Source organism: Aquarana catesbeiana, linkage group LG05 (genome assembly GCF_042186555.1).
Source record: "Aquarana catesbeiana isolate 2022-GZ linkage group LG05, ASM4218655v1, whole genome shotgun sequence".
Taxonomy (NCBI): Eukaryota; Metazoa; Chordata; class Amphibia; order Anura; family Ranidae; genus Aquarana; species Aquarana catesbeiana.
Window position 1 is genome coordinate 644,898,807 of NC_133328.1, and position 72,089 is coordinate 644,970,895.

Here is a 72,089-nt window from a genome sequence, read left to right on the forward strand (position 1 = left end):
AAAAAATGAACTTAAATGATTTTAGCAAATGGCTGCAATATAACAAAGAGTGAAAAATTTAAGGGGGTCTGAATACTTTCTGTCCCCACTGTATCACGAGTGCTATTCACTCTCACTTTATGATTGATTTTTATTAGGACTTTTTAAATGTATTTATTTGTTGGCACAGTGGACTTTATTGACTTTTTATACCATGTTCATTTGAATTCACTATTAACTCAAAAAAAGTTGTAGTCATCATTCTCATATTTGATATATAAGCAGTGTTGCACAGTCACTTTATTATATTTGCATATTTATTTTTATATACTCATGTTTTAGCGCTACAGTTTATTTGTAATCAATATCAGCTTGCCTATTCAGCTTTTTTTATATCCATCATTAGTTATTTATAAGATGCTCTGGTTATTATAGATATTTTATTGGAAACACTAATTATTCATTGGGAAGAATGCTCCTTACATTCATGGTCAGTCTGAAGAACTCCCCCCCCCCACCCCCACCCCCTATCCTCAAAAGATAGCTAAAAAAAAGATAGTTGGTTTCAGAATTTACTGAGACAGAAATTGCTTATTGCTCAGGGATACTCTAGAGCAGGCATATGCAATTAGCGGACCTCCCGCTGTTGCTGAACTACAAATCCCATGAGGCATAGCAAGACTCTGACAGCCACAAGCATGACACCCAGAGGCAGAGGCATGATGGGACTTGTAGTTTTGCAACAGCTGGAGGTCCACTAATTGCAGATCCCTGCTCTAGACCAATGGTTCTCAGCCTGGGGGTCGAATGACGATTTGCCAGGGGTCCCCGAATCCTGGGCTGTCCCTGGAGCCCACGGCCGCCCACTCAGCCTCTTCACAGCCGCCCATTCAGTTCACGGCATGCGTGGGGGGGGGGGCAGAGACTACAGGTCAGCTGACTGGTGAGGAATGTGAAGTGGGAGGGGCTGGAGCAGACCCCATCTCCTGATTTCGGCATAGGTGTCACTGATGCGAGACACCACAGAGCCACTCATCCCACCCCGCCCCCCCCCCCCACGACCAAGGAGTAAGAGAAGGAATAAAAATAGAGAATACATGGAAGGTAGAGGAAAAGAGGGCGGGGGGGGCAAAGAAAAAGGGAGAGAATGAATAAGAGAAAGAATAAGAAAGACGGCTAGATAGAGGGATGGGGGAAAAAACAAGAAATTAGGATAGAGAGAGATAAAAGGGAAAGAAGGGAGAACAAAGAGAAAGAGGGGTACATCCTAAAATGTACCATAAGGGGTTTTAATACTGTACGATTGGAAGGGACTCGGGGAGCCCTAAATATCCATTGATTAGGGGTGCAAATTACTTGTCTTGCCTTGTGTGCTGACAACCCACGCTACGAAAATAATTTTACTGTTGGGGGTCCCCACAACTTGGGAAATTTTATCAAGGGGTCACGGCACTAGGGAGGTTGAGAACCATTGTACTGGAAGAACCCTGGATGAGAAAGATTGATTGATTTTATAAAGCATTTGAGTGTTTTATATAAGATTATTCCTTTGTTGGGTCGTTCTGCAGTTTTCTATAGAAGCAATCAGGATAAAGAATTCTCTATCTTTGAGTTTCCTGTTTTATAGTAACTATTTGTATCGACAGAGCAATCATCCTTTAGAGCCGTGTTACTATGTATCCACCTAGTGGTCAGGATATATAACTTACTTGCCACGATGTGGAGTCATTATGTTTTCTTAGATGTAAATTATGTTTTTGTTTCCTTTTAATGGTATTTTGTCTAGTGAAATCTCATGGTTATATTTTAATCTGTATTCTTCCTGTCTAAATATGAATTCCCCCGTCAGTAGCACCACACTTTATAGCAGGGGCGGACTGATAACTCATGGGGCCCCCGGGCAATAGGAGATTATGGGGCCCCCAGGCAATCAGAGATTATGGGGCCACACAGTATACACGCACACAGTATACAATCACACAGTATACACATGTACACACAGTATACACATGTACACACAGTATACACAGACAGATGTAAAAAAACACAGATTTCTACATACTGTCCCTGGTTTTACTGAGGCTGGCAACCCTGATGGGGCCCCCTAGTGGCCCAGGGCCCTCGGGCAGTTCCCCAAGTGGCTCAATGGTCAGTCCACCCCTGCTTTATAGCCATTCCCATACCTCCCAACACTTTAAGATGGGAATGAGGGACACCAACTAACAAACGTTTGTAGGCATACACACCTCCCAACTTTTTGAGATGGGGATGAGGGACACCTATCAGCAAAAGTATGCAGGAATAGGACACACCCCTGGCCACGCCCCCTTAAAGGAGAACTGTACAAAAAAACAAGATTGGTTAAACCCACGAGTGCTTTTTATACCACTACTATTCCTTTATATTGGCTTTTGGAATTTACAAATGCAGCAATTTAGAAATCAGATGAAAGGTTTAGCGCTGGAAAACACTTTTTGACAGATAAAAAGTGCATTTTATATACATCTCTATAGATCAGACCAAAATGAGGGACAAATGAGGAGGAATGAGGGACAGAGGGACATTGCTCCAAATCAGGGACAGTCCCTCGAAATCAGGGACAGTTGAGAGCTATGGGCATAGGACATACCCCTTGCCACACCCCCTTAAAGGAGCATTAACCAAAAAAAAAGGTTACTTAAATCCACAAGGACTTTTTTTTTACCACTACTATTCCTTTATTTCGTCCTTTAAAATGTACAAATGCCGCAATTTAAAAATTGGATGAAATGTTTAGCGCTGGGAAACACTTTTTGAAAGATAAAAAGTGCATTTTATATACAACTATATAGATCAGACCAACGTGTGGGACAAATGAGGGGGGAAGAGGGACAGAGGGACATTGCCCCAAATCAGGGACAGTCCCTCGAAATCTGGGACAGTTGGGAGGTATGCATTCCCCATTCACAATGGACAGGCTTGAGGAAGGGAGCTATCCCCATAATACGTTGCCAGTTATGGGTGTTACCTAGGTTGGCCTGCAAGCAAATACAACCCACCAAGGAACGACCATTACTGGCAACGTATTTTGGGGATAGCTCCCTTCCTCAAGCCTGTCCATTGTGAATGGGGAATGCATACCTCACAACTGTCCACCCATCAAGGCATTTTGACATTTGCATAACTCTTACCAAGATCCAGCCCACTGCTTGCACCAGGGCTGTATTTAATTACAGAAGTCCAAAGCTATAAAGTTTGCAGCATTATCAGGGATTAAATTGCTGGTTTTGTTGGGGTCATAGGAGGTTATCAGAGGGTTAAAACAACTTCCCAATAAATTCAATTTTTTTTGTAGGAGCCGATTTGTGCCAGCATTGTACTTCCAGTGGCCACCAACAGGTGTCTCTCAGCTACCTCTGTAAAATCCGCAGTTTAACCACTTGCTTAATGGACACTTTTACCCCCTTCCTGCCCAGGCCAATTTTCAGCTTTCAGCGCTGTCACACTTTGAATGACAATTGCGCGGTCATGCAGCACTGTACACACATGACATTTTTATCATTTTCTTCTCACAAATAGAGCTTTCATTTGGTGCTATTTTATCACCACTGGGGGGGGGTTATTTTTTGCTAAACAAACAAAAAAAGACTGAAAATTAAAAATATTTTTTTTTTTCATAGTTTGTTAAAAAATGTTGCAAACAGGTAATTTTTCTCCTTCATTGATGAGCACTGATAGCCTTCAATGATGTGTGCTGATGAGGCTGCACTGATCGGCACTGATGGCACTGATATGCTGCACTTATGAGCACTGATGAGGTGGCACTGATGGGCACTGATATGCTGCACTGATGGGCACTGATATGCTGCACTGATGGGCACTGATGAGGCGGCACTGATGGGCATTGGTAAGCTGCACTGATGGGCACTGATGAGGTGGCATTAATGGGCACTGGTATGCTGCACTGATGGGCACTGATGAGGCGGCACTAATGGGCATTGGTAGGCTGCACTGATGGGCACTGATGAGGTGACACTAATGGGCACTGGTATGCTGCACTGATGGGCACTAATATGGCGGGACTGATGGGCATTGGTAGGCTGCACTGATGGGAACTGATGAGGTGGCACTGATGGGCACTGATATGCTGCACTGATGGGCACTGATATGCTGCACTGATGGGCACTGATGAGGTGGCACTGATGGGCACTGATATGCTGGCACTGATGGGCACTGATATGCTGCACTGATGGGCACTGATATGCTGCACTGATGAGGCAGCACTGACGGGCACTGATGAGACAGCACTGGTGGGCACTGATGAGGCGGCACTGATGGGCACTGATAGGTGGCACTGATGGGCTCTGATAGGGGACACTGATGATTAAACACTGATAAGCACTGATAGGTGGCACTGGTAGGCACTGATTGGCAGCACTGGTGGGACTGCACTGATAATCAGGACACTGATTATTAGTGCTGATGTTCCTTTAACAGAAGCCGGTTATCGGCTGTCAGCATGAGGAAAGAAAAGCCGATGACCGGCTTGTGTTTACATCCTGTGATCAGCTATAATTGGCTGACAGCTGATCACGTGGTAAAGGGCCGCTGTGATTGGCTGAGTCTGAAGGGTTGGGCAATCACAGAGTGCGCCACCCGCGCGCCGCAAGTGTGGGGGGGGGGGCGGTGGTGCAGGGGGTAGCCTGATTACGGTAGTAAGCCCATCTACTCCCTCCCGGCAAAGTAAACCCGCGCTGTAGCCATCTTTTGGCCATAGCGCAGACAGGAAGTGGTTAATAATTAGCAAACAATTGGAGGAAAACGCAATTTAAGAAACTACATTGAGCTTTCATGTCCTTCTTGATTGATCCCTCAGCCTCAACCTGTTCTGGTGTGGCACCATACGACCCAAACTACTACAAAGTAGAGCTGCGACAAAATATCTACCTTCTGGGACCAAATTTTAAACCACATACAGTATCTCATATCTCACAAAAGTGAGTACACCCCATTTTTGTAAATCTTTGATTATATCTTTTCATGTGACAACACTGAAGAAATGACACTTGTCTACAATGTAAAGTAGTGAGTGTACAGCTTGTATAACAGTGTAAATTTGCTGTCCCCTCAAAATAACTCAACTCACAGCCATTAATGTCTAAACCGCTGGCAACAAAAGTCAGTACACCCCTAAGTGAAAATGTCCAAATTGGGCCCAAAGTGTCAATATTTTGTGTGGCCACCATTATTTTCCAGCACTGCCTTAACCCTCTTGGGCATGGAGGTCACCAGAGCTTCACAGGTTGTCACTGGAGTCCTCTTCCCCTCCTCCATGATGACATCACAGAGCTGGTGGATGTTAGAGACCTTGCACTCCTCCACCTTCCGTTTGAGGATGTCCCACAGATGATCAATAGGGATTAGGTCTGGAGACATGCTTGGCCAGTCCATCACCTTTACCCTCAGCTTCTTTAGCAAGGCAGTGGTGGTCTTGGAGGTGTGTTTGGGGTGGTTATCATGTTGGAATACTGCCCTGCGGTCCAGTCTCTGAAGGGAGGGGATCATGCTCTGCTTCAGTATGTCACAGTACATGTTGGCATTCATGGTTCCCTCAATGATCTGTAGCCCCCCAGTGCCGGCAGCACTCATGTACCCCCAGACCATGACACTCCCACCACCATGCTTGACTGTAGACAAGACACACTTGTCTTTGTCCTCCACACCTGGTTGCCCCCACACACGCTTGTCACCATCTGAACCAAACAAGTTTATCTTGGTCTCATCAGACCACAGGACATGGTTCCAGTAATCCATGTCCTTAGTCTGCTTGTCTTCAACAAACTGTTTGCGGACTTTCTTGTGCATCATCTTTAGAAGAGGCTTCCTTCTGGGATGATAGCCATGCAGACCAATTTGATGCAGTGTGCGGCGTATGGTCTGAGCACTGACAGGCTGACCCCCCCCCACCCCTACAACCTCTGCAGCAATGCTGGCAGCACTCATATGTCTATTTCCCAAAGACAACCTCTGGATATGACGCTGAGCACGTGACCACAACTTCTTTGGTGGACCATGGCGAGGCCTGTTCTGAGGGGAACCTGTCCTGTTATACCGCTGTATGGTCTTGGCCACCGTGCTGCAGCTCAGTTTCAGGGTCTTGGCAATCTTCTTATAGCCTAGGCCATCTTTATGTAGGGCAACAATTCTTTTTTTTCAGATCCTCAGAGAGTTCTTTGCCATGAGGTGCCATGTTGAACTTCCAGTGACCAGTATGAGAGAGTGAGAGCGATAACACCAAAGCAGGGAATAAAACTGATTACTTCCCCTAGTAAAAGCACTTCCCACAGTACACATAAACACTAGCTAGGCACACATTTAACCCTTTGATAGCCCCTGATGTTTAACCCCTTCCCAGCCAGTGTTATTAGTACAGTGAAAGTGCATATTTTTCTAGTATAGCATAGCTTAGCATAGTATAGCTTTAGTTTTAGGCACTTGATAACAAATGATGTAAAGTAAGGATACATTGAAATATAAAGCAACAAATAGTTTTTATTTGTCAATTAACAACCTACAAAATGCAGACACAGAAAAAAACTAAAATCATATCAATTTTTGATGTGTCCCCACCCTAACCATTTTACCTCTGGAAGGTTTTACCCCCTACATGACCAGGCCATTTTTTGCTGTTCCGCACTGCGCTACTTTAACTGGCAATTGCGCCGTCAAACAACACCATTTTTCGCACAAATAGAGCTTCCTTTTGGTGGTATTTGATCACTATTGGGTTTTTTATTTTTTATTACATAATCAAAAAAAGACCAAAAATGTAACCCCCCCCCCAATATTTTATACTTTCTGTTATAAAACATTTGAAAACAATGAGAAGAGCCGGTGCTCTGGCTTCATGTGTCCTCCACACACCTATAAACAGTATAAAACAAGGAGAAGAGTCGGCAAAATCCGTTGTTGAAGTCTTCATTGGCTACATGGTGTGACATTAAAGAGCTAACGCGTTTCGGCGAAAGCCTTACTCATAGCTCTGATCGTGAGCGATGATTTAAAGCTTTCCCCGAAAAGGGATCACCTGTGAATCAGACCCCACGCTTGGTCATCTCAGCTCCCTGTTAGCGCTGCACCTCTTTCCTGCTATAAAACATTTCTAATAAAGTCAAATTTCTTCACTTACTGGCCAAAATGTATTCTGATACATGTCTTTGGTAAAAAAAGAAAAAAATTCCAATAAATATATAATAATTGGTTTGTGCGAGTTATAGCGTCTACAAACTATGGTATATATATTGGAATTTACGCAGCTATGATACAATACTGGTAATGGCGGTGATCAGCGACTTATAATGGGACTGTGATAGGGTGGCGGGTGATCTGGCGCTAACTGACACATCTGAGAGGGTCGCTGACTGACACCGACATCACCAGTGACACTAATACAGTGATCAGTGATAATACTATACACTGTCACTGTACTAATGACACTGGCTGGGAAGGGGTTTAACCTCAAATGGCAATCAATGGGTTAACTGTGTCCCTAACAAGCTACAGTGTGTGTAATGTGTGCTGCCTGTTTTTTTCCCCTTCTTTTCAGGGAGAAGAAACAGCCAGATCGCTGTTCACAGCACACAGAGTCTGGTGTGGTTTGTAAACACAGAACTCTGCGCTGTGATTGGACACAGCCGATCAGCTGACTTCAGACAAAATCACCGGCTGAAATCTGCTGCCAAACTCGTGCTGCGTCCAATCACAGCACGGGTCACATGTGCGCCCCAAACCCGGAAGCAAGATGGCGACTCACGTGTACATTGCTGTGTCTCCACCTGCTGCCCGCTTTCAGTATATTTACTGTGAGTGGTCGGCAGGTGGTTAACCAGATCCCGCCCACGCTACATAGCCAAAAGACGGCTACAGGGCGGGCTTACTCTGCCGGCAGGGCGTACATGGAGGTCCTCCTGTGACTGAGCTGCCTGCGCACCCCCTGCGGCATGTCCTTAGGACACAGCTGATCACAGATCAGGGTAAAGGGCCAATCAAATCCAGTGACAGCTGATCACAGAGTGTAAACACAAGCCTGTTATCGGCATTCCTTTCCTCACACTGACAGCATGAGGAGAGGAGAGGAGAGCCGATAACCGGCTTGTGTTATAGGGACATCTACACTGATAATCGGGGGAAATGATTATCAGTTTCGTGATTATCAGTGCAGTCCCAGCAGTGCCCACCAGTGCTGCCAATCAGTGCTCATCAGTACTGCCAATCAATGTCCACCAGTGCTGCCAATCAGTGCTCATCAGCTGCCAATCAGTGCTCACTGGTGCTGCCAATCAATGTCCACTAGTGCTGCCAATCAATGCCCACTAGTGCTGCCAATCAGTGCTCATCAGTACTGCCAATCAGTGCCCACTAGTGCTGCCAATCAATGCCCACTAGTGCTGCCAATCAATGCCCACTAGTGCTGCCAATCAGTGCTCATCAGTACTGCCAATCAGTGCCCACTAGTGCTGCCAATCAATGCCCACTAGTGCTGCCAATCAATGCCCACTAGTGCTGCCAATCAGTGCCCACTAGTGCTGCCAATCAGTGCTCATCAGTACTGCCAATCAATGTCCACCAGTGCTGCCAATCAGTGCTCATCAGTACTGCCAATCAGTGCTCACTGGTGCTGCCAATCATTGCCCACTAGTGCTGCCAATCAATGCCCACTAGTGCTGCCAATCAGTGCTCATCAGTACTGCCAATCAATGCCCACTAGTGCTGCCAATCAATGCCCACTAGTGCTGCCAATCAGTGCCCACTAGTGCTGCCAATCAGTGCTCATCAGTACTGCCAATCAGTGCCCATAAGTGCTGCCAATCAGTGTCCACTAGTGCTGCCAATCAGTGCTCATCAGTACTGCCAATCAGTGCCCACTAGTTCTGCCAATCAATGCCCACTAGTGCTGCCAATCAGTGCCCACTAGTGCTGCCAATCAGTGCTCATCAGTACTGCCAATCAGTGCTCATTAGTGCTGCCAATCAGTGCCCAACAGTGCTGCCAATCAGTGCCCACTAGTGCTGCCAATCAGTGCCCATCACTACTTCAAATCAGTGCTCATTAGTGCTGCCAATCAGTGCCCAACAGTGCTGCCAATCTATGCTCAGCAGTGCTGCCAATCAGTGCCCATCAGTGCCTCCTTATCAGTGTCACCTATCAGTTTTGCCTATCAGTGCCCCTCTGTGCCGCCTATCAGTGCCCTTTTGTGCCGCCTATAAGTGCAACCTATCTGTGCCCCTCTGTGCCGCCTATGAGTGCCACCTATCAGTGCCCTTCAGTGCAACCTCATTAGTGCCTCCTCATCAGTGCCCACCAGTGAAGGAGAAAAATTACCTGTCTGCAAAATTTTATAACAAACCATGAAAAACTTTTTTTTCTTTTTTTAATTTTGGTAGTTTTTTTTTAGTTTGTTTAGCGAGAAAAAAAAATCACCCAGTGGCGATTAAATACCACCAAAAGAAATCTCTATTTGTGTGATGAAAATGATAAACATTTGGGTACAGTGTTACATGACCGCGCAATTGTCATTCAAAAAGTGAGAGCGCTGAAAGCTGAAAATTGGCCTGGGCAGGAAGGGGGTGAAAAGCGCCCGGTAGGCAAGTGGTTTAATAGCATCAGATCTCCCAGTTAAAGATTTTGCAGGAATATTAGGGAATCAGCGAATAATTAAACAATTACAATAAACGGGTGCCAATCATCGATACGATAACATGCAAGCTAACCCCCCCCCCCGTGCCACCACCTCCCGCTGGCCCTTTAAGTGGATTTTACCCCACCGGGTGTGGCAGAGCTTCTGGTCATGTGATCACGGTGATCGCGCTCCAATCAGCTTAAAGGGGAAATGTAAAAAATTCAGCTGATTGGGTGGTTTCAAGCAAGGGGGGGAGTTTAGATTCCATCCAATAAATGTACTTCTATTGCTCTTTGTATCTTCAATAAAGATCTATTAGGGTCAATGATGATGAGGAGGAGGAGGACGAGGACGATTCTTCATTAATATTCGACCTAATATGCGATCTATCGTCATCATCTTTCCCCTAACGAATTCGTCATGTTCAGCTTCGAAAGCCCCTTGTGTATTTTCATTAATCAGATCAGGCTTTTGGCTCCCATTAATGGGTGTTCTTGACGCTTCGTCCGCCATCTTGCCACACCCTGGCACCGCTTTTGTTTCATCCTCTGACTGATTCTCTCCCCTTCTGACTCCGTTGTTGACAAACTGACCCATTTTGAAGTAACAGTAGAGGGGGGTCATCACCATTGCCTTTATGGTTTCTTTATCGCCTTGTGACCCCACATTCTGGTCAGGTGCCCATCCCCCATCTGGTCCTGGTGTCTCCTCGCGACCTTCTTTGTGATTTCTCATAATCCCAACCTAAACTGGCGTTGAATTCTGGAGAAATAGAATTAAAAAGAAATATAAACGCCTGGTAAAGAGACAATGCTGGATCTAGTTAAAAAAAAAAAAAAAAAAAATTGCATAGCTATTCTTCCAGTGACTCTGCATGTTCATTCGTTCGGAGTAAATTGGGCAAAAACAAACATTCTTTGGGGTATTTTCTCTTCTGAACAAGTGTCCTTTTTTAATTTGCGGTAGCAAAATACCACATTATGGCCACTAGATGGAGCTGAGGAGCACAGGAAAAGCATAGGTTTTTGTAGCTAGAGATACAATGCAACAAATCTAGAGAACACTAGAGGGAATTAGCAAATAAATGTAACCAGTGTGGCTCAAAATGGATGTACTGTACATGCAGATTCATTGGATGAATGGCTATGCAAATTTTTGTAAATAGACCCCAATAACATTAATAGTGGAAGCACAATATGTTTCATCTGTGATAGAAAGAGAATTCCAGTGAATTTTCTCAGTGGGAATTTTTGGAAGTTTGGAAGTGTATTACATTGCAATTACTGGGACCAGTCAACTAGAAGGAGTCCATGTGCTATCCATGCCCCCATCCCCCCCTCCATTTTTAAAAGGGAACCCTTAATTGATAGCCGATGTTCCTAATTGTGGCCAGGGCAATAGCTAGCTTTATTTTACATCTGGCCTTGCAGCAGTAAGGTCCAGAGGTTACGTCCCACCAGGGATGCTGGTGATTAGGTTTGTATGTTCTCCAGGATTATACTGGTTAAATGGGCTTTCATGTGTGGTTGGACCCGCTGTGTTTGTATTAGAGTCTGTTGACAAAAGCTTTTGTTTGCATCAGAACTTCTTTCATACAAGTCAATGGTAATGCAAAAGCCGCTAAGGAGGTCAACTTCAGTTCAGAAGGTGCTCAGTTTAATGTCAGAAGGAGGTCAACTGCAAGTCGGAAAGGCTGTCAGCTGCAGGTCAAAGGGAGGTCAGCTTCAGGTCAGAAGGAGGTTAACTGCAAGTCGGAAGACAGTCAGCTTCAGGTCAAAAGGAGGTCAACTACAATTCAGAAGTCAGCTGCAGGTGTTCTATCAGATAGCCACTACATGTCCTACTGCGCATGCACGGTGCGTTCCAAACATTATGTGTGATGGGTAGCGGCTTTCTCATAGAACATAGTCAGCCGATTTGGAGCACACTGCGCATGCAGAAGTGGGGCGGGCTGGGGCGGGCTGCGGCGGGAGCGAGCACCAATTTTATACAATTAACAGTATAATACTGCACATGACAATTAAAGAAATACAATTGAAGAAGTTTATCAACGTTTGCAATAGAGAATGTGACATGGCAATTAAAAAGGTTTATGAGAGGTTTGTGTACGAGTATGACATGACAATTACTGAGGCATCTTTATTTAAACGATTAAAATCCAAAAACAGTCAAATCTTGGGCATAGAAGACAGGGAAAACCAGTTAACGCGTTTCACATCATGGATAGATGCTTAGTCATAGCTCATTTTTTCCTTTCTTCCAAATGTCTCCTGTGTGCCAACCTCACCGTCCTGCCTGCCATGTCTCCTGTGTGCCAACTTCACCGCCCTGCCTGCCATGTCTCTGGTGTGCCAACCTCACCGCCATGCATGCCTGGCATGTCTCCTGTGTGCCAACCTCACCTTCCTGCCTGCCATGTCTCCTGTGTGACAACTTCACCACCCTGCCTGCCATGTCTCCTGTGTGCCAACCTCACCGCCATGCATGCCTGCCATGTCTTCTGTGTGCCAACCTCACCATTCTGCCTGCCTGCCTGCCATGTCTCCTGTGTGCCCACCTTACCGCCCTGCCATGTCTCCTGTGTGCCAACCCCACCACCCTGCCTGCCATGTCTTCTCTGTGCCAACCTCACCGCCCTGCCTGCCTGCCATGTCTCCTGTGTTCCAACCTCACAGTCCTGACTGATGTGCCCTGTGTGTGCCAACCTCACTGCCCTGCCTGCCATGTCTCCTGTGTGCCAACCTCACCACCCTGCCTGACATGTGTCTTATGTGTGCCAACCTCACCACCCTGCCTGCCATATCTCCTGTGTGCCAATCTCACCGCTCTGCTTGCTTGTCATGTCTCCTGTGTGCCCACCTCTCCGTCCTGCCTGCCATGTCTCCTGTGTGCCAACCTCACTTCCCTACCTGATGTGCCCTGTGTGTGCCAACCTCACCGCCCTGCCTGCCATGTTTCCTGTGTGCCAACCTCACCGCCCTGCCTGATGTGTCTTGTGTGTGCCAACCTCACCGCCCTGTCTGCAATGTCTCCTGTGTGCCAAACTCACCACCCTGCCTGACATGTGTCCTGTGTGTGCCAACCTCATCACCCTGCCTGCCATGTCTCCTGTGTGTGAATCTCACCGCCCTGTCTGCCATGTCTCCTGTGTGCCAACCTTTACGCCTGGCCTGCCTGCCATGTCTCCTGTGTGCCAACCTGCCATGTGTCCTGTGTGAGGGCTCTCCTTTGACACCTCTTATCAGGACTTCACCTCTCTGTGTGCTCCCCCTACATGGGGGACTCCTCTGTGTGCTCCTCTATGACTGACCCCTCTGTGTGATCCTCTCCATGGGGGACTCCTCTGTGTGCTCCTCTACATGGGGGACTCCTCTGTGTGCTCCTCTACATGACTGAACCCTCTGTGTGCTCCTCTGCATGCGGGACTCCTCTGCGTGCTCCTCTACATGGGGGACTCCTCTGTGTGCTCCTCTACATGACTGACCCCTCTGTGTGCTCCTCTACATGACTGACCCCTCTGTGTGCTCCTCTACATGACTGACCCCTCTGTGTGCTCCTCTACATGGGGGACTCTTCTGTGTGCTCCTCTACATGACTGACCCCTCTGTGTCCTCCTCTACATGTCTGCATAATCTGACGACCTCCTGTATCATTTCCACATCCTCTGTCCACCTCCTGTATCCCGTGCGCATCTTCTGACCACCTCCTGTACTTTGTCTGCAGCCTCTAACCATCTCTTATATCATGTCTGCAGCCTCTAACCATCTCTTGTATCATGTCTGCAGCCTCTAACCATCTCTTGTATCATGTCTGCAATCTCTAACCATCTCTTGTATCATGTCTGCAGCCTCTAACCATCTCTGGTATCATGTCTGCAGCCTCTAACCATCTCTTGTATCATGTCTGCAGTCTCTAACCATCTCTTGTATCATGTCTGCAGCCTCTAACCATCTCTTGTATCATGTCTGCAATCTCTGAGCTTCTCTTGTCTTTTCTCACGTTTGCAGTCTCTGAGGGGAAGTCTGGAGAGGAATCAAGAGTGAGAGCGCCTCCGGGATGGGGATTATGGGAGGAGTCAGATGTGTGTGGACTGTGGAGAGGAGACTATAGGATAAAACCAGAACCACCAACCTGGAGCCATCTGACTGAGCCCTACACAGTGTACCTGAGAGGAGGTCAGTGACAGCGCCATCAAGCCAGTCTGAGGTAAGGGGGGAGTGAATGCAAAAATAAAAGGGGGCACTGATATAAAGGTTTCCCCCTTATATCACAAACCCCTCCCCCCTTACCTTAGTGTATTCACTCTGTGGAAGGTGATCTCTGGTCACAGAGCCATGATAGAGCCATGACAGAGCCATGATAGAGCCATGACAGAGCCATGACAGAGTCATGCCAGTGCCATGCCAGTAGAGATGAGCCAAACACCCTCCGGTTCGGTTCGCATCCAGAACATGCGAACAGGCAAACGTCTATGGGACACGAACATGAAAAATCAAGTGCTCATTTTAAAGGTTTATATGAAAGTTATTGTTATAAAAAGTGTTACCATGTTATGTAAGGGGTGACCCCGCCCCCCTCTGATGCCACAGGTAAAGCCATAGGGAAGTCCCTGTGAAGTCCCCGTGTGTCAGAGGGGGGTGGGGTCACCGGGTGGCCCTGCCCTCTGTTATATAAGAAATGTCAGAAGGACAGAAGCGTCACACAGCGGGAACCTCCCATGGTTGCGGATCGTCCAAAGAACAAAGAGGGGAAGAAGAAGCCGGAGGAAGATGCGGACGAGAAGACCGAAGGAAGAAGCAGAGGATCGGAGGAAGAAGAGGAAGAAGCGGGGGAAGAACAAGATGGAGGAAGAAAACCGAAGGAACACCAGAAGAAGATGGAAGAAGAAGACATTAAAGGAATTGTCAAAAAACGTCTCTTGTCTTTTTAACATTTTTGACACTTTTTTTGTGAAATGGTAGGGGTACATTTGTACCCCATTACCATTTCACACGGGGGGACTGGATCTGGGGGTCCCCTTGTTAAAGGGGGCTTCCGGATTCCAATAACCCCCCTGCCCGCAGACCCCCACAACCACCGGGCAAGGGTTGTGGGGATGAGGCCCTTGTCCCCATCAACATGGGGAAAACCATCCCATGTTGAGGGCATGTGGCCTGGTAAGGTTTTTTCCTGCTGCCTGCCAGATCGCGTGCTCGGATAAGGGTCTGGTATGGATTTTTAGGGGGGCCCCCACGCCATTTTTTTTAAATTTTGGCGCGGGGTGCCCCTTAAAATCTATACCAGACCCTTCAGGGTCTGGTATGGATTTTGAGGGGGATCCCCACGCCATTTTTTTTATTTTGGAGCGGGGTTCCCCTTAATATCCATACCAGACCTGAAGGGCCTGGTATGGAATTTGGGGGGACCCCACGCAAAGGGCCTGGTAATGCACTGTGGGGGAATCCCAGGCCATTTTCTTCAATGACTTGTATGTGACAATTCATTATAGCCGGCGCAGCGGCGCTATCGCTACTACTTTTAAATCACTTTTTTTTCCTTTAGAAATGTAATTTTTGCAGGGACTGTTCTAAACACGGGAAACATTTACAGGCATACTATAGACATCCCCCAGGTACCAAATTTAAAGGAATATTTCACTTTTATTGTTTCACTTTAAGCATTATTAAAATCACTGCTCCCGAAAAAAACAGACTATTTTAAAACCTTTTTTTACATTGATACATGTCCCCTGGGGCAGGACCCGGGTCCCCAAACACTTTTTATGACAATAACTTGCATATTAACCCTTAAAATTAGCACTTTTGATTTCTCCCGTAGACTTTTAATGGGTGTTCCGTGGTTTTCGAATTTGCCGCGAACACCCCAAATTGTTCACTATTCGGCGAACGGGCGAACAGCCAATGTTTGAGTCGAACTCATGCTGATGATCATAAGAAATATTGAGATGTTACTTTACACTTCATTTGGGGGAGCAGTAAATGTGCATCGGAGCTGCATTTTTACTGTCCCCCCAAACCAATCCCCTTTAACTGCTTCCCGTCCAGCGATGTACCAGTACTTGAGTGGAAGGATGATATCCTGGTCATCACTACATCAATGATCAAGATATCATTTTTTAGCCACAGCGATTTTGCACAAAGTAAAAGTAATCCTAGTGGCTGGGAAGCCACTGGATTACTTTTACAGGCAGTGGAAAGGGGTCCCATCACCACCTTTACTGCTTTTAAGATGTGACCAGTAGCATCCGGTTCCTGGGACACAGTGAGAGGGATGGATATTGTTCCTCCCACTGTGTGATGTCAGAAACCAGAAGTAACGGGGATTTTATCACTTCCGGTTTTTGTCTCATGTAAAGAAGCCATTACCGGCTTGAACAAGCATCTGATGAAACTGATCTTGGTTTGATCAGATGCTTTGGAGGCCAGAGGACAGATATGGGGTCTAAAAGACCTCATATCTCTCCATAAAGAGGACCTGTCATGGCCCATGCTATCACAAGGGATGTTATTCATCCCGTGTGAAAGCAAAAACTAAAAAAAAAAAAAAATGTAAAAGATACAGTGTAAGGGCGTGGTTGAAGGGGGCCCCATCAGGTAGGCTGTACAGGGCCCCATGGTTTCTAACAGCGGTCCTGCTCTTATTGTCCGGGGGCCCCATGAGTTGTCAGTCCAGCCCTCACATGTGTAGATAAGTATTGATTGTCCAAGACCAGGGTGGGAGGTGTGATGGTGGTGGTGCCACCCTGTCCTAGTTACATAGCGCCATTGTTGGTGTCAGGAAGCCTTCACAGGTGTTAGTTCCTCAATTTACGTGGCCAAAGTTGTGAATTTCTGCCAGATTGCAGGGATAGAGATGTTAAAACGGCATTATATGCGGAAGACAGATGGTCATGAGGGACAGAAAGGACAATTGGCTCACAAGAGGCTTGAAAGAGACCACCTAGGTCAAACTGGGACCAACATCCCTGGACAGGGTGGGAACCCTGGTCACTATCATAGTTACATAGTTACATAGTAGGTGAGGTTGAAAAAAGACACAAGTCCATCAAGTCCAACCTATGTGTGTGATTATGTGTCAGTATTTCATTACATATCCCTGTATGTTGCGGTCATTCAGGTGATTATCTAATAGTTTCTTGAAGCTATCAATGCTCCCCGCTGAGACCACCGCCTGTGGAAGGGAATTCCACATCCTGGCCGCTCTTACAGTAAAGAACCCTCTACGTTGATTAAGGTTAAACCGCTTTTCTTCTAATTGTAATGAGTGGCCACGAGTCTTATTAAACTCTCTTCTGCGAAAAAGTTTTATCCCTATTGTGGGGTCACCAGTACAGTATTTGTAAATTGAAATCATATCCCCTCTCAAGCGTCTCTTCTCCAGAGAGAATAAGTTCAGTGCTCGCAACCTTTCCTCATAACTAAGATCCTCCAGACCCTTTATTAGCTTTGTTGCCCTTCTTTGTACTCGCTCCATTTCCAGTACATCCCTCCTGAGGACTGGTGCCCAGAACTGGACAGCATACTGGAGTCCAGGTGCGGCCGGACCAGAGTCTTGTAGAGTGGGAGAATTATCGTTTTATCTCTGGAGTTGATCCCCCGTTTAATGCCAATATTCTGTTTGCTTTATTAGCAGCAGCTTGGCATTGCATGCCATTGCTGAGCCTATCATCCACTAGGACCCCCAGGTCCTTTTCCATCCTAGATTCCCCCAGAGGTTCTCCCCCCAGTGTATAGATTGATTTATATTTTTGCCACCCAAATGCATTATTTTACATTTTTCTACATTGAACCTCATTTGCCATGTAGTCGCCCACCCCATTAATTTGTTCAGATCTTTTTGTAAGGTTTCCACATCCTGCAGAGAAGTTATTGCCCTGCTTAGCTTAGTATCGTCTGCAAATACAGAGATTGAACTCTTTATCCCATCCTCCAGGTCGTTTATGAACAAATTAAATAGGATTGGTCCCAGCACAGAACCCTGGGGAACCCCACTACCCACCCCTGACCATTCTGAGTACTCCCCATTTATCACCACCCTCTGAACACGTCCCCTTGTAGCCAGTTTTCAATCCATGTACTCACCCTATGGTCCATGCCAACGGATCTTATTTTGTACAGTAAACGTTTATGGGGAACTGTGTCAAATGCTTTTGCAAAATCCAGATACACCACGTCTACGGGCCTTCCTTTATCTAGATGGCAACTCACCTCCTCATAGAAGGTTAATAGATTGGTTTGGCAAGAACGATTCTTCATGAATCCATGCTGATTACTGCTAATGATATCATTCTTATTACTAAAATCTTGTATATAGTCCCTTATCATCCCCTCCAAGAGTTTACATACTATTGACGTTAGGCTAACTGGTCTGTAATTCCCAGGGATGTTTTTTGGGCCCTTTTTAAATATTGGTGCTACATTGGCTTTTCTCCAATCAGCTGGTACCATTCCAGTCAATAGACTGTCTGTAAAAATTAGGAACAACGGTCTGGCAATCACCTGACTGAGTTCCCTAAGTACTCTCGGATGCAAGCCATCTGGTCCCGGTGATTTGTTAATGTTAAGTTTCTCAAGTCTAATTTTAATTCCGTCCTCTGTTAACCATGGAGGTGCTTCCTGTGTTGTGTCATGAGGATAAACACTGCAGTTTTGGTTACTGAAGCCCCCCGATTCACTCGTGAATACTGAGGAGAAGAATAAATTCAATACCTTCGCCATCTCCCCATCCTTTGTAACCAGATGTCCTTCCTCATTCTTTATGGGGCCAATATGGTCTGTCCTCCCTTTTTTACTGTTTACATACTTAAAGAATTTCTTGGGATTTTTTTTGGTCTCCTCCGCTATGTGTCTTTCATGTTCTATCTTTGCCGTCCTAATTGCACCCTTACATTTCTTATTGCATTCTTTATAAAGTCTGAATGCTGAGGATGATCCCTCAACCTTATATTTTCTGAAGGCCTTCTCCTTTGCTTTTATATGCATTTTTACATTGGAGTTAAGCCATCCAGGATTTTTGTTCGCTCTTTTAAATTTATTACCCAATGGGATACATTGGCTAATGCCCTTATTTAATATGCTCTTAAAGCAAACCCATCTCTCCTCCGTATTCTTTTTTCCTAATATTTTATCCCAATTTATGCCTTTTAGCAAGGTTTGTAGTTTAGGGAAGTTGGCTCTTTTGAAATTTAGTGTCTTTGTGTTCCCTTCATGTTTCCTATTTGTGTGATTTATACTGAAACTAATTGACCTGTGATCGCTGTTACCTAAATTGCCCCGTATTTCCACATCTGTGATCAGGTCTGTATTGTTGGTAATCAGTAGATCCAGTAATGTTTTATTTCTAGTTGGTGCGTCTACCATCTGACCCATAAAATTGTCCTGCAAGACATTAAGGAACTGGCGAGCCTTAAATGAATGTCCGGTTCCCTCCGCCCAGTCTATGTCTGGATAATTAAAATCCCCCATTATGATAACACTTCCCATCCTTGCTGCTAATCCAATTTGTGACAGGAGATCCGTCTCCACTTCCTCCCTCGGGTTAGGGGGCCTATAGCATACTCCCAGTATTATTTTCCCCTTAGCTTCATCCCTTTGGAGCTCTACCCATAAGGATTCCACCTCCTCACTAGCTCCCTCAGTGATGTCATCTCTCACATTCATTTGTACATTATTCTTGATATATAGGCATACCCCTCCCCCTTTTTTACCCTCTCTATCCTTGCGGTAAAGGGTATACCCTTGAATGTTTGCCAGCCAATCATGAGAGCTGTTGAACCAGGTCTCTGAAATTCCCACAAAATCCAAATCCTCCTCGTACAACAGTATCTCTAGTTCACCCATCTTGTCCGCCATGCTCCTGGCATTGGTGAACATGCCACATAGTTTAGACCGGTCGCATATTGTCCTCGTATTGGGTGTTTCAAGATTGCAACTAGGACTTGCTACTATACTCACCTTGTGTTTTTGTGCTTTGGTTAACCTATCACTAATGCCCCCAATACTACCCTCTGGAATATCTTCCGTGCTGGCTATCACTGTCTCTGGACCCTCCCCCCCATCGCCTAGTTTAAAAACCCCTCTAACTTTTTGGCCATCTTCATTCCCAGCAGATCTGCACCCTCCTCATTTAGGTGCAGTCCGTCCCTTCTATAGAACCGGTTACCAACTGAGAAGTCGGCCTATCTTTCTTCCACATACTGTATAATGCCATTTTAACATCTCTACCGCAGAGATTGAAAAATAAATGTACACATTTACCAATTTAAATTAAGGAACTAACACCTATGCAGGCTTCCTGACACCAACAGTAGGGGTTATGTTACTAGGACAGGAGGGCACCACCGCTTTCACACCTCCCTCTCTGCCCTTAGATAATAAATACCCGTGTGCCCATTCCATGGTGGTTGGATTAAGTTGTCATAAGGTAGCCTTTCTCAACCTTTTCAACACAGAGGAACCCTTGAAAGAACTTTCCAGTCTCAGGGAACCTCTGCTAAAAATCACTATATCTACAACTCATTATACATTAGTGTGATGGTCAGAAGCAAAATTTGCTCATTGTTCAAGAAACCCCTAGCAACCTCTGGAGGAACCCTGATTGAGAAATCCTGTCCTAAGATGTGGATATAATTTCTGGGGTATCTTCCTGGCACTCATTAGATCTGAAATTGGAGAAGCTAAGAAGCATCTTCAACATTACAGAACAAGTCTATTGAATGGGACCAACTACTACTAGATATACCATGATAATGAGAGCCTTCATAGACATGTGGAATATCCTCTCCAGTCCTCCCTCTGGGATGAATTCAGGAGCTCAAAAATCCAGCAACTAAACCCACCTGTAGTCTTCTTTCACCAAGTTTCTTGTGGTCCTCTGGGTGACTTGGAGTGGCAGAGATGGTAGAAGATTCGGGTGTCCAGTTCCCCACACTGTCTTTCTTCTGTACAGAGAGAAGAATTGTCCTCCGTTTAAAGTATTTGCTTCCTCTTCCTGCACTGGGCTCCTTATATCCTTCTCCTGGGGATGACGAGTGGGGTGACAGCTTCCTAAAAATATCTACACTTCTCCTTGATTTGCCTATACATGCCTCCGCCTTTTCTGAGAAGGATAATTGTTATATACTTACAATGTAGGTCAACTATTGCCCAACTAATGGGCTCCCTACTGCAATATATGACATTTGTTCTTGAGTTCAGATGTACTTTAACTAGCTCAGCTCTTTGGACATGCATGGTTTGCCCAAAGAGTGAACAGGTAAAAACAGGTTCACAGCCATTGAGCTGCCCGATCACTTTTGCATGACTGATGCATGCTGGCTAGGGATGGGCCGAACACCCCCCCCCCCCGGTTCGATTCGCACCAGAACATGCGAACAGACAAAAAATTGGTGCGAACATGCGAACCCTATTAAAGTCAATGGGACACGAACATGAAAAATCAAAAGTGCCCTTTTTGAAGGCTTATATGCAAGTTATTGCCATAAAAATGGTATGGGGACCCGGGCACTGCCCCAGGGGACATGCATCAATGCAAAAAAAAGTTTTTAAAACAGACGTTTTTTCAGGAGCAGTGATTATAATATTGCTTAAAGTGAAACAATAAAATTGAAATATTCTTTTCAATATCGTGCCTGGGGGGCCCCCTTAGTCTGCCTGAAGAGTTGCGTATCTGTCTGATGTGTTTTACTGTGCCGCAGCAAAATTACATTTCTAAAGGAAAAAATGTCATTTAAAATTGCTCACGGCTGTAATGTATTGCCGGGTCCCGGCAATATAGATAAAAATCAATGAAAAAAATCGGCATGGGTTTCCCCCTAGTCCATACCAGGCCCTTCGGGTCTGGTATAGATATTAAAGGGAACTCCATGCCAAAAAAAAACAATCTGGAGTCCCCCCCAAAATCCATACCAGACCCTTATCCGAGCAAGCAGCCTGGCGAGTGCCCCCCCGAACCATACCAGTCTGCTTTCCCTCAACACGGGGAGGGTGCTTTGGGGTCCCCCCAAAGCACCTTGTCCCCATGTTGATGGGGACAAGGGCCTCGTCCCAGAGGCGTAACTAGAACCTTCAGGGCCCCCGTGCAAGAAACCATGAAGGGCCCCCCTGACCTCTGAGCCCAGGGCCCTTTCCACTAATTCCAGGCCTCTTTACCTCCATTATGGCCCCTACATACATCATAGTTCCCAGTATTCCCCTTTAATCAGGGTTCCAAGAGTCCCCCCTACATGAGAGTCCAGAGATCTCCCCTTATATCAAAGTCCGCAGAACCCTCCTTATATCACAGTCAGCAGAGCCTCCTTTACATCAGAGTCTGCAGAGCCCCCTTTACATCACAGTCCCCCTTACATCAGAGTCTGTGTAGCACTCCTTACATCACAGTCCTCCCTAGATCAGAGTCCACAGAGCTCACCTTATAACAGACTCCACAGAGCCCCCCTTACATCAGGGTCCACAAAGCCCCCCTTACATCAGATTCCGCAGAGCCCTCCTAACATCACAGTCTGCAGAGCCCCCCCCCCCCCTTACATCACAGTCCACAGAGCCCCCTTACATCACAGTCCCCCTTACATCAGAGTCTGTGTAGCACTCATTACATCACAGTCCTCCTTAGATCAGAGTCCACAGAGCTCACCTTATATCAGACTCCACAGAGCCCCCCTTACATCAGGGTCCACAAAGCCCTCCTTACATCAGATTCTGCAGAGCCCTCCTAACATCACAGTCTGCAGAGCACCCCCCTTACATCACAGTCCACAGAGCCCCCTTACATTACAGTCCCCCTTACATCAGAGTCTGTGTAGCACTCATTACATCAAAGTCCCCCTTAGATCATGGCCTGCAGAGCCCGCCTTAGATAAACGTCCACAGAGCCCCCCTTACATCAGATTCCGCAGAGCCCTCCTAACATCACAGTTTGCAGAGCCAGCCCTCCTAACATCACAGTTTGCAGAGCCCCCCCCCCTTACATCACAGTCCACAGAGCCCCCCCTTACATCACAGTCCCCCTTAGACCAGAGTCCGCAGAGCCCCCCCTTACATCAGATTCCGTAGAGCTAGCTCCATGTTATTGTGCTTCCTACAACTCCTTGTGATCACATTTTATACAGTGCCTGTATTCATCTACATTGATGTAAGTTTTCTACTTTACTCAATAAACCCATAGTTTAAAGGTTTTACACTTTGTGGTGGCTCCTTTCTTTCATGACTGGTGGAGCTTATCATATCCGGTGTTGAGACGTTGTTGCAGTTCGTCCTTCATGCTGGTTCCTGGGAGTGACTACATTCCCAGTTTGACGCCTGTTTGACTCCTTGCCGCTGGCAGAAGGTCCACACAATTCGGTAAGAGTACCCAATTATTCAGTTTTGATGGTGGCTGTGCATTGGATGGTGATCTCAATTTTACCGATGCAGATTGTATCCTTTTACCATCTTGGAATTGTTTTCAATCTTCAGAGTCATATTCACATATATAGACTGATTTTTTGATATATCACGAGTGCTATTCACTCTCAATTTATGTTTGATTTTTATTGGGACTTTTTAATTTTATTTATTTGTTGGCACAGTGAACTTTATTGACTTTTTATACCATGTTCATTTGAATTCACTATTCACTTATGAATTTATGACTATATATATTCACATATATGGACTGATTTTTTGATACACAGTGGGGACGGAAAGTATTCAGACCCCCTTACATTTTCACTCTTTGTTATATTGCAGCCATTTGCTAAAATTTAAGTTCATTTTTTTCCTCATTAATGTACACACAGCACCCCATATTGTACACACAGCCCCCCATATTGTACACACAGCACCCCATATTGTACACACAGCACCCCATATTGTACACACAGCCCCCCATATTGTACACACAGCACCCCATATTGTACACACAGCCCCCCATATTGTACACACAGCACCCCATATTGTACACACAGCCCCCCATATTGTACACACAGCACCCCATATTGTACACACAGCACCCCATATTGTACACACAGCTCCCCATATTATACACACAGCACCCCCATATTGTACACACAGCCCCCCATATTGTACACACAGCCCCTCATATTGACAGAAAAACACAGAATTGTTGACATTTTTGCAGAATTATTAAAAAAGAAAAACTGAAATATCACATGGTCCTAAGTATTCAGACCCTTTGCTCAGTATTTAGTAGAAGCCCCTTTTGATCTAATACAGCCATGAGTCTTTTTGGGAAAGATATAACAAGTTTTTCACTCCTGGATTTGGGGATCCTCTGCCATTCCTCCTTGCAGATCCTCTCCAGTTCTGTCAGGGGGATGGTAAACGTTGGTGGACGGCCATTTTTAGGTCTCTCCAGAGATGCTCAATTGGGTTTAAGTCATGGCTCTGGCTGGGCCATTCAAGAACAGTCACGGAGTTGTTGTGAAGCCACTCCTTCGTTATTTTAGCTGTGTTCTTAGGGTCATTGTCTTGTTGGAAGGTAAACCTTCGGCCCAGTCTGAGGTCCTGAGCACTCTGGAGAAGGTTTTCGTCCAGGATATCCCTGTACTTGTCTGCATTCATCTTTCCCTCGATTGCAACCAGCAGTGCCTGGTTTTCTCCACACATACCGCTTAGAATTAAGGCCAAAACGTTCTATCTTGGTCTCATCAGACCAGAGAATCTTATTTCTCACCATCTTGGAGTCCTTCAGGTGTTTTTTAGAAAACTCCATGCGGCTTTCATGTGTCTTGCACTGAGGAGAGGCTTCCGTCGGGCCACTCTGCCATAAAGCCCCGACTGGTGGAGGGCTGCAGTGATGGTTGACTTTCTACAACTTTCTCCCATCTCCCGACTGCATCTCTGGAGCTCAGCCACAGTGATCTTTGGGTTCTTCTTTACCTCTCTCACCAAGGCTCTTCTCCCCCGATAGCTCAGTTTGGCCGGACGGCCAACTCTAGGAAGGGTTCTGGTCGTCCCAAATGTCTTCCATTTAAGGATTATGGAGGCCACTGTGCTCTTAGGAACCTTAAGTGCAGCAGAATTGTTTTTGTAACCTTGGCCAGATCTGTGCCTTGCCACAATTCTGTCTCTGAGCTCTTCAGGCAGTTCCTTTGACGTCATGATTCTCATTTGCTCTGACATGCACTGTGAGCTGTAAGGTCTTATATAGACAGGTGTGTGGCTTTCCTAATCAAGTCCAATCAGTATAATCAAACACAGCTGGACTCAAATGAAGGTGTAGAACCATCTCAAGGATGATCAGAAGAAATGGACAGCACCTGAGTTATATATATGAGTGTCACAGCAAAGGGTCTGAATACTTAGGACCATGTGATATTTCAGTTTTTCTTTTTTAATAAATCTGCAAAAATGTCAACAATTCTGTGTTTTTCTGTCAATATGGGGTGCTGTGTGTACAATATGGGGTGCTGTGTGTACAATATGGGGGGCTGTGTGTACAATATGGGGTGCTGTGTGTACAATATGGGGTGCTGTGTGTACAATATGGGGTGCTGTGTGTACAATATGGGGTGCTGTGTGTACAATATGAGGGGCTGTGTGTACAATATGGGGGGCTGTGTGTACAATATGGGGGGCTGTGTGTACAATATGGGGTGCTGTGTGTATAATATGGGGTGTTGGGTGTACAATATGGGGTGCTGTGTGTACAATATGGGGAGCTGTGTGTACAATATGGGGTGTTGTGTGTACAATATGGGGTGCTGTGTGTACAATATGGGGTGCTGTGTGTACAATATGGGGGGCTGTGTGTACAATATGGGGAGCTGTGTGTACAATATGGGGTGCTGTGTGTACAATATGAGGTGCTGTGTGTACAATATGGGGGGCTGTGTGTACAATATGGGGTGATGTGTGTACAATATGGGGTGCTGTGTGTACAATATGGGGTGTTGTGTGTACAATATGGGGTGCTGTGTGTACAATATGGGGTGCTGTGTGTACAATATGGGGTGTTGTGTGTACAATATGGGGTGCTGTGTGTACAATATGGGGTGCTGTGTGTACAATATGAGGTGCTGTGTGTACAATATGGGGGGCTGTGTGTACATTAATGAGGAAAAAAATGAACTTAAATGATTTTAGCAAATGGCTGCAATATAACAAAGAGTGAAAAATTTAAGGGGTTCTGAATACTTTCCGTCCCCACTGTATCACGAGTGCTATTCACTCTCACTTTATGATTGATTTTTATTGGGACTTTTTAAAATTATTTATTTGTTGGCACAGTGGACTTTATTGACTTTTTATACCATGTTTATTTGAATTCACTATTCACTCAAAAAATGTACATAAGTTGTAGTCATCATTCTCATATTTGATATATAAGCAATGTTGCACAGTCACTTTATTATATTTGCATATTTATTTTTATATACTCATGTTTTAGCGCTACAGTTTATTTGTAATCAATATTAGTTTGCCTATTCAGCTATTTTTACATCCATCATTAGTTATTTATAAGATACTCTGGTTATTATAGATATTTTATTGGAAACACTAATTATTCATTGGGAAGAATGCTCCTTACATTCATGGTCAGTCTGAAGAACTCCCCCCCCCACCCCCACCCCCTATCCTCAAAGATAGCTAAAAAAGATAGTTGGTTTCAGAAGTTACTGAGACAGAAATTGCTTATTGCTCAGGGATACTCTAGGGCAGGGATATGCAATTAGTGGACCTCCATCTGTTGCAGAACTACAAATCCCATGAGGCATAGCAAGACTCTGACAGCCACAAGCATGACACCCAGAGGCAGAGGCATGATGGGACTTGTAGTTTTGCAACAGCTGGAGGTCCACTAACTGCATATCCCTGCTCTAGACCAATGGTTCTCAGCCTGTGGGTTAAATGACGATTTGCCAGGGGTCACCGAATACTGTTCTCCAAGCCTTTTCACGGCCGCCCAGCTGGGCTGTCCCTGGAGCCCGCGGCCGCCCACTCAGCCTCTTCACAGCCGCCCATTCAGTTCACGGCATGCGTGGGGGGGGGCAGAGACTAGAGGTCAGCTGACTGGTGAGGAATGTGAAGTGGGAGGGGCTGGAGGAGACCCCATCTCCTGATTTCGGCATAGGTGTCACTGCTGCGAGACATCACAGAGCCACTCATCCCACCCCGCCCCCCCCCCCCACGACCAAGGAGTAAGAGAAGGAATAAAAATAGAGAATACATGGAAGGGAGAGGAAAAGAGGGCAGGGGGCAAAGAAAAAGGGAGAGAATGAATAAGAGAAAGAATAAGAAAGACGGCTAGATAGAGGGATGGGGGAAAAAACAAGAAATTAGGATAGAGGGAGATAAAAGGGAAAGAATGGAGAACAAAGAGAAAGAGGGGTACATCCTAAAATGTACCATAAGGGGTTTTAATACTGTACGGGTGGAAGGGACTCGGGGAGCTCTAAATGTCCGTGGGTTAGGGGCGCAAATTACTTTTCTTGCCTTGAGTGCTGACAACCCACGCTACGAAAATAATTTTACTGTTGGGGGTCCTCACAACTTGGGAAATTTTATCAAGGGGTCACGACACTAAGAAGGTTGAGAACCACTGCACTAGAAGAACCCTGGATGAGAAAGATTGATTGATTTTATAAAGCATTTGAGTGTTTTATATAAGATTATTCCTTTGTTGGGTCGTTCTGCAGTTTTCTATAGAAGCAATCAGGATAAAGAATTCTCTATCTTTGAGTTTCCTGTCTTATAGTAACTATTTCTATCGACTGAGCAATCATCCTTTAGAGCCGTGTTACTATGTATCCACCTAGTGGTCAGGATATATAACTTACTTGCCACGATGTGGAGTCATTATGTTTTCTTAGATGTAAATTATGTTTTTGTTTCCTTTTAATGGTGTTTGTTATGATTTGAATGGTATTTTGTCTAGTGAAATCTCACGGTTATATTTTAATCTGTATTCTTCCTGTCTAAATATGAATTCCCCCGTCAGTAGCACCACACTTTATAGCAGGGTCGGACTGACAACTCATGGGGCCCCCGGGCAATAGGAGATTATGGGGCCCCCAGGCAATCAGAGATTATGGGGCCACACAGTATACACACACAGTATACAATCACACAGTATACACATACATGTACACACAGTATACACAGACAGATGTAAAAAAAACACAGATTTATACATACTGTCCCTTGTTTTACTGAAACAAAAAAGAGGTTTTGCCTGGATCAACCACCAGTAATGAAGTCATAGATTATTGACAGGATCAGATATTCATCCACATAGAATTATTGGATGCAGTTTGGGTTGCCTTATAGGGCATACAAAACAACTAGGAGAAAGAGGTTCCCCCAAAGAAGGCAAGTTACCCAAACACAATCTGCAAAAACAATAAATTTATTGAACTTCAAAACACCACACAAAAATACAAAAATTGGGCAAAATAGGGAATGTATCATGGACCAGGTTAAAACAGATAACGTTATCATTAAAAACAACGGAGCCGCGGCCAATCATACCCCATACACACGCCAATCACCACAGCAGATTCCTACTATTTTGGGAAATATCGTGTGAAGTAAAGTCCTTAGTCAATCCAGATACTGGTAGTACCCTGTTTCCCCGAAAATAAGACCTAGCGTGATTGTCGGTGATGGCTGCAATATAAGCCCTACCCCCCAAATAAGCCCTACCCTGTTTCCCTGAAAATAAGCCCTACAAGGACTTTAACTAGGGCTTATTTGGGGGGTATGGCTTATATTGCAGCCAATCACCGACAATCACGCTAGGTCTTATTTTCGGGGAAACAGGGTATGACGGTTTGAGGGTAAGGGTGGATGAGTGGATAATCATTACTTGGGAACTGATTCAGCACATCATGAAAATTATGACAGTCCGGGAACTAAAACCATATCACAGGTATAGCAGCAAAGGTGACCGGCAGTGTTTACTGAAGATTACTCATGTGGACACAGGACATACAAGTGAAGCAGCTATGTTTGGAGAAAGTAGCGGGGGGAGCAATAACAGCTCAGGCTGTACTATGAGTATAAATCGGAGTGATACTTCTCTCACCAGATAGATGGCTCAGCAGCTCTGAGATCGTAGGCTCTACCCCCAGGTGATAGCTGTAGGTGTCAGTCCAAAACCGCTTGCCGTCAGATAGGAGATGTCCCACTATGTCCAGTGCCTACAGTCCGAAGCTGTAAGCCGGCCGTCAGCTGTTAGTTCCCGGTCAAACATTCAAACACCATGAGCGCGCGGCTCCGAGGTGACGTGCTGACGTCACGTGCTGACGCGTTTCACCAGCCAATCACTGCTGGTTTCTTCAGAGCAAAGGAGGGGTCCGTGGACGGAGGTTAAGTAGGCTGGATAATAGGGAATATAATTACATCTAACGACCACCAGATGTCGTACACGGTTACCACTCATCGCAGACATTCAGCAAGTAGACATATCGCAATTGGCTTTACATGATCAGCTGTGATCTATTTGTGCAATACACTGCACTTCAAATGTACCAAGTTCCAGTTCAGAAACCGTTTAGTGAGGATAGGAGGTAATTAAGAGAGAACAAAGGGAATGTAGATATACAAGCAAAACAAAACCAAAAAACCAAAAAACCAAAAAACAAAAGGCAATAATTATTAAGCCAGCAGGGGACCATTATCCAAGGGCTAGGAGAAGTAAAAGGGGAAACAGAAGGGAGGGAGAGGAGGGGGGGGGAGGGGAAAAGGGGAAAGAAAGATGGAGGGGGGGTGAGAAGGGAAAGGGAAGAGAAAGGGAGAACGGGAAGGGAAGGTACAGAAAACAATTAATTACTTCTCCAGAAAGGGCTGGAGACTACATTCGATATTTAACCCATTAGGGGCCATCGCCTCCAAATAGTACGTCCACATCTTTTCCTTCTGGAGGAGGATGGTATCGAAATCGCCACGTCTCGTGGGTAAATTTAACCTATAAATCCCTTTTACCATTAGGCCCCTTGGATCACGGTTATGGAATTTAGCAAAATGCTGTGAGATGGGGCGTTCATCATTTATCTTTTTGATACCAGCAATGTGTTCACTAATCCTTATCCTTAAAGCTCTTTTAGTTTCCCCCACATAAATTTTATTGCATGGACATATAAGCATATAAACTACCCGGGTCGTAGAGCAGTTTATAAACTGTTTAATCTTATAGTCAATTCCTCCACGGGGGTTTGGAAACACATTAGTCTGGTGGACATACTTGCAAATATTGCAATGTCCACATTTGTACATGCCTGGGGATATTCTAGAGTCAGTTAGCCAATTTTTCTTGGTGGTCCGAGTGTATTCGGAATGAACCAAGAGGTCACCAAGATTATTGGATCTTTTGGCTGTCAAAAGGGGTCTAGAACTCACAAGTTCAGAAATCAAAGGGGCAGATTTTAAAATGTGCCAGTGTTTTTGTAGGACTCCCTGGACCATTTTCCATTGGGACCCATACTTAGTAATGATCCTTGGGAAATTCTGTTCATTATTTTTATTTTTATTTTTGAGGTGTGAAGATTTTACAGAGGTCACAAGAAGTTCATCCCGATTTTTAAGGGTAGCTTTTTTCTTTGATTTTTTGAGGGACCTATGTGGGTAGCCTCTCTGTCTGAATCTTTGATACATCTCATGCGCCTCTTCATGAAATTCCTCCTCCACAGAACAATTCCGTCTGATCTGTAGGAATTGTCCTGTGAGTATCCCATTGATTAATGGTTTAGGATGATGGCTTTGGGCAGACAATAAGGTGTTAGCTGCTGTTTTTTTCCTAAATGTACTAGTAATGATTTCATTTCCGGAGCTTCGTATAGATAGATCAAGGAAGGAGAGCGTCTCAGGGTGGTATGAATAGGTCAGATGTATATTTTGATTGTTACTATTTAGTTCAGACATAAAGTCCTCAAGTTGTTTAACTGAACCCGTCCACACCATCAAAACGTCATCGATGTACCTCAGCCACAGAAGGGAGTGGCTGAGGTACATAGAGGATCTATAGACCGTCATCTCCTCCCAGAGTCCCAAATGGAGGCATGCGTATGAGGGAGCCCATGGTGCCCCCATACTGGTGCCTCTTATCTGTTGCTAGTATTGGCCAAGAAATTGGAAAAAATTATTATTAAGCATGAACTCAAGAAGTTCTCCAATGAATTCATTTTGAGTACCCTGTTGGGGGTGATGAAGGTCCAGAAAGAACATTGTGGCCTCAATGCCACAGTGGTGTGGTATCGATGTATACAGGCTCTCCACATCAAACCAACCAAAAGGGCATCTGTGGGCATAACAAAGTGTCGTAAAAGAACATCTCTACTGTCACGAACAAAGGAAGGGAGCAAGTTCACCATATGTTTGATCAGGGAGTCTATGTATTTACCAGTTTTTTCTAGAGGGCCTTTTATAGCTGAAACAATTGGTCTGCCAGGAGGACAGATAAGAGATTTATGGAGTTTGGGAATTATGTAGAAGGTGGGGATGGTCATTTCATCTACCTTGAGGAAAAGGAATTCCTTTTTCGTTAAGAGGCCCGCTTCCATTCCCAATTTAAGTTTCCCATTAAGTGTATCAACTAGAGCGGGAAAAGGGGAACTGGTGAGTCTTTTGTAAGTAGAAATGTCACCAAGGAGCCTTAGTGATTCATCCTCATACATTTTCTCACTTAGGAGTACCACATTTCCCCCTTTGTCGCTCTTCTTAATCACTAGATTCGGTGCATTTTGTAAGTCAAACACTGAGGCTGGCAACCCTGATGGGGCCCCCTAGAACTGTACAAAAAAACAAAATTGGTTAAACCCACGAGCGCTTTTTATACCACTATTATTCCTTTATATTGGCTTTTGGAATTTACAAATGCAGCAATTTAGAAATCAGATGAAAGGTTTAGAACTGGAAAACACTTTTTGATAGATAAAAAGTTCATTTTATATTAACCTCTATAGATCAGACCAAAATGAGGGACAAATGAGGAGGGATGAGGGACAGAGGGACATTGCTCCAAATCAGGGACAGTCCCTCGAAATCAGGGACAGTTGGGAGCTATGAGCATAGGACACGCCCCTTGCCACACCCCCTTAAAGGAGCATTAACCAATAAAAAAGGGTAATTAAATCCACAAGGACTTTTTTTTACCACTACTATTCCTTTATTTTGGCTTTTAAAATGTACAAATGCAGCAATTTAGAAATTGGATGAAATGTTTAGCACTGGGAAACACTTTTTGAAAGATAAAAAGTGCATTTTATATACATCTCTATAGATCAGACCAAAGTGAGGAACAAATGAGGGGGAAAGAGGGACATTGCCCCAAATCAGGGACAGTCCCTCGAAATCTGGGACAGTTGGGAGGTATGCATTCCCCATTCACAATGGACAGGCTTGAGGAAGGGAGCTATCCCCAAAATACGTTGCCAGTTATGGGTGTTACCTAGGTTGGCCTGCAAGCAAATACAACCCACCAAGGAACACCCATTACTGGCAACGTATTTTGGGGATAGCTCTCTTCCTCGAGCCTGTCCATTGTGAATGGGGAATGCATACCTCCCAACTGTCCACCCATCAAGGCATTTTGATATTTGCATAACTCCTACCAAGATCCAGCCCACTGCTTGCACCAGGGCTGTATTTAATTACAGAAGTCCAAAGCTACAAAGTTTGCAGCATTATCAGGGATTAAATTGCTGGTTTTGTTGCGGTTGTAGGAGGTTATCAGAGGGTTAAAACAACTTCCCAATAAATTACATTTTTTTTTTATAGGAGCCAATTTGTGCCAGCATTGTACTTCCACTGACCACCAGCAGGTGTCTCTCAGCTACCTCTGTAAAATCTGCAGTTTAACCACTTGCTTAATGGACACTTTTACCCCCTTCCTGCCCAGGTCAATTTTCAGCTTTCAGCGCTGTCACACTTTGAATGACAATTGCGCGGTCATGCAGCACTGTACCCATATGACATTTTTATCATTTTCTTCCCACAAATAGAGCTTTCTTTTGGTGGTATTTCATCACCACTGGGGGGGTTTATTTTTTGCTAAACAAACAAAAAAAGACTGAAAATTTAAAAAAAAAAGTTTTTTTTCTTAGTTTGTTAAAAAAAAATCAAATTTCATCCGTGCCTGTCAGCACTGATGAGGTGGCACTGATGGGCACTGATATGCTGCACTGATGGGCACTGATGAGGCGGCACTGATGGGCATTGGTAGGCTGCACTGATGGGCACTGATGAGGTGGCACTAATGGGCACTGGTATGCTGCACTGATGGGCACTGATGAGGTGGCACTGATGGGCATTGATAGGCTGCACTGATGGGCACTGATGTGGTGGCACTGATGGGCACCGATATGCTGCACTGATGGGCACTGATGAGGTGGCACTGATGGGCATTGGTGGGCTGCACTGATGGGCACTGATGAGGTGGCACTAATGGCCACTGATATAATGCACTGATGGGCACTGATCACTGATGAGGCAGCACTGACGGGCACTGATGAGACAGCACTGGTGGGGTACTGATGAGGCGGCACTGATGGGCACTGATGGGCTCTGATAGGGGACAATAAGAGGTGGCACTGACAGGCAGCATTGATGGGCCCTGAAAGGTGACACTGATGATTAAACACTGATAAGCACTGATAGGTGGCACTGGTAGGCATTGATTGGCAGCACTGGTGAGACTGCACTGATAATCAGGACACTGATTATTAGTGCTGATGTCCCTTTAACAGAAGCCGGTTATCGGCTGTCAGCATGAGGAAAGAAAAGCCGATGACCGGCTTGTGTTTACATCCTGTGATCTGCTATAATTGGCTGACAGCTGATCACGTGGTAAAGGGCCACTGTGATTGGCTGAGTCTGAAGGGTTGGGCGATCACAGAGTGCGCCACCTGCGCGCCGCAAGTGGGGGGGGGGGGGGCGTTGGTGCAGGGGGTAGCCTAATTACGGTAGGACGCCCATCTACTCCCTCCCGGCAAAGTAAACCCGCGCTGTAGCCGTCTCTTGGCCATAGCGCAGGCAGTAAGTGGTTAATAATTAGCAAACAATTGGAGGAAAACGCAATTTAAGAAACTACATTGAGCTTTCATGTCCTTCTTGATTGATCCCTCAGCCTCAACCTGTTCTGGTGTGGCACCATACCACCTAAACTACTACAATGTGGAGCTGCGCCAAAATATCTACCTTCTGGGACCAAATTTTAAACCACATACAGTATCTCACAAAAGTAAGTACACCCCTCACATTTTTGTAAATCTTTTCTTCTATCTTTTCATGTGACAACACTGAAGAAATGACACTTTGCTACAATGTAAAGTAGTGAGTGTACAGCTTGTATAACAGTGTAAATTTGCTGTCCCCTCAAAATAACTCAACACACAGCCATTAATGTCTAAACCGCTGGCAACAAAAGTGAGTACACCCCTAAGTGAAAATGTCCAAATTGGGCCCAAAGTGTCAATATTTATTTTCCAGCACTGCCTTAACCCTCTTGGGCATGGAGGTCACCAGAGCTTCACAGGTTGTCACTGGAGTCCTCTTCCCCTCCTCCATGATGACATCACAGAGCTGGTGGATGTTAGAGACCTTGTGCTCTTCCACCTTCCGTTTGAGGATGTCCCACAGATGATCAACAGGGTTTAGGTCTGGAGACATGCTTGGCCAGTCCATCACCTTTACCCTCAGCTTCTTTAGCAAGGCAGTGGTGGTCTTGGAGGTGTGTTTGGGGTGGTTATCATGTTGGAATACTGCCCTGCGGCCCAGTCCCTGAAGGGAGGGGATCATGCTCTGCTTCAGTATGTCACAGTACATGTTGGCATTCATGGTTCCCTCAATGATCTGTAGCTCCCCAGTGCCGGAAGCACTCATGTACCCCCAGACCATGACACTCCCACCACCATGCTTGACTGTAGACAAGACACACTTGTCTTTGTCCTCCTCACCTGGTTGCCCCCACACACGCTTGTCACCATCTGAACCAAACAAGTTTATCTTGGTCTCATCAGACCACAGGACATGGTTCCAGTAATCCATGTCCTTAGTCTGCTTGTCTTCAACAAACTGTTTGCGGACTTTCTTGTGCATCATCTTTAGAAGAGGCTTCCTTCTGGGATGACAGCCATGCAGACCAATTTGATGCAGTGTGCGGCGTATGGTCTGAGCACTGACAGGCTGACCCCCCCACCCCTACAACCTCTGTAGCAATGCTGGCAGCACTCATACGTCTATTTCCCAAAGACAACCTCTGGATATGACGCTGAGCACGTGACCTCAACTTCTTTGGTGGACCATGGCGAGGCCTGTTCTGAGTGGAACCTGTCCTGTTATACCGCTGTATGGTCTTGGCCACCGTGCTGCAGCTCAGTTTCAGGGTCTTGGCAATCTTCTTATAGCCTAGGCCATCTTTATGTAGAGCAACAATTCTTTTTTTTCCAGATCCTCAGAGAGTTCTTTGCCATGAGGTGCCATGTTGTACTTCCAGTGACCAGTATGAGAGAGTGAGAGTGATAACACCAAAGCAGGGAATAAAACTGATTACTTCCCCTAGTAAAAGCACTTCCCACAGTACACATAAACACTAGCTAGGCACACATTTAACCCTTTGATAGCCCCTGATGTTTAACCCCTTCCCAGCCAGTGTTATTAGTACAGTGAAAGTGCATATTTTTCTAGTATAGCATAGCTTAGCATAGTATAGCTTTAGTTTTAGGCACTTGATAACAAATGATGTAAAGTAAGGATACATTGAAATATAAAGCAACAAATAGTTTTTATTTGTCAATTAACAACCTACAAAATGCATACACAGAAAAAAACTAAAATCATATCAATTTTTGATGTGTCCCCACCCCTAACCATTTTACCTCTGGAAGGTTTTACCCCCTACATGACCAGGCCATTTTTTGCTGTTCCGCACTGCGCTACTTTAACTGGCAATTGCGCCGTCAAACAACACCATTTTTCGCACAAATAGAGCTTCCTTTTGGTGGTATTTGATCACTATTGGGTTTTTTATTTTTTATTACATAATCAAAAAAAGACCAAAAATGTAACCCCCCCCCGATATTTTCTACTTTCTGTTATAAAACATTTGAAAACAATGAGAAGAGCCGGTGCTCTGGCTTCATGTGTCCTCCACACACCTATAAACAGTATAAAACAAGGAGAAGAGTCGGCAAAATCCGTTGTTGAAGTCTTCATTGGCTACATGGTGTGACATTAAAGAGCTAACGCGTTTCGGCGAAAGCCTTACTCATAGCTCTGATCGTGAGCGATGATTTAAAGCTTTCCCCGAAAAGGGATCACCTGTGAATCAGACCCCACGCTTGGTCATCTCAGCTCCCTGTTAGCGCTGCACCTCTTTCCTGCTATAAAACATTTCTAATAAAGTCAAATTTCTTCACTTACTGGCCAAAATGTATTCTGATACATGTCTTTGGTAAAAAAAGAAAAAAATTCCAATAAATATATAATAATTGGTTTGTGCGAGTTATAGCGTCTACAAACTATGGTATATATATTGGAATTTACGCAGCTATGATACAATACTGGTAATGGCGGTGATCAGCGACTTATAGTGGGACTGTGATAGGGTGGCGGGTGATCTGGCGCTAACTGACACATCTGAGAGGGTCGCTGACTGACACCGACATCACCAGTGACACTAATACAGTGATCAGTGATAATACTATACACTGTCACTGTACTAATGACACTGGCTGGGAAGGGGTTTAACCTCAAATGGCAATCAATGGGTTAACTGTGTCCCTAACAAGTACAGTGTGTGTAATGTGTGCTGCCTGTTTTTTTCCCCTTCTTTTCAGGGAGAAGAAACAGCCAGATCGCTGTTCACAGCACACAGAGTCTGGTGTGGTTTGTAAACACAGAACTCTGCGCTGTGATTGGACACAGCCGATCAGCTGACTTCAGACAAAATCACCGGCTGAAATCTGCTGCCAAACTCGTGCTGCGTCCAATCACAGCACGGGTCACATGTGCGCCCCAAACCCGGAAGCAAGATGGCGACTCACGTGTACATTGCTGTGTCTCCACCTGCTGCCCGCTTTCAGTATATTTACTGTGAGTGGTCGGCAGGTGGTTAACCAGATCCCACCCACGCTATATAGCCAAAAGACGGCTACAGGGCGGGCTTACTCTGCCGGCAGGGTGTACATGAAGGTCCTCCTGTGACTGAGCTGCCCGCGCACCCCCTGTGGCATGTCCTTAGGACACAGCTGATCACAGATCAGGGTAAAGGGCCAATCAAGTCCGGTGACAGCTGATCACAGAGTGTAAACACAAGCCTGTTATCGGCATTCCTTTCCTCACACTGACAGCATGAGGAGAGGAGAGGAGAGCCGATAACCGGCTTGTGTTATAGGGACATCTACACTGATAATCGGGGGAAATGATTATCAGTTTCGTGATTATCAGTGCAGTCCCAGCAGTGCCCACCAGTGCTGCCAATCAGTGCTCATCAGTACTGCCAATCAATGTCCACCAGTGCTGCCAATCAGTGCTCATCAGCTGCCAATCAGTGCTCACTGGTACTGCCAATCAATGCCCACTAGTGCTGCCAATCAATGCCCACTAGTGCTGCCAATCAGTGCTCATCAGTACTGCCAATCAGTGCCCACTAGTGCTGCCAATCAATGCCCACTAGTGCTGCCAATCAATGCCCACTAGTGCTGCCAATCAGTGCCCACTAGTGCTGCCAATCAGTGCTCATCAGTACTGCCAATCAATGTCCACCAGTGCTGCCAATCAGTGCTCATCAGTACTGCCAATCAGTGCTCACTGGTGCTGCCAATCAATGCCCACTAGTGCTGCCAATCAATGCCCATCAGTACTGCCAATCAATGCCCACTAGTGCTGCCAATCAATGCCCACTAGTGCTGCCAATCAGTGCCCACTAGTGCTGCCAATCAGTGCTCATCAGTACTGCCAATCAGTGCCCATAAGTGCTGCCAATCAGTGTCCACTAGTGCTGCCAATCAGTGCTCATCAGTACTGCCAATCAGTGCCCACTAGTTCTGCCAATCAATGCCCACTAGTGCTGCCAATCAGTGCCCACTAGTGCTGCCAATCAGTGCTCATCAGTACTGCCAATCAGTGCTCATTAGTGCTGCCAATCAGTGCCCAACAGTGCTGCCAATCAGTGCCCACTAGTGCTGCCAATCAGTGCCCATCACTACTTCAAATCAGTGCTCATTAGTGCTGCCAATCAGTGCCCAACAGTGCTGCCAATCTATGCTCAGCAGTGCTGCCAATCAGTGCCCATCAGTGCCTCCTTATCAGTGTCACCTATCAGTTTTGCCTATCAGTGCCCCTCTGTGCCGCCTATCAGTGCCCTTTTGTGCCGCCTATAAGTGCAACCTATCTGTGCCCCTCTGTGCCGCCTATGAGTGCCACCTATCAGTGCCCTTCAGTGCAACCTCATTAGTGCCTCCTCATCAGTGCCCACCAGTGAAGGAGAAAAATTACCTGTCTGCAAAATTTTATAACAAACCATGAAAAACTTTTTTTTCTTTTTTTAATTTTGGTAGTTTTTTTTTAGTTTGTTTAGCGAGAAAAAAAAATCACCCAGTGGCGATTAAATACCACCAAAAGAAATCTCTATTTGTGTGATGAAAATGATAAACATTTGGGTACAGTGTTACATGACCGCGCAATTGTCATTCAAAAAGTGAGAGCGCTGAAAGCTGAAAATTGGCCTGGGCAGGAAGGGGGTGAAAAGCGCCCGGTAGGCAAGTGGTTAAATAGCATTAGATCTCCCAGTTAAAGATTTTGCAGGAATATTAGGGAATCAGCGAATAATTAAACAATTACACTAAACGGGTGCCAATCATCGATACGATAACATGCAAGCTAACCCCCCCCCCCCGTGCCACCACCTCCCGCTGGCCCTTTAAGTGGATTTTACCCCACCGGGTGTGGCAGAGCTTCTGGTCATGTGATCACGGTGATCGCGCTCCAATCAGCTTAAAGGGGAAATGTAAAAAATTCAGCTGATTGGGTGGTTTCAAGCAAGGGGGGGAGTTTAGATTCCATCCAATAAATGTACTTCTATTGCTCTTTATATCTTCAATAAAGATCTATTAGGGCCAATGATGATGGCGAAATAATATGTGATCTACTCTTTCTACCGCTCCCGCTCTATTTAATTCGTCATGTTTAGCTTTGAAAGCCCCTTGCGTATTTTCATTAATCAGATCAGGCTTTTGGCTCCCATTAATGGGTGTTCTTGACGCTTCGTCCGCCATCTTGCCACACCCTGGCACCGCTTTTGTTTCATCCTCCGATTGATTCTCTCCCCTTCTGACTCCGTTGTTGACAAACTGACCCATTTTGAAGTAACAGTAGAGGGGGGTCATCACCATTGCCTTTATGGTTTCTTTATCGCCTTGTGACCCCACGTTCTGGTCAGGTGCCCATCCCCCATCTTCTCCTGGTGTCTCCTCGCGACCCTCTTTGTGATTTTTCATAATCCCAACCTAAACTGGCGTTGAATTCTGGAGAAATAGAATTAAAAAGAAATATAAACGCCTGATAAAGAGACAACGCTGGGTCTAGTTATAAAAAAAAAAAATTGCATAGCTATTCTTCCAGTGACTCTGCATGTTCATTTATTCGGAGTAAATTGGGCAAAAACAAACGTTCTTTGGGGTATTTTCTCTTCTGAACAAGTGTCCTTTTTTTATTTGCGGTAGCAAAATACCACATTATGGCCACTAGATGGAGCTGAGGAGCACAGGAAAAGCATAGGCTTTTGTAGCTAGAGATACAATGCAACAAATCTAGAGAACACTAGAGGGAATTAGCAAATAAATGTAACCAGTGTGGCTCAAAATGGATGTACTGTACATGCAGATTCATTGGATGAATGGCTATGCAAATTTTTGTAAATAGACCCCAATAACATTAATAGTGGAAGCACAATATGTTTCATCTGTGATAGAAAGAGAATTCCAGTGAATTTTCTCAGTGGGAATTTTTGGAAGTTTGGAAGTGTATTACATTGCAATTACTGGGACCAGTCAACTAGAAGGAGTCCATGTGCTATCCATGCCCCCCTCCATTTTTAAAAGGGAACCCTTAATTGATAGCCAATGATGCTTATTGTGGCCAGGGCAATAGCTAGCTTTATTTTACATCTGGCCTTGCAGCAGTAAGGTCCAGAGATTACGTCCCACCAGGGATGCTGGTGATTATGTTTGTGTGTTCTCCAGAATTATACTGGTGAAATGGGCTTTCATGTGTGGTTGGACCCGCTGTGTTTGTATTAGAGTCTGTTGACAAAAGCTTTTGTTTGCATCAGAACTTCTTTCATACAAGTCAATGGTAATGCAAAAGCCGCTAAGGAGGTCAACTTCAGGTCAGAAGGTGCTCAGTTTCATGTCAGAAGGAGGTCAACTGCAAGTCAGAAAGGCTGTCAGCTGCAGGTCAAAGGGAGGTCAGCTTCAGGTCAGAAGGAGGTCAACTGCAAGTCAGAAGACAGTCAGCTGCAGGTCAAAAGGAAGTCAGCTTCAGGTCAGAAGGAGGTCAACTGCAAGTCAGAAAGGCTGTCAGCTGCAGGTCAAAGGGAGGTCAACTTCAGGTCAGAAGGAGGTCAACTACAATTCAGAAGTCAGCTGCAGGTGTTCTATCAGATAGTCGCTACCCGTCCTACTGTGCATGCGCGGTGCGTTCCAAACATTATGTGTGATGGGTAGCGGCTTTCTGATAGAACATAGTCAGCCGATTTGGAGCACACTGCGCATGCGCAAGCTGGACGGCTTGATTTGGAGCACACTGCGCATGCAGAAGTGGGGCGGACTGCGGCGGGAGCGAGCACCAATTTTATACAATTAACAGTATAATACTGCACATGACAATTAAAGAAATACAATTGAAGAAGTTAATCAACGTTTGCAATAGAGAATGTGACATGGCAATTAAAAAGGTTTGTGAGAGGTTTGTGTACGAGTATGACATGACAATTAATGAGATTTGTGAACCATTGATATAGAGAACATCAGATTCCAAAAAAACAAAAAAAATTAAACGTCCATAAATCTATCCCCTATTTTTTATACGCTCTAAGTTTTGCACAAAGCAACTCACCACCCTGCCTGCCATGTCTCCTGTGTGCCAACCTCACCACCATGCATGCCTGCCATGTCTCCTGTGTGCCAACCTCACCACCATGCATGCCTGCCATGTCTCCTGTGTGCCAACCTCACCACCATGCATGCCTGCCATGTCTCCTGTGTGCCAACCTCACCACCATGCATGCCTGCCATGTCTCCTGTGTGCCAACCTCACCACCATGCATGCCTGCCGTGTCTCCTGTGTGCCAACCTCACCACCATGCATGCCTGCCATGTCTCCTGTGTGCCAACCTCACCACCATGCATGCCTGCCGTGTCTCCTGTGTGAAAGAAAAATTGCAGCTCAAAAAGCTGCAGACCTGTTAAAGTCACCGGCCCTATTACGATCCTGCAGGCGCTGGCTCTGCTCAAATTTGGAAGAAAGGAAAAAATCCTGGACAGCCGCACACCACTGAAGGCATCTTTATTTAAATGATTAAAATCCAAAAACAGTCAAATCTTGGGCATAGAAGACAGGGAAAACCAGCTAACGCGTTTCACATCATGGATAGATGCTTAGTCATAGCTCATTTTTTCCTTTCTTCCAAATGTCTCCTGTGTGCCAACCTCACTGTCCTGCCTGCCATGTCTCCTGTGTGCCAACTTCACCGCCCTGCCTGCCATGTCTCTGGTGTGCCAACCTCACCGCCATGCATGCCTGGCATGTCTCCTGTGTGCCAACCTCACCGTCCTGCCTGCCACGTCTCCTGTTTGACAACTTCACCACCCTGCCTGCCATGTCTTCTGTGTGCCAACCTCACCGCCATGCATGTCTGCCAAGTCTTCTGTGTGCCAACCTCACCATTCTGCCTGCCTGCCATGTCTCCTGTGTGCCCACCTTACCGCCCTGCCAAGTCTCCTGTGTGCCAACCTCACCACCCTGCCTGCCATGTCTTATCTGTGCCAACCTCACCGTCCTGCCTGCCATGTCTTCTGTGTGCCAACCTCACCGCCCTGCCTGCCTGCCATGTCTCCTGTGTTCCAACCTCACAGTCCTGACTGATGTGTCCTGTGTGTGCCAACCTCACTGCCCTGCCTGCCATGTCTCCTGTGTGCCAACCTCACCACCCTGCCTGACATGTGTCTTGTGTGTGCCAACCTCGCCACCCTGCCTGCCATGTCTCCTGTGTGCCAATCTCACTGCTCTGCCTGCTTGCCATGTCTCCTGTGTGCCCACCTCACTGTCCTGCCTGCCATGTCTCCTGTGTGCCAACCTCACTGCCCTACCTGATGTGTCCTGTGTGTGCCAACCTCACCACCCTGTCTGCAATGTCTCCTGTGTGCCAACCTCACCGCCCTGCCTGATGTGTCCTGTGTGTGCCAACCTCATCACCCTGTCTGCAATGTCTCCTGTGTGCCAACCTCACCACCCTGCCTGACATGTGTCCTGTGTGTGCCAACCTCATCACCCTGCCTGCCATGTCTCCTGTGTGTGAATCTCACCGCCCTGCCTGCCAAGTCTCCTGTGTGCCAACCTTACCGCCCAGCCTGCCTGCCATGTCTTCTGTGTGCCAACCTGCCGCGTGTCCTGTGTGAGGGCTCTCCTTTGACACCTCTTATCAGGACTTCACCTCTCTTTATGCTCTCCCTACATGGGGGACTCCTCTGTGTGCTCCTCTACATGCTGGACTCCTCTGTGTGCTCCTCTACATGGGGGGCTCCTCTGTGTGCTCCTCTACATGGGGGGCTCCTCTGTGTGCTCCTCTACTTGCGGGACTTCTCTGTGTGCTCCTCTGCATGTGGGACTCCTCTCTGTGCTCCTCTACATGCGGGACTTCTCTGTGTGCTCCTCTACATGACTGACCCCTCTGTGTGCTCCTCTACATAACTGACCCCTCTGTGTGCTCCTCTACATGGAGGATTCCTCTGTGTGCTCCTCCACATAACTGACCCCTCTGTGTGCTGCTCTACATGGAGGATTCCTCTGTGTGCTCCTCTACATGACTGACCCCCAGGGGCGGACTGACTATTGAGACACTCGGGCACTGCCCGAGGGCCCTGGGCTACTAGGGGGCCCCATCAGGGTTGCCAGCCTCAGTAAAACCAGGGACAGTATGGACCAGGGACAGCCAATAGACAGTATGGACCAGGGACAGCCAAAAGAAACATGTCTGTGTATACTGTGTGTACATGTATGTGTATACTGTGTGTGTGTATACTATGTGGCCCCATAATCTCTGATTGCCTGGGGGCCCCATAATCTCCTATTGCCCGGGGGGCCCCATGAGTTGTCAGTCTGCCCCTGCTGACCCCTCTGTGTGCTCCTCTACATGGAGGATTCCTCTGTGTGCTCCTCTACATGACTGACTCCTCTGTGTGCTCCTCTACATGGAGGATTCCTCTGTGTGCTCCTCTACATGACTGACCCCTCTGTGTGCTCCTCTACATGGAGGATTCCTCTGTGTGCTCCTCTACATGACTGACCCCTCTGTGTGCTCCTCTACATGACTGACCCCTCTGTGTCCTCCTCTACATGACTGACCCCTCTGTGTGCTCCTCTACATGACTGCATACTCTGACGACCTCCTGTATCATTTCCACATCCTCTGTCCACCTCCTGTATCCCGTGCGCATCTTCTGACCACCTCCTGTACTATGTCTGCAGCCTCTAACCATCTCTTGTATGATGTCTGCAGCCTCTAACCATCTCTTGTATCATGTCTGCAGCCTCTAACCATCTCTTGTATCATGTCTGCAGCCTCTAACCATCTCTTGTATCATGTCTGCAATCTCTGAGCTTCTCTTGTCTTTTCTCATGTTTGCAGTCTCTGAGGGGAAGTCTGGAGAGGAATCAAGAGTGAGAGCACCTCCGGGATGGGGATTATGGGAGGAATCAGATGTGTGTGGACTGTGGAGAGGAGACTATAGGATAAAACCAGAGCCACCAACCTGGAGCCATCTGACTGAGCCCTACATAGTGTACCTGAGAGGAGGTCAGTGACAGCGCCATCAAGCCAGTCTGAGGTAAGGGGGGAGTGAATGCAAAAATAAAAGGGGGCACTGATATAAAGGTTTCCCCCTTATATCAGTAACCCCTCCCCCCCTTACCTTAGTGTATTCACTCTGCGGAAGGTGATCTCTGGTCACAGAGCCATGATAGAGCCATAACAGAGCCATGACAGAGCCATGATAGAGCCATGACAGAGCCATGCCAGTAGGGATGAGCCGAAACACCCCCCGGTTCGATTCACATCCAGAACATGCGAACAGGCAAAAAATTTGTTCGAACACACGAACACCGTTAAAGTCTATGGGACACGACACGAACATGAAAAATGAAAAGTGCTCATTTTAAAGGCTTATATGCAAGTTATTGTTATAAAAAGTGTTACCAGGTTACGTAACGGGTGACCCCGCCCCCCACTGAAAGCCATAGGGAAGTCCCCGTGTGTCAGAGGGGGGTGGGGTCACCGGGTGGCCCTGCCCTCAGTTATATAAGAAATGTCAGAAGAACAGAAGCGTCACACAGCGGGAACCTCCCATGGATGCAGATCGTCTGAAGAACGTAGAGGGAAAGAAGAAGCCGGAGGACGATGCGGACGAGAAGACCGAAGGAAGAAGCAGAGGATCGAAGGAAGAAGAGGAAGAAGCGGGGGAAGAACAAGATGGAGGAAGAAAACCGAAGGAAGACCAGAAGAAGATGGAAGAAGAAGACATTAATAAAGGAATTGTCAAAAACCGTTTCTTGTCTTTTTAACATTTTTGACACTTTTTTTGTGAAATGGTAGGGGTACATTTGTACCCCATTACCATTTCACACGGGGGGCCGGGATCTGGGGGTCCCCTTGTTAAAGGGGGCTTCCGTATTCCAATAAGCCCCCCGCCCGCAGACCCCCACAACCACCGGGCAAGGGTTGTGGGGATGAGGCCCTTGTCCCCATCAACATGGGGACATCCTTCCCATGTTGAGGGCATGTGGCCTGGTACGGTTCGGGGGAACCGCTCTCTTATCCCCCTCTTTTCCTGCGGCCTGCCAGGTCACGTGCTCGGATAAGGGTCTGGTATGGATTTTTAGGGGGACCCCACGCCATTTTTTTTAAATTTTGGCGTGGGGTTCCCCTTAAAATCCATACCAGACCCTTCCAGGTCTGGTATGGATTTTGAGGGGGACCCCCACGCCATTTTTTTATTTTGGAGCGGGGTTCCCCTTAATATCCATACCAGACCTGAAGGGCCTGGTATGGAATTTGGGGGGACCCCATGCATTTTTTTTTTTAAATTTTGGTTTGGGGTTCCCCTTAATATTCATACCAGACCAAAAGGGCCTAGTAATGCACTTTGGGGGAATCTCAGGCCATTTTCTTCAATGACTTGTATATGACAATTCATTATAGCCGGCGCAACGGCGCTATCGCTACTACTTTTAAATCACTTTTTTTTCCTTTAGAAATTTCATTTTTGCAGGGACTGTTCTAAACACAGGAAACATGCGCCCCTTTACAGGCATACTATAGACACCCCCAGGTACGAAATTTAAAGGAATATTTCACTTTTATTGTTTCACTTTAAGCAGACGTTTTTAAAACCTTTTTTTGCATTGATCCATGTCCCCTGGGGCAGGACCCGGGTCCCCAAACACTTTTTATGACAATAACTTGCATATTAACCTTTAAAATTAGCACTTTTGATTTCTCCCATAGACTTTTAATGGGTGTTCCGTGGTTTTCGAAATGCCGCGAACACCCCAAATTGTTCGCTATTCGGCGAATGGGCGAACAGCCAATGTTTGAGTCGAACTCATGCTGATGATCATAAGAAATGGTGAGATGTTACTTTACACTTCATTTGGGGAGCAGTAAATGTGCAGCGGAGCTGTATTTTTACTGTTCCCCCAAACCAATCCCCTTTAACTGCTTCCCGTCCAGCGATGTACCAGTACTTGATTGGAAGGGTGATATCCTGGTCATCACTACAGATATCATTTTTTAGCCACAGCGATTTTGCACAAAGTGAAAGTAATCCTAGTGGCTGGGAAGCCACTGGATTACTTTTACAAGCAGTGGAAGAGGGTCCCACCACCACCTTTACTGCTTTTAGGATGTGACCAGTAGCATCCGGTTCCTGGGACACAGTGAGAGGGATGGATATTGTTCCTCCCACTGTGTGACGTCAGAAACCGGAAGTGACGGGGATTTTATCACTTCCGGTTTTGGTCTCATGTAAAGAAGCTATTATCGGCTTGAACAAGCATCTGATAAAACTGATCTTGGTTTGATCCGATGCTTTGGAGGCCAGAGGACAGATATGGGGTCTAAAAGACCTCATATCTCTCCATAAAGAGGACCTGTCATGGCCCATGCTATAACAAGGGATGTTGTTCATCCCGTGTGAAAGCAAAAACTAAAAAAAAAAAAAAATGTAAAGATACAGTGTAAGATTTTTTTATACAATTTAAAAGAAATGTAAACTGCCCCCCGCTCCTTCGTGCTTATTAATTGCAAACGCATGCGTTGGCTCCGCTCCCTAATGTAAACGATAACAACCCTGCATTTTGTTTTAAGCCGAGGTCAGGGGTGGGACCAGGGTTGGGGTCAAGGGCGTGCTTGAAGGGGGCCCCATCAGGTAGGCTGTACGGGGCCCCATGGTTTCTAACAGCGGCCCTGCTCCGGGGGCCCCATGAGTTGTAAGTCCAGCCCTCACATGTGTAGACGTGCATTGATTGTTCAAGACCAGGGTGGGAGGTGTGATGGTGGTGGTGCCACCCTGTCCTAGTTACATAGCGCCAATGTTGGTGTCAGGAAGCCTTCACAAGTGTTAGTTCCTCGATTTACGTGGCCAAAGTTGTGAATTTTCTGCCAGATTGCAGGGATAGAGATGTTAAAATGGCATTATATGTGGAAGACAGATGGTCACGAGGGACAGAAAGGACAATTGGCTCACAAGAGGCTTGAAAGAGACTATCTAGGTCAAACTGGGACCAACATCCCTGGACAGGGTGGGAACCCTGGTCACTATCTTTCTTCCACATACTGTATAATGCCATTTTAACATCTCTACCGCAGAGATTGAAAAATAAATGTACACATTTACCAATTTAAATGAAGGAACTAACACCTATGCAGGCTTCCTGACACCAACAGTAGGGGTTATGTTACTAGGACAGGAGGGCACCACCGCTTTCACACCTCCCTCTCTGCCCTTAGATAATAAAGACCCGTGTGCCCATTCCACGGTGGTTGGATTAAGTTGTCATAAGGTAGCCTTTCTCAACCATTTCAACACAGAGGAACCCTTGAAAGAACTTTTCGGTCTCCGGGAACCCCTGCTAAAAATCACTATATCTACAACTCATGATACATTAGTGTGATGGTCAGAGGCAAAATTTGCTCATTGCTCAAGAAACCCCTAGCAACCTCTGGAGGAACCCTGATTGAGAAACCCTGTCCTAAGATGTGGATATAATTTCTGGGGTATCTTCCTGGCACTCATTAGATCTGAAATTGGAGAAGCTAAGAAGCATCTTCAACATTACAGAACAAGTCTATTGAATGGGACCAACTACTACTAGATATACCATGATAATGAGAGCCTTCATAGACATGTGGAATATCCTCTCCAGTCCACCCTCTGGGATGAATTCAGGAGCTCAAAAATCCAGCAACTTAACCCACCTGTAGTCTTCTTGCACCAAGTTCTTTGTGGTCCTCTGGGTGACTTGGAGTGGCAGAGATGGTGGAAGATTCGGGTGTCCAGTTCCCCACACTGTCTTTCTTCTGTTCGGAGAGAAGAATCGTCCTCCGTTTAAAGTATTTGCTTCCTCTTCCTGCACTGGGCTCCTTATATCCTTCTCCTGGGGATGACGAGTGGGGTGACAGCTTACTAAAAATATCTACACTTCTGCTTGATTTGCCTATACATGGCTCCGCCTTTTCTGAGAAGGATAATTGCTATATACATACAATGTAGGTCAACTATTGCCCAACTAATTGTCTCCCTACTGCAATATATGACATTTGTTCTTGAGTTCAGATGTACTTTAACTAGCTCAGCTCTTTGGACATGCATGGTTTGCCCAAAGAGTGACATACAAAATAATAAGCTGCGCTATAAATTGATTTGGAATGAAAAAAAGGCAAAGAAAAAAACATTGAAAAGTTGTGTGAATACACATAAATGCATATATACAATATCACATCAACATTCCTATCACCAGTGATATGTGCAAAAAAAAGGAAACAGACAGTGAACAATACATATATAACAAAATGCAAAAAATACAGAACAGAGTCCACTCAAATAGGCTGATGTGAAAAGCCCACTTAATAGACAGTCCTCTAGAGGGTGACTCTGTAATCTTCCTACAAGCGGTGACATGCAACTTCGACACTGGAGGTGGTGTGTGCTGGGGTACAATACAAAAGTGCCTCCACCCACGAGAAATGCTGCCGCTTACTAGCTCCCTAGATCTCTTTTTACGGAGATCTAACGTGCATTTGGCTCTCAACCCCAGCCTTGGGTCTTTCAACGGCTGTCAACGCTAAAGGGATTACTCACAGTCTCAGCATAAGATGTCATCTCGTATGGTAAGTATGTGTTCATAAACCGTGAAATGACATAAAGCTTCCATAGCGTAATACGTTTTTTAAAAGTTTATTGGAATAAAATAATGTTGCACTTGCAATTATGCAGAAAAATTCGAGCGATGGATTAAAAACAGAACCACGAGCCGACCAGCTCTCGTATGCTGCCCGTAGCTTCCGGGTCTAGCGCGGTATGTGGTGATGTCAGCACGCCGCTCCTCCCTACGCCGTTTCGTCACAGATGACGTCTTCCAGGCCGGCTCGTGGTATATAGATAAATATAAATAAAAATCAATGAAAAAAATCGGCATGGGTTTTCCCATAGTCCATACCAGGCCCTTCGGGTCTGGTATGGATATTAAGGGGAACTCCATGCCAAAAGAAAAACAATGTGGAGTCCCCCCCAAAATCCATACCAGACCCTTATCCGAGCAAGCAGCCTGGCGAGTGCCCCCCCCCGAACCATACAAGGCTGCTTGCCCTAAACATGGGGAGGGTGCTTTGGGGTCCCCCCCAAAGCACCTTGTCCCCATGTTGATGGGGACAAGGGCCTCGTCCCCACAACCCTGGCCCGGTGGTTGTGGGGGTCTGCGGGCAGGGGGGCTTCTGGAATCGGAATCTGGAAGATAAAATACTCCGCCTCAATGGGAGGCGGTCCATCGACTGCTGTCTTTTCAATGTGACAGCTCTTATATAGGCAAGGGCGGGGCCACCCGCTGACGTAACTGGATGACCCCGTCCCCCTCTGACGGCATATGACATCAGAAGTGGCGGGGTCACTCGGTAACGTCACCTTGTCTATATAACAGCTGTCACAGCCAAGAGACAGCAGTCAGCGGGACGCCTCCCATCGAGGCAGAGGTTTTATTTTCTATTTGTCGGGTCCGTCGGGCGGCGTGATTGAAGATGGATGGACACTTTTTTTTTCTTTTTTAATAAATGAATTGTCAAAAACTGTGTATTGTGGTTTTTACTTTTTGACACTTTTTTGGGTGAATGGGTAGGGGTACAATGTACCCCTACCCATTAAAGAGTAGGGGTACATTAAAGGGTGCTTCCAGATTCCAATAAGCCCCCTCCTGCAGACCCCCACAACTACCGGGCCAGAGTTGTGGGGATGAGGCCCTTGCCCCCATCAACATTGGGACAAGGTGCTTTGGGGGGAACCCCAAAGCACCCTCCCCATGTTGAGGGCAAGTGGCCTGATATGGTTCGGGGGGGCACTCGCTCGTCCCCTCTATGCTGGCCTGCCATGCTGCTTGCTCAGATATGGGTCTGGTATGGATTTTGGGGGGGACCCCACGCCAATTTTTTTAAAATTTTGACGTGGAATTCTCTTTAAAATCTATGACAGACCCAAAGGGCCTGGTATGGATTTTGGGGGACCCCACCCTGTTTTTTATTTTAGAGTGGAGTTCCCCTTAAAATCCATACCAGACCCGAAGGGCCTGGTATGGACTGGGGGGGGGGGGCCCATGCCGTTTTTTTTCCTAATTCTATCATAGGAATCCCCTTAACCACTTCACACTATATTATATACTGTACACTGTACTATATACCCTGCACTGTATTATATATACTAAACTGACTGCAGTTTATACTTTGAACTGCAGTATATATATTATACAGGCTGTAGCAAAATTTGCCTGCTGATATCAACTGGAGGTGTAAGGCTAGCAGATTGGCTGCAAGTACTTGTGGCACATGTAGGTGCTATACCTTTATTCCTCTCAGTGCAGGTTTTTGAGGGGACTGGAGATATAGTAGGGGTTGAGATCACAGAGGAGAACCAAGGAGAAGTCCGCCTTTTTTTATTATGTTGGTCTTTCAGGTGCTGTTGCCAACAGACTGCATGGCAGGTCGTCATATGTCTGGTCAAGTATGTGGTGCCCAAGCAGGTTCTGGCCACGCTTGCTCTGCTTCAGACATAGATTGCAAACAGCAACGGTGTGATGTACTGCACATGTGTCAAAAAAAACCCCACATTAATGACATTTTGGAAGTCAGCGGGGAGTCAGCAGCGCCCCGCACCTGTGGAGCTCTGTGTTGTGATGCAATAGGGTGGCTGCCATTAAGCTGGAAGAAATCCTGCCTCCTTGGCGTTGTGCCTCCTCCTCCTCACTTTCCTCCTCTCATCTCTCAGGCACTCAAGTACAGTCAGTGACCTCATCATCCCCTCCCTCCTCGTTACTGGAGCAAAGTTGGCAGTATGCTGCAGCTGGGGGAACATGGCTGCTAGTTTCTTGTCCTTCTGTGGCACCCCCTCTCTCTAGGCTCACGTTACTCTCTTCCTCAACTAGAGCCTTCAAATTGCTGCTCATCCTCCAGCAGCATGTACCCGACACTGTGGTCGAATAATTCTGGGGACTCCTCCATGCATGATGGTGGGGCTGCGGAAGGAGTAACTGTGGACAAGGAGCAGGTGGAATAGGCCGCTTTGGCAGCTGCGTTGGAAGGCAAACTAGTATGAGCCTGGGTGACGGAGGATGAGGTCGGCTTTGTTATCCACTCCACCAACTCTTCTGCATGTTGTGGCTCGATAAGCCAGCAGCAGCAGAAGAAAAAAAAAAAAGGACAAGCGTGACCCGCCTGCAGAGGATGCACCATGTCTGCCACCACCACTTTTCACTGTAGTGTCACGATCAGGAGTCAGGCTCAAAGACCAATTGCTATAGCAGTTGCAGGACTACCACGACCAGCAAGATAAGTACAAAGGCAGTCACCCTGGCAGATGACGCAGGCTCATCTGAGGTGCGGAGTCTAAGTACTAACCAGTGTTCACCAGAGCTCTTAATGGTGGAGATGGATTTTGCTGCGTGTTTCTACCAGGTTGTGGTCCTCAGGATCACCCCACCAGGAGGTGAGCAAGCCGGGGGTCCAGTAGCAGATAAGCAGGTAAGGATCAAACAGAAGTGTGGTCAGTGAACAAGCCAAAAGAAGGGTAACGAGTAGTTGCTGGTTGGGATCAGGCAGAAGTGTAGTCGAGGAACAAGCCAAAGGATGATAACGAGCAGTAGCAAATATGGACAGCAGCAGGGAAGACAGGAGCAAAATACTGACTGGAGATAGTACAATATTCTGGCAAAGAGGAAGTACAGAGACATTGCTTATATCAGGAAGTTCATAGGTTGGAGCAAAGAGTTCAAGGTTCAGCAGAAATCAAGGCACAAGGCAGGGTTTCCCAAAGGATCCAACAAGCCACTGTCCAGCATCTCAGATAGCTCAGTGAGAAGATTCATTACCAGATACAGCTGAGGTCCCAGGTTTAAGTCCAGGTTCTGACAGTACTCCCTTCCTCCCAGGATGTCCCCTGGACTTTTTAGGGCCTGGTTTGTGGGGGAACCTCTGGTGGAATTCTCTATGTTAATCAATGTCATGAACATTCTGCTCAGGCTCCCAAGAATTTTCTTCTGGCCCATATCCTTCCCATTGAACCAGACATTGCAATTTGTTCCTATAGATCCCAGAATCAAGAATTTTCTCCAGCACATATTCTTCTTCACCCTGTACCTCAACAGGTGGAGGGGGTGGAAGAATTCTTCCAGAAAAAGTATTTTTGTGAAAATGGTTTGAGTAGCAATATGTGAAACACAGGGTGAATCTTCATACTGTCTGGAAGTTTTAGGCGAAAGGCGACTAGGTTAATCTGGGCTGAGATCTGGAAAGGTCCCACAAACTTGTGTCCCAACTTTGCAGATGGAACACGAACCTTCAGATTTTTAGTAGATAACCAAACTTGATCACCCACATGAAAGGTAGGAAGTGCTCTGCGATGTCTATCTGCAGCCTTCTTGTAACTTTCCTGAGCTTCCCTCAATGTCTCAATCAATTTCTCCTGGATCTCATGTAAAGCAGTCAATCTGTTGTTAACGGCAGGAATTTGAGTTGAGATAGGGAGGTCAGGGATAAAAGCAGGATGATGCCCGTTATTTAAGAAAAAAAAGGGGTCCTAGAGGTGGATTTATGTTTAGAATTGTTTTAAGCAAACTCTGCTGTAGGAAGATTGTCCACCCAGTCATCCTGAAGATAACAAAACATCGAAGGTACTGCTCTAACGTTTGATTGGTCCTCTCGGTCTGACCATTAGACTGAGGATGAAAAGCAGAAGACAGATTAATTGTTACTCCTAAAGCCGAGCAAAAGCTTTTCCAAAATTTTGAAGTGAACTGTTCTCCTCTGTCAGAAAATACATCTTCTGGAATTCCATGTAGTCTAAAGACTTCTCGAACCATCAACTCCGCAGTTTATTTCGCAGAGGGTACCCCCTTGACAGGTATAAAGTGAGCCATCTTAGTGAGGCGGAGATAACAAACAAGGTAGTGGTAATTTCTTTAGAGGGGGGTAAATCCTCCACAAAGTCCATAGAAATTGATCCCTATGATCTTGATGGGACAGGGAGTGGCTGGAGCATCCCCAAAGGAGAAGCTTGGGGTGTCTTCTTGCGAGCACAGACCATGCACGAGGCTACATAACCTTTTACATCTCTTTTGTACCCAGGCCACCAAAAGGAACGTGATAAAAGTTCCTCTGTCTTAGAAACTCCAAAATGTCCAGCAAGTTTGGAGTCATGAAGCAACTTGAGGACTTCAACCCAAGCAACTTCAGGTACATAGAGGCGATGTGCTTGAGTAAAGGAACCGTTTTTGTACTCAAGGATGATGTCCATAGGAGGATTATTGAGGAGTGGGTCATTCTGGTACCCCTCCATGAGGAGACTCAAGTATGCTTTAGAACTTGTGGCTCCTAGAAAGTTCTTTTGAGGCAGGACTGTGTATTTAGAGTTGTCTTCCTGGAGAGGCATTTGTGATAGGGCATCGGCCTTACCATTCCTTGACCCAGGTCGATATGAGATAATAAAATTGAACCTGGAAAAGAACAATGTCCAACATGCTTGTCTAGAAGACAATCTCTTGGCAGAATGAATGAATTCCAGATTTTTATGATTGGTAAGAACGGTCACAGGATGCTTAGCGCCTTCCAGCAAATGCCTCCATTCAGAAAATGCTTCCTTAATTGCCAGTAACTCCTTATTCCCAATGTCATAATTTCTTTTGACTGAAGACATTAAACGAGAGAAGTAAGTGCAAGGCTGAAGCTGCATCCTTTCACCATGTCGTTGAGAGAGGATAGCTCCCACGGCAGAGTCTGAAGCCTCCTCTTCCACTATAAATGGTCATTCATGATTGGGATGTACCAATACTGGTGTAGAAGTGAAAAGAGTTTTTAACTTTCCAAAAGCAGCCTGTGCCTCAGACGACCACACAAAGGGCACCCCTTTCTTTGTTAGCTGTGCAATTGGAGCTATCACCTTAGAGAAGTTCCTTATGAATTTTCTGTAGAAGTTGGCAAACCCGAAAAATCGTTGGATTTCCTTAATGTTTCCGGGGGCAGGCCAATCTACCACTGCTTTATTCTTCTCAGGATCCATGCTCACTCTATCTGGAGAAATATTATACCCCAAGAACTGGATCTGGGCTTGTTCAAACTCACATTTCTCCAGTTTGATGCAAAGTCGATTCTGCCCTAATCTTTCAAAGACAGTGCAAACATGCTTGCGGTGCTCTTCCAGGTTATCGGAAAAGATAAGGATGCCATCCAGATAAGCAATGGTGAACTGGTCCAACAGATCTCAAAAAAAATAGTTTATGAAGTGTTGAATGGTCGCAGGGGCATTGCAAAGACCAAAAGGCATGACCAGGGTGCCATCCAGATAAACAATGATAAAATGGTCCAACAGATCTCAAAAAACATAGCTAATGAAGTGTTGAATGGTCGCAGGGGCATTGCAAAGACCAAAAGGCATGACCAAGGACTCAAAATGTCCATATCTGGTTTTAAAGGCGATTTTCCATTCGTCTCCTGGACGAATACAGACCAGGTTATATGCCCCTGTACAGTGGCGACTGGTGAAGTTTTAGGATGGGGGGGCACCAGACCCTGCCCTTCCTTTTTGACCCCTCACACTTCTCATAAGCCCCACCCCTTATAGAATCCACCCACTCGGTCACCTGTATTCCACTTGCTTCCACCCATAGTGTCAGGAGTATACAGCTCAGCATCACAGATCAGGGTATATAGCTCAGCATTACAGATAGGTTTATATAGCCCAGCATTACAGATAGGTATATATAGCCCAGCATTACAGATAGGAGTATATGGTCCAGCATTACATATAGGTGTATATGGCCCAGAATTACAGATAGGTGTATATAGTCTCTGAGCTGAGGAGTCACCTGTATTCCACTTGCTTCCACCCATAGTGTCAGGAGTATACAGCTCAGCATCACAGATCAGGGTATATAGCCCAGCATTACAGATAGGTGTATACAGTGCTGTGTTTTGGCCTAGGCCAACAAGGCCCAGGCCTAGGGCGGCACTGTGCGGGGGGGCGGCAAAAAGCCGCCCCCCCCCCGAAAACAGCAGTGGCGCCCTCTTCCCGACTCCCGCACAGCAGGGCCACCATCTGGGGAGTACAGCGAGTACTGATTAGCAGTGCAGTGGCGTCCGGGGTGCGGAGGGGGCTAGAAAGTAGTTTAAGAGCCGTCAAGCCGCCCCTCCGTAAATCTGTGATTCTGTCTCTGATTGGCCCTCTGCTGTGGCCAATCATGGGGAGGAAAACAGCGGTCAGGAAGCTGGGCGGCACGGTAAAACCAATTAGAGCCGCTCTCTCTCGCTCTTCTCCCTTCAGCTGACAGAAAGGGGAGGGGGGGCGAGCGGGGGAGTTCTCTGGTAAATGGAGCAGCGCTGTGACAGAGAGAGGAGAGATGCAGGCTGTCTGTGTATCTCCCCCGCTCACCCCCCCTCCCCTTTCTGTCAGCCGAAGGGAGAAGAAAGAGAGAGAGCGGCTCTAATTGGTTTCCCTGCGCCGCCGCCCAGCTTCCTGACCGCCGTTTCTCACCCCATACTTGGCCACAGCAGAGGGCCAATCAGAAGATTCTGGGGGCATCATAGGAAAAGTAGTCCCTGAAGAATGGCAGCCCTGTGTGTCCACAGACATCATGCTACAGCCCCCAGCATGCATGCACTCTGCTGGGGAGGAGAAAAAGAAAGTACTGTGCTGGGGGAAGCCAGAGAGGGAGCCAAGCTGTACCCCTGTACCACCAGAGCCACGCTGTACCCCTGTACCACCAGAGCCACGCTGTACCCGCACCACCAGAGAGCCACGCTGTACCCGCACCACCAAAGAGTCACGCTGTACCCACACCACCAGAGAGCCATGCTGTACCCGCACCACCAGAGAGCCACGCTGTACCCGCACCACCAGAGAGCCACGCTGTACCGGCACCACCAGAGAGCCACGCTGTACCCGCACCACTACAGAGCCACGCTGTACCCGCACCACCAGAGAGCCACGCTGTACTCGCACCACCAGAGAGCCACGCTGTACCCGCACCACCAGAGAGCCACGCTGTACCCGCACCACCAGAGAGCCACGCTGTACCCGCACCACCAGAGAGCCATGCTGTACACGCACCACCAGAGAGCCACGCTGTACCCGCACCACCAGAGAGCCACGCTGTACCCACACCACCAGAGAGCCACGCTGTACCCGCACCACCAAAGAGCCACGCTGTACCCACACCACCAGAGAGAGAGCCACGCTGTAACTGCACCACCAGAGGGGGATAAAGATAAAGCCACTGCCAGGGTACAGACATGCTACACTACTGACCAGAGTCAGCCTGGGCAACCCAGAGTGAGCAACCGTCTAGCCAGAGGGATCACTGTTGCGGTTTCATCGGGTCTGGTAAGAGAGCCTGTTGGCCATTATCCATTACTGTTCCCAGGGACTGAGCCATTAGGAAGTGCCTAACCTGATATCCTCTAGGCCTTATTGACCGCCACAATGAGCTCCAACGCTGGGCCTCCAGTCAAAAAATTAAGGGGGGATGACACAATTTTTACAGCTCCAGGTGACACCAAACCTAGTGACGCCACTGTCCTGGAGCCCACAACAAGTTCCGGCACTGAGCTTCGGTAACTGGCCATACAGGGTGCGCTAGCGTGGGCACCCAGGACATCTGCTGCCTGGGGTCCCACAAGCCGCGATCGGCTTTCCGTAGCAGCCGCCACCTCTCTCCCCACTGTCAGTCACACACACTCCTCAGCTCCTCCTCCTTGTTCTAGTGTACACAGCCAAGAGGAGAAGGAGCCACAGAGGTGGGACATGACTTCAGTGCATGAGCCGCGCTGCTGCTCTGAGGTCTGTGTATAGTTTACAGTGGAGGGGGACACAGTAACCGGGAAGGGGGCAGATAACAGATTCCCACATGGATGAGGGGAGGGGGGTAAGGGGATATGTGCTGGCTGCTTTGGGAGGGGAGAGGATATGTGATAGTGGGGGGGTCTGATCCTCCCCTCCCAAAGCAGCTAGCCTATATCCCCTTACCCCCCAAATGAAAAGATGCCGCATGCCTCTCTGTCCTCCTCCTGTGGTGTCCCTCTGTCCTCTTCCCGCGGCGTCCCTCTGTCCTCCTCCAATGAAGATGACAGGGCGGATCTTAAAAAGAAAGGGGTGTGGCCTTGACAGGAAGGGGTGGGTCATATTTGAATTAGGGGGTGCGCAAGCTTAGTCAGGCCTAGGGCAGCACAAAACCTAAATACACCACTGGGTGTATATGGTCCAGCATTACATATAGGTGTATATGGTCCCGAATTACAGATAGGTGTATATAGTCTCTGAGCTGAGGAGTCCATGACTATTTTAATGTAGTTCCTCAGGTAGGCTCAGACAAAGTTCTAGCTCTCTGTCTAAATTCTGTGTGTGATAAAGTGTTTTGTAATTGCTGGCTTTTTGTGTATAATGGTTGTGCTACGGTTTACTTGTGTCTGTGGGACTCTTACTTGTGACACGGAAATTAAGAAATATTTTATAGGTGCCAGCATTGAGTCATATGTGTGACATGTCTAATGTGTGTCAACTCATTTTAAAATTTCCCTTTAAGTGCCCCCCCACCCCTTTATTAATAAGCCACATCCACCATTCATCACGGTGCACCCTAACATTAATCTCTACTGGTTCCCCAAGGCATTTGGAATCTGTATTAAAATGTATATAATCATTATCATTATACGTTTTCCAGTAAATTTGAAATTTACATTTAACCTGCCTTCCGAGAAAGACTAAACTTCCGCACTGATGCATGTGTAAGCAATTAGTCAGGGCTAGCCTGATTGCTTCAGGGATTCTGTGGCTGTGATGTACCTCATTATATTGACAAAAAAAAATCATACAATTACTCCAAATTGAACATAGCATTCCTTTGTTTTTGGGAGAGATAGCTACATCTCAAGTGTGTAAACATCACTGGCGCGCATAGGAGAATATATTAAAATCCATTCATTAGAGGATTTTCCATAAGGATTCAGTATACTTTGCTTCAGGCTGCCACCTATTCAAATAAATATAGGAGGTTAGGTTCTTGTAAATTCTAATGTACAGATCTCAACCTGCTTGAAATGTGTTCTACCAAGACACCACACATCAAATTTTTATTCTCTGCTTTAATGTATTGACAGCACCCCCCTCCCTCAGCATGGGGCTCACAGCACTGACTGCACCCCCCCCCCCCCCACGGGCGATCCACCAGTGGGAGGGCGGACACGGGGCTCCTTCAACTAATGCCACCCCCCCAACCCCCCCTTGTGGGAGGTCCGGCACTTACCGTGCTGTGGATAGGATCTCCCTGCCTGTGACTTCTCTCACCCCCACAGTGCGGGCAGCAGCGGAGGCAGAGGTGTCCGCTTCTCATGATTCCTCCGCTTGCCAAAGCGCCGCTAGGCATCCTATAGGATCGCCCGGCGCTTTGGCCAGTCTGGAAACAGGTCTCACTGACCTGGCAGGGAGGCACTGTAGAGCGAAAATTAGCGAAAATTCTATCGCTATGGTCACACAATTGGGGGGGATCAGGGGGGGGGGTCACAATCTCTGCACCCCGAGCCTACCCTTTTTTGAAGCCTATTAGAGCCTCAAGCTTTAATCAGGTGCTTAAAAAAAAACCAGCCTCGCCATAGGAATCCATGTGTCTGGCCTCCTGAAAGGGGCCGGGAGCATGGATAGGGGGTGGCACCTACAATGCACGGGCCGCCACTGCCCCCGTAGGTCAAGTTTTGTAAACACTTTGGCAGAACGAAGTCTTTCCAACATTTCCCAGATCAAGGGGAGTCGATAAAAGTTTTTAATAGTGACCTTATTAATGTGCCTGTAATCAATGCATGGACGTAAGGTGGAGTCTTTCTTTTCAACAAAGAACAGGGCTGCTCCTGCAGGAGATGTTGAGTGTCTAATAAAGCTCTTCTCTAAATTCTCATCAAGCCACTCCCTGAGCACTTTTAATTCAGGCTCTGACAGATTGAAAAGGCGGCCGAAAGGTATTTCTGTCCCTGGGAGCAGCTAAATGAGGGAATCGTATGGGTGGTGGTGGTAAGAAGGTAATTGATCTGCATTTTTCTTATCACAGGCATCCCGGGAACGCATGGTATTGTTGAGGGAAGTTGCCATTGTTATGGAAATGATTAAGAGCTCCAATCGAGCTCAAGGTTATCTGCTGCTGTCTCTAATTTGAAAAGTGTTGATATGCATGCATATAAAAGTAAACACACTGAGACACGCTCAGTTTCGTTACTGTTACACTTCTAATTTATTCAAGGCGGTGTTAATGTTTTATACACACAAATACGTCATTGCTATGTCAGTCTAATAGGTACATCTCATTGGTTAAGATAGAAAAGAAGATGGAGAATTTTCATAACGAGGTTTGGCTCTCTCTGGTCTTATCTCCAGTTCCGCATTCTTTTGATGTGTGGGAGGTAGGGGGTAATCGCCATCTTGAGAAAATATAGGAACAGAGCAAATCTGTATACTTATATAATGAGTAAGGAGAAAAATATGTATGCACATAAGAAAATAGACATTTTCAGATTACTATTATTATTATCTACATCACATTCCTTCACAATCCCCCCTAAAATTACTATTTTCTCTTTTCTGTCCCTAATACTAAAGGTCCTACTTTTTAGCCTGGCCCTTCTCCTCAGCAACTCTTTTAGGCTGTATATAGAATTGGGCAGCAACTGTTCACTTCCCTCCTCGATACAGCTGGAGAGGTGCAGTCAGGCGCTATCTATCCCTATAACCCTATAGGATTGTGAGATTATGGACAGGGAGTGACTGTAGAGGAGTGAAGGGTTTGTCATCTTCCATCATAAGGAGGTCCTCTTCTTCTTGGTGGAGAAATGTAGGTGTGCTATTGTCTACAGCCTTGCTCATTAACTTTTTTACAAAAGGTAGAATACAGCATATAATCAGGGCTAAAAGATCCAGGATTATTAATACCGTTACCCGTATCTGGGCGAACACCTTCTGCCACCCACTCATCCAGCTAAAATATTGATCCCATGGGTCTGTGATACCTGAGTTCTTCTTCAACTCTAGTGACAGATCTTCTAATTTCTTTATAGCTAAAGTAACCTTACCATTTGGGCCAATATTATCAGGAATGTATGTACAACAGGTTCCCGTTTTTTCCTATGATTTTACAAAACACCTCCTTTCCCAGATAACACCATGTCTAAGGCCATCCGGTCCTGGAATGTCATGTAGGAAGTGGGGGCTAACTGATCAGAAATTCCCTGGAGGGCATCTTTAGAGTAATTTACAAATCTCTGTTGATTATAATATGTATAGTGTCAGGTCACCTAGAGGCTGGGTGACAGATGCACACCGTTGGGATCAGGAGTGCACTGCAAGGTAGTGGACCCTACGGGTGACTGCTGCGGATTGTACCTTGGGAGGTTCAGGAAGCAGGTCTACTGGATCACTGACACAGATCCCACTGGGAGCTAGAGCATAGATTCCCCAGGGCGCGGAGTCTAAGAGCCAGCAGGTGTTCACCAGAGCCTCTAGTGGTGAGGATGGACTGCGCTGCAGTCTGGCTCCAGGTCGCGGCCCCCAGGGTCTCACAGCTCACGCTCACGGTAGACTACAGGAGCAGAGGAAGGAGGGAGCTGGCTGGAACATCAGGGTCACAGGCAAACAGGGATGGTCGGGAACAGGCCAAAGTCGGTAACAGGAATCAGATGTAGGAAACACAGCAAGTACACATAGAGGCTAACACACAGTGGTTGATCAGCACTGCTGGCTTGCAGTGCACAGGTTAATATAGGGTTCCCTGATATGGCCTGGGGTGGGGCCATGCTTAGAGGGGAGGTTACAAAAGCAGTCAGGTGAGGGTCAGCTGGTCTCTAGAGATGAACACATGGAGACAGGTAAGCTGATCGACAAACTCTATTGCATAACCATGACATGTAGTTAATTCAATCTACATTCTTGCTGACAGTTGTTATGGGGATCAAAGACTCAAAACCAGCTTTTACCTGATCCCTGCCTTTAAACTCATCAGGGACCCCCCTTGTAACCCCTATGACATGTATGTATACATGAGGATCAAAGCTTCCGGAGAGAGCTGCTCGCTTCCTCCTCTGACTGTGTGCTGGGTCAGTGTATGTATCAGGGGTATCTTTGGTTAGGATATGGGGCTTTCTATTTTCATCTTTTTTGTCTAATGCACTCTGTGGTCGCCCAGTCTGGCCCTGTGTTCCAACCCACTGGCCCCCACAGAAGCCACAACTCTGTCCCCAGTAACTGTCTGTGTGGCATACATATATGTCCTTACCGTCAGGGATATCACTGTACCAATGGCATCACCATGAAGGGTCAAACGGACAAGGTACTATGTCACAGTAATCTAAGGTAAAGGTGGTCACATGTGTACCTGAAGAGTTACACCAAAACGTAATTATGTTATCATTTTTGTGATGGCCACCTCCTGGGCCCCTCCCCCCTAGATCAAACAGAAAAAGGATATGCAGCACCCGAAAACACGCTCTCCTGCAGTGATAAGCGTGCATTCAGGTGTTCTTCCTGGCCAACTTGACTGAGGTGGCTGTGGTCAGCAAAACTTGGAATGGACCATCATAACTTGGCTCAAGGATCTCCAGACAGTAGTTGGTGTGTTCCTGTATCTAATTCAGGATCTGGAATGGAAGAAAACACCTGGACATGCATTCAGGTTAATTCTCGTGATAATGTGGTTACATAATTAGTCAACACATCAGACTGCAACTGTAACTGTTGTGGAAAGTAACAACCAAGTCTGGGAGCTGAACCAAACAAAATTTCATAAGGGGATAGGGCATGTTTCCCCTGGGGGTGTGTCTGACACTGAACAGGGCAATGGGCTAACTGTCTGGCCAACTCAAGTTAGTTAGTCTCTTGGGCCATCTTTAACATCCTGTTTTTAGTGTCCCATTCATCCTTTCTACCTTCCCGCTACTTTGAGGGTGGTATGGGATGTGTAGTGCCAACTGAACCCCCAGTGCTGCCCAAATCTCTTTAGTAAGGGTTGTTGTTAGGGCTGGTCCCTGATCTCTCAATATCACCTCTGGGACCCCAAATCTACATACTATCTCACTCAGTAGTTTCTTAGCTGTGGTCCTGGCAGTCATGACCACTTCCACTAGGGCGTTTTCAAATCTGTCACTTCTTGGCACTTGAGAATGATCAATTTGCATCCTCTGGAATGGGGTATAGGGCTTTTGCCAGGTGCTTCTTCTGTGCATTCTGGGTTACATTTGGTGCAGATAATGCATGATCTGCAGAAGCTGTCGGTCAGTGGAGTAACTCTTAGTGCAACACTTGTTGATAAGAGAGTTCATAAAGTCCATGTGCCCATTGCACCACGGCTGGGTACATACTCCTGAGTAGACAAGGCTTCTTGTTGCACTCGAATAGTCCATTTCTGAGAGTTGCTCCTTTTCTCCATTTCCAGCTTTCCTTCTTATCCGGACTTGTTGTTTCCTGTAGTTCTTTTAGATAAACTCTGTCCACTGGGAAAGTCTGTAAGGTAAGCACGGGGTGGTCTTCTTCTACCACCCTGCTGTCCACTTCCCGTGGACCACCAGCTGTCTGTTTGGCAGCTGTATTGGCTCGATGATTGCCTCGAGCTTCCTTTGAGTTCAGTTTGTAGTGTGCTTTTACTCAGAATAGTCACTTGGGTTGTGAGAAGCAAGGCATCAATCAAGTTTTCACAGGTGTTCCTGCAGCCATCAGGAATCCTCTGTTCTAGATAACACCATAATCATGGGCAATGTTGAAAGCATATCTTGAGTCCATATGAATGTTGGCTCTTTTTCCCTCTGCCCATTTACGTGCTGTAGTAAGTGCTTACAGCTCTGCCTCCTGTGCAGACATCACCGGTGGTAAGGCTTCAGCTTGTAGTACAGTATTTTCAGTGGTGACCGCGTGTCCTGTGCGGTCACGGGGGTGACAAGTCAAGACTCTACTCCTCCTCCTCCTTTCCCCCCTCGAGAAGTGGAAGAAGGGTGGTAGGGTTCAGTGCTTGACAACTTAATAGAGTAATGCTGTCTAGTAGGAGGGAACACAGGAGTCTCAAGTGTCTGGTAGTGGACAAGTGTTTCGGCTGGATCTTGGTTGAATATGGCAACAACGTCATGGGGAACAAGCAGAACGAGGCAGTGTCCGAGGACCAAGTTCAAAGTTTTGTCAAGCAAGGCTTGTGTAGCAAATCCAGCTCGCAGACACAATAGGCCTCCTCTTGCTACCGCATCCAGCCGACAGGAATAATATCCTATGGGGCGTAGGCTGATGTCGTGTGATTGGGTGAGTACACCTGCAGCATGTCTCAGACGTTCGGATACAAAGAGCTTGAGCGTTTTGTCGTAGGCTGGGAGCCCTAGCGCCGGGGGTGGCGCACTCAAGGGTTTCAAACTTTAGATATTTCTTCAGGAGACATCTGGAAGGGTCTGATTGCAGAGCATCAGTAGGAAGGCTTCTGGAATCCATGCTCTGCACTAGGAAATTAGTCCAAGGAAGGCATGAAGGAATTTCTGACCTTGTGGCAGTGGGGTGTCAGAGATTACTTGCACCCTGTCTTCAGTGGGGTGTCGTGTCCCATGGGACAAACGGTGTCCAAGGAAAATGACAGGTGTTGAGCACCACTGCAATTTGGGCTTTGAGACTTTGCAGCCCTGGTTGGCAAGATAGCACAACAGGCTTTCTGAGGTGACTTCAACAGGGGGTAAGTCAGCTGCACAAAGGAGAAGGTCATCAACATGTTGGAAGAGAATCACTTCCGGGTGTTCCTCTTGTCATGTGTTAAGGATGATAGCCATAGCTTTTGCAAACTGGCTTGGAAAGTTCTGTGCCCCTTGTGGCACAACTGTTTAGGTATGTTGCCGTTTCTTTCCGTGGAGGAATGCGAAAAGGTACCAGCAGGAGGGGTGAGGGTGGACACTGAAGAAAACGTTTGTAAGGTCCACCTCTGTGAGGTACTTTGCAGTCAAAGGCATCCACAGTAGGTACCTGGTTCTCTTTTTAGGATTCTCTTCTTGGGGTTATTGTGGTTTCCGGGGCAATGAAGCGCCCTCTTTTAGCTTGACTGAAACTGGTGGCACCTTTTAAGTGACCGTTGTCTTCCGGTCCTGTGGACCATAGGCACGCAGGGATTCTGTCAAGTACTTCCTGCAGTATTGAACCTGAAGTTTTTGCTCCATTAAGTGTCATCAGGAGAGGCTGAGAACACAAAGCAGATGAGTCTTCTAAAAATAGGGGAGTATGTAACTTCACCCCCCCTTCAGGCGTGTCCTGATTGAGGCCTGTAGTCTGGACAACACATCAGCTCCTAGTAGATTCAAGGGACATGTAGAGGACACCACAAATTTGGCAAGCAAATCAGGAAGTGGACTGGAGCGGGGCACCCCATCCATTCCTACGCAGGAAACATCAATAGTGGAAAGGAAAGAATTATCAGGCAGGTCCACAGCCCTCAACACGCTTCTGGCTGTACCCGTAGAAAGGTGGTAGGTTTTCCTTGTATGGGTAACGTGACTTTTGCTAAGGGTCCCCCGGTTCCACTTGAGGACACTGCCATAAGGGGTGACACGGGTTTGCCCATTTCCTAGTGAGAGTTGGGGCGTGGTGGTGGTGGTTCATGTCCCCGTTGCCCTGCATAGGGTTCCCTGCCTCGTCTGGGACATCTTGGGGCTCTGCATTCTTTCTTTATGTGGCCCCGTTTCCCACAGTTGTAACAGGTGATCCTTTCCCTGGTATTGGGCAGTGGTGGTGGACGAGTGTAGGTGGGATCTTCGTCATGGGTTACCATGAGGGGCGTTGGTTTTTTACCTTTTTGATTTTCTATACCTCTGGCCACCAACAATAAATCAGACATTTTCATTGAATGGTATTCAGGGCGGGCCACCATCAGGCCTTTTCTGATATCCTCTCTGAGCCCTGAAACAAAAGCAGTTGATAACATGTGTGTGTGTGTGCCTTTATGAGTCTAGCATGATACTTCTTCACACACTACCCTTTATCTTGGGTAATATCTTGGATTGTGGTCTTCTGATCCGTCAACTTCTCCTTTGCCCAGTCGTGGAGTTGTGCACAGAACTCCACGCCTGAGGTGTAGGAAGTGGCACTTGTCAGGCAGGCATCATTGAAGGCCATCTGCATGACTGGCCAAAAGACATATCCTGCTTTGATTTGGCATAGGCTGATCAAGTCTCTCCAGGCAGCTGAGTAAGTTTCTTGTATCTGCACTATCCTGTGGTAGAAGGGAATTGGCTGCTTCTCTGGGTCAGGCAGACTTGTCACTAAGGCCGCTGCTTGTGATAGAGTAAAAGCGACATACATCACTGGTGCCCCTTCTGGTAACCGAGACTGTTGTTGGGGCAGGGGCTGACAAGAGGCACTGTTCTTTACGGTTGCCAGCATGTGTTTGAGATCCTCTCGGAACTGAGAGTCTGGAGCCGGATTGGGGGTTAAATCAGTGGGTGGCCTTGCTGCCTGCTGTCGGGCTTCCCATTCAGATGCTTCTTCATCATTAACATATCCAGCCTGGGAATGTGATGCTCCCGTATTGGGGAAGACAGGTGTGTGGTATGAACCATCTTGGTCTAAAACAGGGAGGGCTGGGTACAGGCTGTTTAAGCTTACTGGGTGTACCAAGATGGCCGCCGGCAGGAAGTGCACTGGACTGGGTAGAAAGTGAAGGCATGGGTGCACTAAGATGGCCGCCGGGCTGAGTTGTCACAGTGGGTTGTGCTTGGGTGGTGAGAAAGGAGTGGTTGTTAGACGGAGGGCAGTGCTGTCCCTCCCCTCCTTTGTTTAAAGTTCCAACATATCATCAGCTATACATACATAATACAATCGCCATCTTTCTTAACTTCCTTTATCCAATTTTCTTTATCACACAGGATTTTTCTCCCTGTTTCTTCTGCAACATAACTTTCGTCACTTCTTTCAACTTTGTTAACTATTTCAACATCTTCTTCTCTCCTTCTTTACAATATCACTTTCATTACAATATCACTTTCTGTTTCTCGGCTAACGGCTTGAGAGGGGAATACATACAACCAAGGAGTTAATATTTTTCTCAGCGTTCTTATCAGCAAATTCCTTCGGTGGGAGCTCATAAGACTAATGTACGGTTAATCTCAGAACAAGAACAAACACATTAGGGGTAGTGAGGAGCAACGGCCCGCGACCCAACAGATCTCCTGGGCAGCCCCCCTCCGACTTTAACCAGTCCCCACCCCCTCTCGTGTATATAGCAAACAATAAACCACAAATACAATCACGACAGGACATTACACCTGCCACTCTTCGAACCGTAAAGCCTCAGCAGGCTAAGATAATCGCAAGGGCAGACCACCCTGTAAAAAAAAATAAACCCGTTTATAGACGTTTTTCTACAGCTCTACACCAAGAGGCCGACAACTCTTCTTGGGGTGAGTCCTCTGTAACGCTTTCAGACTGCAAAGCCCGCAGCTGAGATAACCCTCAAAGGTTCCTTGAACCTAGAGTACACCCGTCTATAAACGACTGCCACAAGGGAAACTATCTCACTCCAGAGGCCGACAGCTCGTCTGGAGATGAGAACATACATTCACGCATGTAGCACTTTTAGACTGCTGAGTTTCGTAGCCCAAAGAATGGCAGACAGTGAACAAATACAGTCAGCAGAAACCCATCAGCAGGTTCGTTAAACAACCTCAGGCGAGGAAATACCTGCCTCTAAGACAGTCTCAGCATACCGACAGAATCCAGCCGTCAACCGAAAGATAAGAGAGTCGTACAGTGGTAAGAATATCAATCAACTCACCGGTACTGTTAGGGCTGCGCAAGACCCCCTCTGTTATCTTTCAATTAACGCCCGAATGCTTGTCGCGGTATAACTTCGACCGTAGCCTGAGGTCCCGGGTTTTGGCACCATCTGTTATGGAAATGATTAAGAGCTCCAATCGAGCTCAAGGTTATCTGCTGCTGTCTCTAATTTGAAAAGTGTTGATATGCATGCATATAAAAGTAAACACACTGAGACACGCTCAGTTTCGTTACTGTTACACTTCTAATTTATTCAAGGCGGTGTTAATGTTTTATACACACAAATACGTCATTGCTATGTCAGTCTAATAGGTACATCTCATTGGTTAAGATAGAAAAGAAGATGGAGAATTTTCATAACGAGGTTTGGCTCTCTCTGGTCTTATCTCCAGTTCCGCATTCTTTTGATGTGTGGGAGGTAGGGGGTAATCGCCATCTTGAGAAAATATAGGAACAGAGCAAATCTGTATACTTATATAATGAGTAAGGAGAAAAATATGTATGCACATAAGAAAATAGACATTTTCAGATTACTATTATTATTATCTACATCACATTCCTTCACACCATATGACTGGGAAGTTATCACACCAACTTGTAATTCCTTGACCAACTGAGAACTTGTTTGTTAAGGTTCCCTACAGTGTTCCTTGCAGTGGGAGAATGTGAAATCTATAGTCCATGCTCCCTAGTTGATAGAGGGTTGTGAGGGGAGAACCAAGGAATGCCCATGACCGGAAATTTGGGCGTGGTGACCAACTGAAAGCAGATGGTCTCACCATGGTCAGCCTCAAACTGGATTACCAGTTTTATGGGTAACAGGTCCTGAAGACAAGGGTGAACCATCAACCGTCTCCATCTCAATAGGACCAGATGTTTTTCTGGCTTGAATGTTATTGCTGTGGGCAAACTCTATGTCCATAAAGTTTCCCACAGCCACAGAGTCCAGCATAGCAGAGAAGGGGATTTCAAGGCCCTCAGCAATAAGCTTAATAGGGATGACAAAATGAGATAGTGGAGAATTTATTTTATTTTCTTCGATAATCAATGGGGAGACAGACTGGGTAAAAGAGTTTATTTGTTCAGGCACTATCACATCAGTCACCACAATATAGACACAGGTTCTCATAACGTCCTCTTTCTTTCTCCTGAGTAGAAATAGATCTATTAATTGCATCAACCTGCATAGGTTCAGCTGTGTCAGAATCTGGAGAAACTCTTGGATCCTTCTGAACAAATTGACTAGCTGAGAAACACATGCCACCATTACTTTCAAACATTCCCTGCCTCTTCTTCCACCTTTCTGTAAGCCTCTGACCAACTCGGATACATAGTTGGATGAAGGCCTCAAGATCATTAGAGTCTCTACTCTGGCAAGCTCATCTTTTACCAGTTCAGAAAGCCCTTGGCGGAACTGACTTTTTTGCGCTGCTGGGTCCAAGTGGTATCTATGATCCAATGTCTGAATTTGGCTGTGTACTCAGCAGTGGAGTGTTTACCCTGCTGTAAACTATGCAACTTTTCTCCAGCCATAGCGCAGCGTTTGGGATCATCAAAAACTTGATTCATCGCGGCCTCAAAAGTCTGGAAATTATTCAGCATGGCACTGACTTGTTCAATATAAGGGGAGGCCCAGGCTAGAGCTTCCCCAGTCAGGAGGTTAATAACGAACATTACCTTCTGTCTTTCAGAAGTGAATGCAGTGGGTCGTATTTGGAAATAGATGCGACACTGGTTAAGAAAACCTCTGTAATGGCGGCAGTCTCCATTAAACTTGGGTGGGTGAGGCATATGTGCGTTAGCATCATCTCGGGAATGTACAGTCAGGTCCATAAATATTGGGACATCGACACAATTCTAATCTTTTTGGCTCTTTACACCACCACAATGGATTTGAAATGAAACAAACAAGATGTGCTTTAACTGCAGACTTTCAGCTTTAATTTGAGGGTATTTACATCCAAATCAGGTGAACAGTGTAGGAATTACAACAGTAACAGGGACCAAAAGTAATGGGACAGATTAACAATCATCCATCAAACTTTCACTTTTTAATACTTGGTTGCAAATCCTTTGCAGTCAATTACAGCCTGAAGTCTGGAACACATAGACATCACCAGACGCTGGGTTTCATCCCTGGTGATGCTCTGCCAGGCCTCTACTGCAACTGTCTTCAGTTCCTGCTTGTTCTTGGGGCATTTTCCCTTCAGTTTTGTCTTCAGCAAGTGAAATGCATGCTCAATCGGATTCAGGTCAGGTGCTTGACTTGGCCATTGCATAACATTCCACTTCTTTCCCTTAAAAAACTGTTTGGTTGCTTTCGCAGTATGCTTCGGGTCATTGTCCATCTGCACTGTGAAGCGCTGTCCAATGAGTTCTGAAGCATTTTGCTGAATATGAGCAGATAATATTGCCCGAAACACTTCAGAATTCATCCTGCTGCTCTTGTCAGCAGTCACATCATCAATAAATACAAGAGAACCAGTTCCATTGGCAGCCATACATGCCTACGCCATGACACTACCACCACAATGCTTCACTGATGAGGTGGTATGCTTTGGATCATGAGAAGTTCCTTTCCTTCTCCATACTCTTCTCTTCCCATCACTCTGGTACAAGTTGATCTTGGTCTCATCTGTCCATAGGATGTTGTTCCAGAACTGTGAAGGCTTTTTTAGATGTTGTTTGGCAAACTCTAATCTGGCCTTCCTGTTTTTGAGGCTCACCAATGGTTTACATCTTGTGGTGAACCCTCTGTATTCACTCTGGTGAAGTCTTCTCTTGATTGTTGACTTTGACACACATACACCTACCTCCTGGAGAGTGTTCTTGATCTGGCCAACTGTTGTGAAGGGTGTTTTCTTCACCAGGGAAAAAATTCTTCAGTCATCCACCACAGTTGTTTTCTGTGGTCTTCTGGGTCTTTTGGTGTTGCTGAGCTCACCGGTGCGTTCTTTCTTTTTAAGGATCTTCCAAACAGTTGATTTGGCCACACCTAATGTTTTTGCTATCTCTCTGATGGATTTGTTTTGTTTTTTCAGCCTAATGATGGCTTGCTTCACTGATAGTGACAGCTCTTTGGATCTCATATTGAGAGTTGACAGCAACAGATTCCAAAGAACTCTGGACCTTTTATCTGCTCCTTGTAAATGGGATAATGAGGGAATAACACACAACTGGCCATGGAACAGCTGAGCAGCCAATTGTCCTATTACTTTTAGTCCCTTAAAAAGTGGGAGGCACATATACAAACTGTTGTAATTCCTACACCGTTCACCTGATTTGGATGTAAATACCCTCAAATTAAAGCTGAAAGTCTGCAGTTAAAGCACATCTTGTTAGTTTCATTTCAAATCCATTGTGGTGGTGTATAGAGCCAAAAAGAATGTCCCAATATTTATGGACCTGACTGTAGGTCCAGCAATTGTTTTTTTAGAGCACGGATCTCTTCATGTTGCTCCTTCACCACACCTTCCAGTCCGGCAAATTTTTCTTGGTAAGTGACACTGAACTCCTGCAGCTCTGCAATTTGCTGCCTGAATTGAGCCACAGCATTTTCTACAGCGGCCTCCAAGTTTTGGGCCAGAATATTCTGTTACAATCAGGGGTCAGGCTCAAAGACCCATTCCTATAGCAGTTGCAGGACTACCACCAACCAGCAGGATAGGTACACAGGCAGCCACCCTGGCAGATGACGCAGGGTCACCTGAGGTGCGGAGTCTCAGTACTAACCGGTGTCATCAAAGCTCCTGATGGTGTCGATGGATTTTGCTGCTTGTTAGAACCAGGTCACGGTCCTCAGGATCGCCTCACCAGGAGGTGAGCAAGCAGGGGTCCAGTAGCGCATAAGCAGGTAAGGATCAAACAGAAGCATGGTCACTAAATAAGCCAAAAGGTCTGTAATGAGTACGGTAGTTGCTGGTTGGGATCAGGCAGAAGCGTAGTTGAGGTACAAGCCAAGGGTCGATATATACACAGTATCTCACAAAAGTGAGTACACCCCTCACATTTTTTTATATAATTTCTTCTATCTTTTCATGTGACAACACTGAAGAAATGACACTTTGCTACAATGTAAAGTAGTGAGTGTACAGCTTATATAACAGTGTAAAGTTGCTGTCCCCTCAAAATAACTCAACACACAGCCATTAATGTCTAAACCGCTGGCAACAAAAGTGAGTACACCCCTAGGTGAAAATGTCCAAATTGGGCCCAATGTGTCAATAATTTGTGTGGCCACCATTATTTTCCAACACTGCGTTAAAGCGGTTGTAAACCCTTGTTTTTTGTTTTTTTTAAAATAACAAACAAGTCATACTTGCCTCCACTGTGCAATTTGTTTTGCACAGAGTGGCCCTGAACCTCATCTTCTGGGGTCCCATGGCGGCGCTGGTGGCTCCTCCCCGCATTGAGTATCCATGTTGGAGAAGCACTCTCCTTGGTGGACACCCCAGTCCTGCATTTGTGTCCATTCACACAGAATGCAGGACACGCCCCCCCCCCCAGCGCCGCATTATTGGATTTGATTGACAGTAGCGGGAGCCAATGGCTGCACTGCTATCAATCTATCCAATAGGGACACGAGACTCCAACTACAGATGGTGTGCTCATTCCCGGACAGAGGATGACAGGGTCCAGGTAAGTAAAACGGGGGTGCTGGGGGGCTGCAGCACTAAAAAAAGGTTTTTCACTTTAATGCATAGAATGCATTAAGGTGAAAAACCATGAGGGTTTACAACCCCTTTACCCCCTTGGGCATTGAGTTCACCAGAGCTTCACAGATTGCCACTGGAGTCCTCTTCCCCTCCTCCAGGATGACGTCACAGAGCTGGTGGATGTTAGAAACCTTGCGCTCCTCCACCTTCCGTTTGAGGATGCCCCACAGATGTTCAATAGTGTTTAGGTCTGGAGACATGCTTGGCCAGTCCATCACCTTTACCCTCAGCTTCTTTAGCAAGGCAGTGGTCGTCTTGGAGGTGTGTTTGGGGTCATTATCATGTTGGAATACTGCCCTGCGGCCCAGTCTCTGAAGGGAGGGGATCATGCTCTGTTTCAGTATGTCACAGTACATGTTGGCATTCATGGTTCCCGCAATGAACTGTAGCTCCCCAGTGCCGGCAGCACTCATGCAGCCCCAGACCATGACACTCCCACCACCATGCTTGACTGTAGGCAAGACACACTTGTCTTTGTACTCCTCACCTGGTTGCCACCACACACGCTTGACACCATCTGAACCAAATAAGTTTATCTTGGTCTCATCAGACCACAGGACATGGTTCCAGTAATCCATGTCCATAATCTGCTTGTCTTCAGCAAACTGTTTGCGGGCTTTTTTGTGCATCATCTTTAGAAGAGGCTTCCTTCTGAGATGACAGCCACGCAGATACAGGCACACAGGCAGTTAAAAGGAGATGGTCCCACCCCAGCGTCCAGTGATTAGCGTGGCAAGGTAGCAAGCTTGTCATGGTGGAGGTGGACAGGCTTTTGTCCCAGCCTCAGGCGGAGGCGGCATCCAGAGGAGCGGAGTGGCTGCAGGAGCAGCTCTCATATGTCCTTGGTGATCGGGCAGCACAAGCGGAGGTCAGAGATGCAGAAGAATGGAGTGGGGAGACAAGATGCAAGCTCACATGGCCCAGGCAAAGCGTCACAGAAATAGGTGGGCGGATCCAG

The 72,089-nt window shown here is 46.4% G+C and overlaps 2 long non-coding RNA genes across 2 annotated transcripts; both read right to left on the reverse strand.

Moving 5' to 3' along the window:
- Positions 1-7,180: 7,180 nt before the first annotated feature.
- LOC141145635 (uncharacterized) lies at positions 7,181-20,695 on the reverse strand. The gene is made up of 2 exons (XR_012244580.1): positions 20,475-20,695; positions 7,181-10,399 (listed from the first exon to the last, which is right to left on the reverse strand). It is a non-coding gene; the product is annotated as an uncharacterized lncRNA (long non-coding RNA).
- Positions 20,696-36,024: 15,329 nt separating this feature from the next.
- Positions 36,025-47,751, reverse strand: LOC141145636 (uncharacterized). Its single transcript, XR_012244581.1, has 2 exons — positions 47,324-47,751; positions 36,025-39,095 (listed from the first exon to the last, which is right to left on the reverse strand). It is a non-coding gene; the product is annotated as an uncharacterized lncRNA (long non-coding RNA).
- Positions 47,752-72,089: the final 24,338 nt, after the last annotated feature.